The 64,962-nt window shown below is 36.7% G+C and overlaps 1 pseudogene; it reads left to right on the top strand.

The window, feature by feature from the left end:
* The first annotated feature begins 34,619 nt into the window (after positions 1-34,619).
* Positions 34,620-35,186, top strand: LOC102487444 (60S ribosomal protein L18 pseudogene; annotated as a pseudogene).
* Positions 35,187-64,962: the final 29,776 nt, after the last annotated feature.

Raw genomic sequence — 64,962 nt, 5'->3', positions numbered from 1 at the left:
GCCCATGCCTCATGGCGAAAAAAAAAAAAAAAAAACCTCTAAAAAAAAAAATGCCATCTCTTTTCCTCTTCCTTTGAGTCTCTTATTCTCCATACCTAGTTCCCAGGCACTTTTCAACTTAACATCTCTGTCTGTCCCAAGTCCTTCTCAACAACTCTCTGCCAGGTTCACTCACCTTAGTTTCCTTCACATTTCAGCTAATGCCACTGCCCATCTACCTGTCAAACCAAAACCCAGATTTTTCCTTTTCCTTCACCCTTTACATCGTAGTGAGTTACCTAGTATAGTTGATTCTACCTGAGAAATATTGCTTTATTTTCCTCTCTGATCCTATCTTTTCTCTGCAGTTGGGATCCTCTCAGTCTCTAACCTGAACCAGCCTCCTACCTTGTATCTTGCCTCTAGTCTTGCCATGTTCACGTTCATCTGCCATCTGCCCCTAAAAAGATGCATCTAAAATGTAAAAGTAACCTAGTCGCTGTGCTGTACAATGGCATGGTTTCCCATTACTTTCACTATGCATTCTGACACGGATTCTGCCTGCTCTATTCGTACCTCCCACCACACTAGACTGAACAAGTCAAATTTCAGGAATATTTATTAAACTATATGTGGTTCAGTTCTTAAAACATATTTTTCTTGCCCTTATTTTTCATTTATGCTATTTTCTGTGCCTAATGTAGCTCCCCACGTCTTCACCTAGCTTCTTCCAACTCACTCTTAGGTGTCGTCTCCAAAGCATCTGCTCTGACTACAATGGGAAAAAAAAAAAAAAAAAAAAAACCTCTAAAAAAAAAAATGCCATCTCTTTTCCTCTTCCTTTGAGTCTCTTATTCTCCATACCTAGTTCCCAGGCACTTTTCAACTTAACATCTCTGTCTGTCCCAAGTCCTTCTCAACAACTCTCTGCCAGGTTCACTCACCTTAGTTTCCTTCACATTTCAGCTAATGCCACTGCCCATCTACCTGTCAAACCAAAACCCAGATTTTTCCTTTTCCTTCACCCTTTACATCGTAGTGAGTTACCTAGTATAGTTGATTCTACCTGAGAAATATTGCTTTATTTTCCTCTCTGATCCTATCTTTTCTCTGCAGTTGGGATCCTCTCAGTCTCTAACCTGAACCAGCCTCCTACCTTGTATCTTGCCTCTAGTCTTGCCATGTTCACGTTCATCTGCCATCTGCCCCTAAAAAGATGCATCTAAAATGTAAAAGTAACCTAGTCGCTGTGCTGTACAATGGCATGGTTTCCCATTACTTTCACTATGCATTCTGACACGGATTCTGCCTGCTCTATTCGTACCTCCCACCACACTAGACTGAACAAGTCAAATTTCAGGAATATTTATTAAACTATATGTGGTTCAGTTCTTAAAACATATTTTTCTTGCCCTTATTTTTCATTTATGCTATTTTCTGTGCCTAATGTAGCTCCCCACGTCTTCACCTAGCTTCTTCCAACTCACTCTTAGGTGTCGTCTCCAAAGCATCTGCTCTGACTACACACAGACTCAACCAAATGTTCCAACTTCATGTTCTTGGAGAATTTTGTGCACCACCACATCCTAGCACTTATAAGACTGAGTTTGAACAAGAAAAATAAATAGTACCCATGTCTCCTTTTGTAAACTCAGATGAACAAAGAGTACTTTGACCTATTTTTATAATGTGACTTTTCCCTCTTCTCCAGTTGATTGAATTAGGGTAAGCACAAGATGTCTAAAGGCAGTCATGATTGCTTTAAAGAACATGAGCTGACTAACTTGATCATCTTCCTAAGTATTTCAAACCACAAAACACAGACAAAGTTAAAAGCAGGGGCAAATTCCCAAAGCCTAATTTGCAAAGGAAAGTTATGACTGGTCCCTCAAAAGGCAAAGTGTTAAGAGAGCAGAAACTAAAAGTAAGGAGACGTTATGAGACAGAGAAGTGAAGAGAGCAATAGTCAAGTCTCACGAACTCTTCCTCTGAAACTACAAACTGAATCCCCAGGACCACCAGGACCCAGAACCACCCTATACTGGACTCACAGATAGTCAACCATGATTTGAGTCCTGGATCTGGTGGCTTAAACTCACGTTGGTCATGTGTACACTCCTTCCCTTCCTGAAGTTAGAAGGTTCGGTTTCCCCCTGAGGTTTTGTGGCCTTATCTTCCTATTTTAATCGATAATAATCTCTCTAACACATGAGAAAGTATGAGCTGAGTCTTTGTTTTAGTAAATAAAAGAGAGAAATCAAAATAGAATTGAATTTCCTCTTTCATCAGTAGTCTTTATCACTAGACTAAAAGCTTTTTAAGGGCAAAAAAAAAAAAAAAAAAAAACAGAAACAGTAAGTGGAACATAGTAAACACTGAATAGAATAGATACTGAAATCCATGAATGAGAAATTAAACAGGAAGAGGGTCACTGGGAACAGATGATTGGAATCTGCTGCCAGGAAGCTTATGTAAAGAGAATTTATACCAAACAATAAGAAAGTTCATTTGCCCCATCAATTACTTACAGATATCTCATTCTTAACTGATAATTAAGAAAGGGACATTTTTCTACACTACCTTATAAAAAAATGGGACCTGACCTTGATACTATGTACCGTGTCCTATCATGCAATTGTAAATTAATTGAACAAGGACCTAATGATCATCTACTATGCACATAGCACCTTGCTTCATGCAACAAAAGATGCAAAATAAACAAATATATCATTCTTGCTCTCTGAACTTATTTTCAGCATCTATGCTTTATAAAGCTTCATTATCACCCCGCTTCCTGATCCTCACCAAGTATTTTGAAACTAATTTAATTATCCTGCACCTTACTCATAATAAAGGCTTCCTAAAAATGGAGTATGAAAAAAATGCCATGAGTTCTAGTAGCTTCTTGCCCCAGTTAATCTAGTAAAGGCACAGTGAAATATTATCAACAGTAGACTTCATTTTTTTGACTGCTTCAGCCACAATAAAGAGATTATGAAAATTCTAAATGCCTTGCAACTTAAAGCATATAAACTCTATTTTTCAAACTATATGAATAGCTGGAAGAAGCAGCTAAGAGTAAAGGCAAGCAGGGAATTGTAGAATAAAACTTTCATAAAGTCTCTGAGATGTCTAGTGAGGAAGTCTCAGGGCTGACTGTTAGGATGATTTAAAACCTTAAACACCATTTTGTTGACACATAATTCTTTTATATATTTTCAGTATATAAATTGTGAGCTCCTCTAAAGGAAACACAGTTTTTCACAGCAAAAACAAAGAAAAAGGCCTCTAACTCTTATTACATTTTAAGCACTAGATAACTTTGCGAGCAGGTAACCGAGTTTATGAAATCATGTAAGTCAGCACTCTGCGAATCAGTGTGGCAGGAAGCATTTCCTAAGCAGACTTGCTATTGACACATACCTAACCATTTTCACATTTAATATTTTTCCTTGTGGTTGTTAATGTGCCTCAAAAATATGGAAATGTGAAAACCAATAGATTCCATGGCTACAAATTGGATAGTAACTAAGGCAGACAGAGCCTGTTTGTTTCCTTTGGGGCTCTGGAAAGTTTGAAACAACAGTCAATGGGTTTTTGCTCCTTGAAAGGCAAACTGTCTGATTCATGTCACTATTTCCACCAAATGCAATATTAGAAAAAAGTGAAGCATTTTTCTTGACTAGATTAGGAAAAGAACTGATGCTCAATATACATTTACTGAACGTGTATTGAATAAATAAATAAAATATGAAAGAGTAGCAGAGATAAGTATGAAAAGTATAGAGGGAATTGGAACCAAAAGCATTTTTCTTCAGGTTTTCTGAAATTTCTTATGCTCAAACTCATCTATCAATAAGTTGGTTATCCTCATCCACCTCTGTGAGAATAGAATTAATTCATCTCCCTTCAGATGAGAGGTTTGTTTTGAGAAATCAAATGACCATAAGCATTTATTTATCCATTCATTCGTTTATTCATAAAACATTTTTAACTCCTACAATGTCTCAGGCATGGTACTAAGTGTTGGGGATGCAGCAGTAAAAAATACAAGTTGCAACTCTCAGAGAGCTTACATTCTAGTGGAGAAAGAGGCAATAAACAAAGAAACAAATGCCTACTTAACAATGTTTATTAGTAATAAATGCTATAAAGAAAATACAGCAGGGAAAAGGAACAGAAAGTGTTGGGAGATATTATTTTAGACAGACTGGACATAGAGACCAAAGATAATAACGAAGTGAAAGAAACCTGCATGAACTGCAGCAAAGTCAGTGAAGAGGATCCGTCCAAAGGGCAAGTGGCATGAACTCTAGGGACAGCAGGGGGACCAGCATGAGGGAGGGAGAGACAAAACAAGAAGGGAGAAGTAAGTAGACCCTTACAGGCCATAGTGATATTCTTGGATTTTGTGCTTAATTGGATCTTATGACCAACCACTGTGACAGATATTCATATATACTTTTTTTTTTTTTTGAGAGGTTTTTGCTATAGGGTGCATGCACTCTCCAGAAAGACAGAGACAGAAAGTGAGAAATCACCCCCTAGGGGGGGATGGCCACACCACAATCCCGTCTCCATTCTCCTCTCATGGTCTCTGGCATGCACGCACATGCACCCGGCATGAGTTTAAGTCACCAGGTCAGGGACTCAAACCACAGTCGACTACATGGGAGTCCAGCAACAAAGCCATTACGCTATCTACTGGTCTCCATATATATCCTTTTCTTTAGCTAGAATTTACAAATTTGAGAATTAATAGTGTAAGGTTCATATGCTTCAAATAAGCCTCAGGCTCACAATAATTTTTTTTCCTTTTTTTTTTTTTTTAAGAGAGATGTTTGCTATAGAGTGACTGCACTAGCAGGAGAGACATACAAAGACAGAAAGCAAGAAATCATGCTCCCCCACCCTCGGTGGGGGGGGAGTCACTCTGTAATCCCTTCTCTTCCATTCTCCTCTCAGAATCTGGGGCACATAACGCACATGCACCCAGCATGAGTTTCAAGTCTCCAGGTTTGAGATGCAAACTGCAGTCAACTACCAGGGAGTCCAGCGACGTAACCATTACGCCATCTGCTGGTCCCGCCACAACAAATTTTTAATCAATTCTCCAAATCCAATTGCACTCTATACCTAGAGAAAGGTAATTTTTTTGTTTGTTTTGGGGTTGTTTTGTTTTTGTTTTTATTTTTGTTTTCCATAGCAATCACTCAAATGTTTTTCAACCCACATGATGAGCCTTAAAAACCAATTGACAGCTTTCTATCAATAATAGTTATTCTCCAGGATCTAATTAAAGGTGAGAATCAGGAACAAGCCATCAACCATCACAGTTTTTAAAAGTGCAAGATAGAACTAGTCTTTGCTGTAACTTGGCCTATGCCAGGTCAACTCATACAGATAGCCTAGGGTAATTGTAGCATCTAAAACGGAATACTTTTTCAGACCTAATTCAACAATTTTTCAATGCCTACAAGTCTCAATGCTATCCGGCCTCCTTCTAGCAATATATCCTCATCTCTGGCTGTTCTCCTTAGTCATTCAGCTTCGGACAGGCTAGATCTCATCACAGGACTTAAACATGCCAGGCACATTTCTGTCTTTGTGTCTTCATTTTGCTAAGAATGCTCTTCCATCTGATTAATCCCTTTACTTCCTTCAAGTCTTTGCTCAATTATACTTCTCAGAAATGGTAATTCTGCTCATGCTGTTTCATACCAAATCTTGTCCACCTCTCATTTGATCACAGTACTCCTGATCCACCTTACCAACATGTGACACAATTTCATTTTGTTATATTTATTATTTATTTTCTGCCTCCCTATCTATTGTATTGGCAGAAAAGTCATGATGTATTTTTTTCTGTTTTTCTATGTAAAAATGTGTCTTGTCTTTTCGGACAAGACCCAATAGGATTTAAGCATCTCAAATCAGAGATCCTTGTCTTTCTTGTTCAAAGACAATTCCCACCTATCTAGATCAAATCTTGAAACATAATGCTGTTTAATAAAATTTTTGAATAAATAAATGAAGGATAAATTTTATTATGGGTAAAGGAAGGGTAAACGTCAGTAGAAATAGCAGAAAACATAGCAAAATTATTTAGCAAAATTTGTCTGATATTCCTGGTACCTGATCCTCCTCTATCTAGCTCTTTCTGCCTGCCTTAGTCATATCCATAGACTTCGGACTTTCAAATCCGTTTGAGTCAGTTCATGGTGACTATATACACTGTAATGGAGACAATATAGCACAATATATTAGGGGGTGAGCTTTTAAGCCAGATACTCCTTGACTTAGTTCCTGGATCTATGTTTTGGGCAAGTCATTTCTACTCCTTGGCCCTAAGTTTCCTCAACTGTAAAATGGCAATTATAATAAAACCTATCTTATAATGTTGTGTGAGAAATCAATAGGATAATGTAAGTGTGGTGACTAGCACTGAGTCTTTGCAGCATTTGCATTTGACAACTGTTAGCTATTGTTAATAGCTTTTAACTTTAATACTAACTTTTGCCTTTAACTGGCTATATTTAACTGTGCTTCTGGTGACTTTCCCTCAATGCTCCTGCCTGAATGGGACAAAGTTAACACTCAACCACATGCAGATGCTATCTCTCTCAAATTTTCATACATAGACTAGGTCCTGGGATAGTCAAGAAAAGAGCTTTCATTTCTGAGTGGATTCTACATTTGTAAATAATTTATATTACAATTAACTGTACAAAATTACTGATTTTCTTGGCAAAAAAATATTGTCAAATGCCAGTAATTTCATATTATTCAACTTAACATTTTCCATTAGATTAAAGCACTATCTTTCAATGTGACAGGCAAGTGTTAGTTGAGCCTAGTACTAGTTATGAAATTGCAAATAGATATAGAAGTAATATTGCAGTCATATAGACACATCCTAAGACTTCAGAAAACAAGGAATATTTTCCTATTCTTCTTTCTTTTTTGTTTGTTAGTTTGTTTGTTTTTACTTCTTTCTGTGGTTTGAATCCTGCCCTGGTCTCAAGTAGTTCAACTTACTTTTTTTTTTCATTATTATTTATTTCATTTTATTTATTCATTCATTTATTTTAATTTGACCAGAGAGAGACACACACAGAGAGAGAGAGAGAGAAAGGGATAAAGGAAGCCACCAGGTCTGGGACTCGAACCGTGGTTGCCCATGTGGGAGTGTCCAGCACCTTAACCATCAAGCCACCTGCTGGTCCCAAGTTCAACTTACTTTTTTATCTTTTCCAACTCATCCCAGTCCCTCCATAAACCTTACCTACAATATTGTCAGGATCCTCCAGAGAAACAGAATAGACAAGTAAGTAGACAGACAGACTGACAGAGATAGAGTAGAATTTTCTATCTATCCTGTTGGTTCTTTTTTCTGAATTTTCCTGACTAATTAGGTAGGTAGATAGATAGATGATAGATAGATAGATAATAGATAAATACATAGAGAGGTGACAGATATAGATAGATGATTGAGAGATAGATAGATAGATATACAGATAACTGTATAGGTAGGTTAATGAGGATTTAGATAGACTGATAACTATATATTCCCAAGAAGGGAGCAAGCTGATAGAGAAGCAGATATGTATGAGGAAGTCCTCACCTTTTATAGTGCTACCTGGATTCTTACGTCACAAACACTACATCTTGTCTGCCTTGAAATTTACCTATCCTCCATTATTCTTAAGGTGGGCATCTATCTAGCTATCTAGCTATCTACTATCTATCTGTCATCTACCTACCTATCATCTATCTTCTTTTTTTTTTCTTTTTTTTGGAGAGGTTTTTGCTATAGGGCGCGTGCGCTCGCCAGACAGACAGAGAGAGACAGAGAGACAGAAAGCGAGAAATCACCCCCCAGGGGGGATGGCCACGCCGCAATCCCTTCTCCTTCATTCTCCTCTTGGGATCTTGGGCACGCACGCACATGCGCCCTGCATGTAAGACACCGGGTCTGGGACTCAAACCACGGTCGACTATGTGGGAATCCAGCGACATAGCCATTACACTAACTGCTGGTCCCTCTATCATCTATCTTCTGAGAGAAGGCAATTTTAAAGAATTAGCTTACTGTGTGAGTGCTAACAAGTCTGAAATCTGTAGGGCAAGATGGCAGGCTGAAAATTCAGGTAAGAGATGATGTTGCAGTCTTAAATTTAAATTCTACAATTAGGTCAAAATAGGAAGGCTGGAAACTCAGGAAAGGTTTTATGTCAAAATATTTACTGACTCTATTATTATGGGTTGATTTTTGTCCCCTAAATATGCTTATGTTCAAGTCTTAACCCTCAATACCACATGATGAGAACTTATTTGGAAATAAGATCAGTTTAGATATGATTAGTTAAGATGAGATTACACAGGAAGGTGAGACCCTACACTGAAGATTGATAGCTTTATTTTTAAAATCCTACATAAAGAGGTAGCTATGCACACAGGGAGAACATCATGTAAAATTGGAATTATGCTACCACAAGCCAATAAATTATCAGAAACTAAGAGAGAGATTTGAAACAGATCCTTCTCGAAATCCTTCATAGAGAACACGGTCCACACCTTGATTCTGGATATCTAGCCTCCAGACTGTAAGAAAATAAATTTCTGGTTTTTTAAGTCACTCAATTGGTAGTATTTGGCTACAATAGTCCTAGAAAGATCATATGCCCATTTAACCAGAACTGTCTTGAATTCCTCCCTGTCCTTCTGTTCCAATCCTTAATGAGTCACCACATCCTGATAATTATAACATTAAAACCATGTTCTCTCTTGCAGTTTCTTCTGTCCTTTTATTTTAGGACTTTGTCGTCTCATTGTAAAACATTTTCTCAAGTGGGTCTCCATGGTTTCGGCTTCTCCTTTACCTAGTTCTTTCTCCTCACTGCTTCCAAAGACCCCTTCTTAAAGTATAAATGAGTCATATTCTACACTTCATTGGGAAACCCCCAGTGACTTTCTCTCACCAGATGCTAACACTGGATTCCTTACCAGGGTACTTAAGGTCTTCATAATCTGGACCCAATCTTGTTTTCCAGCCTTATCTCTCTGCTTTGTTTCTTTATACTGTGTGTTTAATCATGCCAAATATCTTTATTTTTTTAATGACTATGACCTTTCGTGCCACTGACTATGTTGCCTGATCTCTTTACTGTGATATAACCTCAATGCCCTGTTCTTTGTTTGAATGTCTTTTCCAAATTGTTACACTGTCATTTTTCCAGTCCCAGTCTTCCTTTTTTTCCCATTCCAACTATAAATCAGTCTGGTTTTCAAAGACAGAGGAAGGTTCTGTATTAGTCCATAATTCCAAAAATAATATATGGGGAGGTAGAAGGAGGATTGAACCTAGAGAAAGATAGAAGGAAACAAGTTTTAAAATAGAGTAAGTGACAGTGGAATAGAGCAGGCAGATCAGAGTGGAACTCTGTTACTGAACCAGCTTCACAGCTTAGATTATCTCTATTATTGTTAGTTTGGAATTCTTTGGAGATGTACCTCAATACCTTGTGGCATAACCTTACGTTCAGGAATCTTAAGAAAGCAGCAGTGGCACATTGTGTACAAGGGCTAACTTTTTTTTTCTTTATTTAATTTAAAAGAGGGCATGTGCACTCATTGGAAGGGAGAAGAGGTGAGAAAGCACCCCACCACAATGGGGAATGGTCATGTTGTAATCCCTTCTCCTCCATATTTCCTTTCTTTTGGGATTTTGGGCACACACCTAGCCTAATTTTCAAGGCTTTAGGTCCAGGACTTGAACCCCACAGTCAGCCATGTGGGGATCTAGCCACTTAACCACCACGTCATCAGTTAGCTCAAGGCCCAATTCCAATAGCCAAAATACACTGGCTTCTTGAAATACGATAAATAACTAAGGAAGACAGCACTATACGTAATAAAAGCTATCGCAATATAGTTATTGAATGTGCTAAGACTAAACACTTGCCAAATTTTACTGCCAGATGCTCAGGAAAGAGAGAAAATTATAATTCCAACTGGTCAGTGGTCAGAAGGTAATATTCAAAACATCCTACCACATGGATAAACAAGAAAATAATTAGAAATCAAAATGTTAGAGAATTCTGCAGTGAGCATGAATGTAATCCACAGGATAAACAACACTTGGTTGACATTTGACTGAATAAATTAAAACCCAAAGTAATTTGAATAAAAATTCAAGACATGTATCAGAGAAGTTCAGGACAGGAGACAAAAGATGAAATCTTTCTCTTACCATTCAAGCTTTTCTGGAGTTTATAGGTAAGCCTAGAAAGGAAAGTCAAAGGATTTCTTTTTTTGGTTGGTTGACTGGTGGTTTTTGTTTACTATTCTACAGTACTATGTGATGAACTTCATTGTGGCAAGGCCATAACTTGGCTCTTGAGAATCCATTAAGCTAAAATGTGTACATTCAAGATAGTATGTGGTTAAAATTACCATACTCATAGCAAACACAAAGTAAATTCAAACCATCCACCTTGTCTCATGTTTCCTTTAAACAAAATTAATAATAACAAACCAAAGACATTCTACTAGCCTTCCATTGCCCTCTGTAAAGATAAACAATAACCAGCTACCCAGTTATGGCGCCGGGCATCTGACTGTCACATGCACTAGCATGTGCACACAAACACAAATTAAATAAATAAATGATGGTTTTTATCTGGATAATAAGTACTTTAATCCCATGAGATTTTTTTAAATTATTTTATTTAGCTTTATTTATTTTAATTTGACGAGAAAGGAACAAAGTGAGAGAGAGAAAGAGAGGGAAAGTGAGAAAGAAAGCAAGACGGCAGGTCTGGAACTCGAACCACAGTTGGCTCTATGGGAGTACAGCAGCACCATTAACTGCCAGGCCCCATTCCATGAGATTTAAAGAATTGACTCCATAGTTGATATTACTATTCTGCAGCAAACATTTTATACAACAGAAGTAGTTCTACAAAAAACTTGCACAGTTTTGAGTTTTTGTGCTTTAGGTTTACAGAAAAGATCAGTCATTGGGCAAATCTGATTCTCTACACTGAAAATATTTACTGCATCTCTCTCACATACAAAAAGTATTTCTGCTTCCAGGAGACTTAAAAAATTACTAGGCTGATGGTTATATCACTAGAATAATCACAAGGCTTGAGATTCCAGCTTGCCCCAAATCCTCTCATTCATGAAACTGCTGCACTTGATATTTAACGAAAAAAAAATCACAGACACTTAGAATTCTGATTGGCAAGAATACAGAATAAAATGTTTGTCTTGCTGACCAGTGAAGGTATAGCAACTCAATGATTGTACCGAGTGAGCAAGGCCATTGCCTAATATATCAAATACATCAGAAAAATAATTACATCCATATCAATTATTGGTCTATTAGAAATAAAGACCTGGTGGAAGGACACTATCCAAAGGTGATTGTCTAGTGCTTTCAAAATAAATGTCTTATCTCTGCCTTGGCATTTTCTGTACCATCAAAAGGCCATTATCCCATGACAGTTCCATTCCACAGACATTAACATTAGATACCAATTCTTTCTAAAGGCTCTTTACAACGCTTTGTCTCATTTGGTGGGTTTGCCAAATGTTCTTCACATTTCATTAATAAATTGACCTGCACAAATCCCTCAGGACTCCAGGGGAAATTAAGTTTCATTCTTTTTTCTTCTACTACTCTAATTAATACTATTAAGAATGAAAAGATGTTATCAATAGATCAATCAAGTCTAGTAAATTAGGCAGCACAGTTTAAATGAAAGAACATTAAGTGGAAAAACTATATTAATAAATACAGCTACATACCATATATAACCATACGTAATGATTCTATACTGTTACGCTAAGAACTTGACATGTATTTTGTTTCTGCACACAGGCATCCTATTTTTTAAAAAGTGTTATTTGTCCAGGGTATAGTTGAGAAAACTAAGGCTTGGTGTTAGTTAAGTGCTGAAGTCAGAACCTCAGTCTGTTTTACTTGAGAGTCTGGACCTGTAAACATGCTGCTTTATTGCCTTTAGTTAGGCTATTCTAGGACAGTCTCAAAATCCAACTTCAGAAAAATAATACAGGCACTTCATGCATCTGTTTTCCTACTACTGAGAGTAAAAACAGAGTGATCTTATCATGTCTCCTTAGGTAATCTTAATCTCTTAGGTGATTAGGGAAACTAGAAGTGTATCTTTAGACTATGATTACATGCAAAAGCAAAATAACATTTTGTCAAAGAAGGGAAACCCATATTGCTAAAATCTTACTAGACCTGTTTTCAATTGTTCCAAGTGAATATTAAAATTTAATAAAAATTCAGCACAGTCCTCATCCTCTGTAAAAAGTCCTAGACAAGACTGTTCCAAAAAATACTAGAGCCATGTGTTGAAATGGCACTGCAAGCTTTGATTCCCAAGTTCATTAAATGTTCTCCTTGTTCACAACTGGATCTTTCACTTGATTTTACTTCTTTTAAATAGAAAAATACATCTTAATTCTCTTGGATTTATGGGCCTGCAAAAACTAGTCCATCGTTTATGATAACCTCCAGACTGTTCAGATGGGAGAAGGGTATAATGAAGTAATTATAAACCCAAAAGAGCCTGCACACGGGAGGATTTTTCTTTTTTTTTCTTTTTTCTTTCTTTCTTTTTTTTTTTCTTTTTTTTTTTATTCAGTATTCTTCAACCACAAAGAAAATCAGCTGCTGGTTCATCTCTTCAAGCATAATTGAGGATCTGAGGATAACGAAAATTTAGCAGACAGTTGACTGGGATGGAGGAAGAACCTTTCATTAGGACTTTACAAACTTAAACAAATCAGTTTTCCTTGTTAAAAGATACAAAAGATGGACTAAGGAAGAGCAAGAATCAACAAACAGTGTTCAAGAGCTGAAAGGAACAGTGAGAATCTGTTTGGCTCAATCCACTGCCTCCTTGTAAGTGTGTGTCAAAACCTTTCAGGATATGAAAGGGAATCCAACCTTTTAAAAATGTACAGTTTACGTGGTTGTTGTCTGGCCATTGGGAAAGGGAAGAAAGGCAGAAAACTACTGAGATGCTCTAAGGAAGACCAAGTGTATCTTCTCCCTTCCTTGCTCCTCTCTGAATAATAGCCCAAAACAGCAAAATAGTTCTTCCCAGAGGGAGGTAGTTAACTCAAGTCCAACTTCTCCATCTCCCAGTGTGCTCCATCATCGTCCCACACCAAGGGATCCATAGTCTTCCTGCACAAGCAGTTCTGATATTTGTACAGTTTAGTTTAAATACAGTACCAATATTATTCCTTTTTCTTAAATTTAGTAATATTAAAACATTAGGTCAATTTTTATGTACAACATTACTTTTGGAAGCAATTTTCTTTTTGTAGAAATATTTAAAATATGTGCTTTCTATTGTGTTGTCAACAAGAAATTATATCTTGATTCTAAAGAATGAATTTAGAGGTAGCTCTAGGAATTCATTTCTTGCCTAGGGTGAGGAACCCTGCATAACTATCTATGTAGTGCTTCAAACACTATAGACTGATGTACCAGGGGAGGCAGGGAATCATATTTAAATAAGATCAGTGAGAAGTATGACTAATTCTCTCAGTCAGAAGAGTTGGTCCCAAATAAAAGTAAATGATAAAAATCTTAGATTGAAAAACGGATCCTCCTACAGATGAAAACAAACGAACAAAAAAAAGTGAAAAAAGGAAGAAAGTTATTGATGGGGAGAGGAACAAACTATTTATTTGATTATATTTTAATTTCAAGTCCCTTGGACCTAGCCACTATTCAGGTAAATTTTTATTCATATTATTTTTGGCATAGGCCCATAAAACTTGAGTGAAAGAAAACTAAATTGTCAAATTGCATTAAAGTTCTGGTCTGACAATTTAAGACAAAGATATTCAGAGTGAAGGTTGCTTCTCAATCCTTTAATCATCTGGTGTGTCCTGACATTCTCGGGGTCTCAGAAGAGTGCATGACAAATAATGTTCCATATGTGCAGTTAAAACTATCCGCAACAAGGGTAAGTGACAAGTGAAGCACCCTGGCACTCAGTGATTAATATCAACACACTGGAGCCATCTCTTCAATGACCTGCATGATGGATAATGTCACACACACACACACACACACACACACACACGAGCTGGTTTAGTTGTATGATCCAAAGAGGCTGTTCTGATCTCCACCCTCCTGGGGGTAAATGCTGATAGTTCACTTTTGTACAAGTTTATTTGCAGCTTTGTACCCACAATAATTGATTATCTACCCATGAATTATCTAAACTGTAATTCGGCACACTCTCTACCCTCTGCTGCCCTGACTTACCAGGGGGCGATTATTGAACTAATCCAATTTACTACCAATTTTTTTAAAAAATTGGGGCCAGGTCCAATAGCCTAGCTAAGGGAGCCAAATCCCATATGGCAACCTAGGTTTAAGTCCCAGCTCCAGTGACTTGAAAACACATTTGGTGCATGACCACCTGTGCCCAAAATACAGACAGCAGTGAGAAATAGAGGACAAGGGATTGCAACATGACCACACCTTACTGGGGAGTGCTTTCTCTCTCTCTGTTTCTCTGTATCTCTCTAGTAAGAACATGCACTCTGACAATTTAAAACAAAGAAATATTCAGGAGAAAGTGAGCTACCCAAGGCACCTTACTATATAGCCCCAAACCAGAAATGAGTTTCCTATGCTTCTGGATTATCTGTGCCCTTCCAACTACAGAGGTAGTTGGGAAGGGATCCTACACAAACAGCCACCAACACAGTTTCATTGGCTTGGATTCTCACAAGACACACACACACGTGTTCAAATGTATATTATTTTATCAAACATTCTGTCATGCATACTGTAGACAGCTGAGTATGTAGGTAGGATAGCCTTCTGTATGAGCTCTGAGAACAGTTTGGTATAAACAAGAAAACAAAGTTGGAAATTATCCATCAGTGTATGTGAAAATAAGTGGATTTGGATGTTTGTGCATGGATTCACGTCCTCATGATTAGAGTAAATTATAGATATTTTTGTGGTAAAAACATAAACATTTTGCTATTTACAGACTTCTACAAGCACTGTGTGTGTATGTGTGTGTGAGTATACGCATGCAGATATATATATATATGCACATGTATATACTTGTTCTATGAGTCTTGTTTTAAATCTGGGGTCACAAAAGGGTAAATTTTTTCCTAGATCCATATTTGGAATTTATGTGTACACATGCTACTGGAATCTCTACAATGACATGATAAAATTTTTCCAAATTTTAAATACAGTCTCAATCAGTATAAGAAATTATTCCAAACAAGTTAAAATATATTCAAGCCCTTACGGGAAAGTGTTTTCAAAGAAAGTTGTGCTTTATTTAATGAGAGCAATGTTTTGCTACAAAGGGAATCATTTTTATGCTTCAACAACCAAATATTTTCTGTTATATGCATGTGTGACATGAATGTACAATTCAGGGCAGTTATTCAGAGTCAGTGTCTAATATTCAGCATTGTTCTTTATCCCATCACACCGCGCCCTTTCTTAATCACACTATATGTAGTTGCTCATATAAATTCTGTAACTGGAAAAGGGAAGGAGGAAACCTAACAGAAAATTTCTTGCCAGATGGAGAAAATTGAAACATTACCCTTGTTTCTTTGCCAGCACAGATCCATTTTGACAAGCTGAAAATGATTTATGGGGGAAAAAACGTATTTACACTGGCAGAGATGTTATTAATTGCTATACAATGTTCACATTTTTGCATTGTTTTGTATATGATTACTTACTAGGTTTAAATATACAGTCTAACTACGTGGTGTTTTTTGCATCCTGATTATTATATGACAGACAAACTTACAATACATGATGCATGCTATAAATTTCATTTAAACCTTCACAGACAACACTGCAGAAAAGGCATAGCAAAACAATAAACCCACATGCAACAATCAGAAAATGGTGATTATGTGTGTTCATTTACACACAGGTACATATACATGGATGCAGATGGTTTTAGAGCATTATGTATAGTATATGGAAGTTGATGAATAATATAACATTCTCAGTGCATTAAAATATTACTTTTATTACTTTTTGGAGTATCTGTTGCTACATGAAGCCAGTACTAAAAGAAGGCCCCAAAATGTTTGAAGATGAAAATATTAAAGCAATATATAATTTCTATGTTAGAGAATTTTGCATCATAAAAGAGTTCCAGACATTAGGTTCTACAACAGAAATTGGGAAAAAATCATTTTTAGGTACTTTATTTTAAATGGTTTAAAAATAATACTATTTTTGGAGAGGGATTTTTCCCCCCTCATCTAAGTATGTGGTTATAGGAGAAAGAAGAATTAGGCCATTTAGTGAGAATAAAAGTGATTGCAATAATGACAAGGCTATTTATCATAGAAGCTGACCATTAGCCATCTACCTGTTTATTCCTCTTACAGTACTGTCACTTTTTTACACTAATGTAGATAGATAGATTTATTACTACTTGCAATTCTAAGTTTTAATCTCATATTAGAAAGATGTTCTTATATAACAGCTACTTTGTTAGGGAATTGTTTATAATATATCTGTGTCCATTGAGGACATTTTAAGATATCCTTATTTCTAGTTGTGGAAATTAATTTTGAAGGTCTCAATTTCAAACCATCACATCAGCATTCCTATAAGCATTTGTTCATAGCTGTCCCTTAGGTTTAATGTTTTAGTAGCACAGTCTCTCTGCAATTAGTTTTATGCTCCTTAAATGTAAATCAGATGTAACTCTCTATAAACGCTCACTCTCTATAGTGTTTTGCAGAGTGTTCCCATTGTATTAGGTTACTCTAGAAGGCAAATAATTCTAAGTATGAAACAAAACCATGTGTATGTGCCAAAACTGTAATTTAGCTGCTTATGATTTCCCCATCTCCATCTTGGCTTGGGAAAATGGATTCAATATGTCTATTTAAAATTAGTTCATAAATAAGAGCTTATTGTGGATGATTAATGAGTGCGGTACTGCTTACATAATATTAGTGACCTCCCAGGTCAACCTATTCTACTGGGAATTTGGGCATTTGCCCAAGGACCTCTTATGGGTGGTCTTCACTTTTCCAAGATGGTAAACCAAGTAAGAAAGCAGGGTCATCCAGCTTCCAAGTGTCACATTCAAACTTCTTTCTTCATTTCATTTTTCCTAAAAGATTCTGTAAATTTTAACTCCAAAGAGTTTAAGGAGAGGCCTGGCTTCATAGGATTTATTAACTCCACACTCCTGAAAATATAATCACTAACTCAAAAAGCTTTTATTGAGCATCTACTTTATAATCCAACATGTTGCTAAGCATCACGGGGTACTAAAAATTGTAATAAAAAATCATTGCTACTATTGTTTTGAGCTAATAAATGAAAAGCATTCAGAGCACTGTCTAACACATAGTAAGTATTCATTGACACATGCTACTGTTTTTTACACACTGTATTCACTTTATGATAAGATCCTTTTTACTACTGAAGAAGCAAAAAGAATGCTTGGTAAAGATAGCTACATTATATAATAAATATACATTTGTTTGTTTTCATGCATAACTCAACTGTGAAGTCCCTGATATCAGAAGCTATATCTACTCCCCTCTAAATCCCCAGTTACTAACAAAGTGTTGGCACTTAGTAGGTGCTCAATAATTATTTGCTGAATGGAATTTGTTAAACTTTTGAAATCCTTTTGAATTTGAGAGTTATCACTTCAATGTCCTTCCGACCCTGAGCCGAAGGAGTCTTAAGGCCTGCCCATATACAGTTGATTGAGTAAACACGTGAAGCCGAGGAAGGAAAGCTTTCTTTCATCATGAGAAGGATCCAGTCATAGCAGCAGGAGCAGGAGAACTCCCACAGGGGCCTGGAGCTGGGGCCAGGGCAGAGGCATTGCTAAGCAGTGATGCCAAAATGGAAAACAGCAACAGTCACTAAGGAGTGGAACATCTCAGCAACAGGGACTAAGGAAAGAAACCAGCATGCATGTTGCAGCAACACACAGTAACATGCTGGAGAGACTTGAAGTGGATGTTTGTCAATTGTGTGTTTGCTAGCCTGTACGGCATGTGAATACCTTCCCCATTTGAAAGTAATTACAAAAGAGGTGGGAATCAGGGCCAAGGAGAGACAAAATTCCTTTCCTCTCCTCCCAGACATTAGGTTGTATTCCATGGAGATGAAGGGACCCAGAATGGTTATGGCAGTTGTTGTCAGTAGAGAGTCCAGAGACCCAGGGGCAAATGGCCACTGGCAGCAGTTTCAGTAGTAGTTTTCCAAGTTGACTATTTCTGTGGCATTTTCCATAGAATTTGCTGCCAAGTAGCCTTTGGCTTCTGCCTCTTTTCAAACCTAGTTCTCAAATATTCCTGGCTATTCTATGAAATCTCTGATATCCTTCCAATACATTCCTTTTCCGCTTAAGTTAACTAGAGTGAGTTTCCCTTATTTGCAACCAAGAATCCTAATTAGTACAAGAACAAGGCCAAACATCCATGTTATTCGTCACCCAGACTCTTGAAGGTCCATGTCTTGTAGCCAGTGATACTTGGTTATGTGAACTTAAGCATACTACTTGTCTTCAGATTCTAGGAATACTGATAACAGCTATCCCAGAGAACTGTAACAGGACTAGATAAATAATGAATACAGTCAACCCTGCATATCTACAGGTTCTACATCTGTGGGTTCAGTCAACTATGGATTAAAACAGTTATGTTGTGGGGACCAGCAGTTAGCGTAATGGCTATGTCACTGAACTCCCATGTAGTTGACTGTGGTTTGCGTCCCAGACCTGGTGGCTTAAAACTCACGCTGGGCGCATGTGCATGTGTGCCCAAGATCCTGAGAGGAGAATGGAGGAGAAGGGATTGCGCCATGGCCATCCGCCCTGGGGGAGTGATTTCTCGCTTTCTGTCTCTCTCTGTCTTGCGAGCGCATGTGCCCTATAGCAAAAGCCTCCTCTCCCCCCCAAAAAAAAACCCAGTTATGTTGTTGCCGATGCATACTATGGACCTACCATTGTTTAATCTGTAGTTCATATGTACAGACTCTTTTTTGTCATTATTCATAATATAACAATTATTTATACAGCATTTACAGTGTCTTAAATATTATAAGTAATCTATAGTCGATTTTAATAGACAAGAAGATATACATAAGTTATATACAATACTACATCATTCTACACAAGGACGTTGAGCATCCACAGATTTTTGGTATCTGCAGGTGGTCCTGGAACCAATTCCTCGCAAATACTGAGGAATAATCGTATAAATTATTTAGAAGATCTCATAGCACATAGTGCTCAATGTAGGTTGCCTATTATCATTGGCTATTATTAATGAAGTCAGACTAATGACAGACTTTGAGACAGTACTAGTACCCTCCATAAGTTGTATGTGTCTTTACTATATCTTCTCAAAAGGAAAAATCAGTCAGTCAACAGCTTCTTTGACATACCACATATAAAGGAAAGATTTTTAAGGAACACTTTTATAAACACACTCATCATTTTCCCCAAGTTCGATTTTTTTCATCTTCATAGAAATGGAAATAAATGTTGACTTTTGTTTTCTCTTCTCTCATATCTCATCATTATATCATATATCTCTAATGACTGCACATTTGAGTAAGAGAAAGAACTGACCTTCTACTTCCTATGTATCTTCACAATGTCTAGCACATAATAGGTGCTAAATACATGCTCATTGATTGATAGCCAGTATTTAATTTGATTACAAAGCCATCTGGGCCACGAAGTGGCATAGTTTGTACTCAACTATCTGGAACTCCCTCAGATCTCAGTCTGGTTCCCATTAGTTAGGACTAGTGACACAAACCACAAAGTCACCCAGAGATAGGAAGTTGTGGTTGTAATGACCTGCCTGGCTCAGAAGGAGAGACCAATTCAACTTTCTCCTCTAATTCTCCTGTGCTGTCTTACACATTAAATAAATGGACTTCTCCTGAACAGAACTAGCCAAGTATCATAACAGTTTTCCTCAAAAGTTTCTAATCCAGAGCTTCACATATCCAGGTTGCAGGCAGCTATGAGCAGGCTCTTCTGAGCACTCAAGAAACACTGAAATGATGAGTTTCAGTATCATTTTTTCTCCTTTGGGAGAAAATACTGTCACTGATTCCTCTCAGCATATACTTTATTATCATCCAAATTCCCAAAGGCACTTGAGAATATGTGATTAAAGGAATTCCCTACTGTCATATATACAATAAATCTAACCAGCTTTATGATCAAGCAGCCCCCCCCCCTTCAATCTCCTACTTCCTTGGTAGAATTGAAGCCACTTGCCAAATATCCCTAACTCAACCTCATTCTTTTTGAAAGTTAATTTATTTATTTTTTTCCACTGTTGGGAGAGATAGGCACCCCCTATGGGAGCTTCATGCTATGATCCACAGTCCAGCCTCAACCAGCCAGAATCACGTGCACATTTATCCACAACTGGTATGTACAGAGTTCTTGGGATGCATACCTAGGACCTTTCCATGTGAGCTCAGCATCACAGTCTTGTGTTACAATCATGCGGCTATTGTTGCTGATCTCAAATTTTTTGATGTTAAATTGAGAGAACCTAGGTCAAGGGTCAAACTGCCAGCATACTAGCTGTTCTCAAATCTGGTTTTTATGAAAAGACTCTTGTATGTTTTGAATATTTTAGAGATACAAACTAAATTCAGAATTCCTCACTGCTTTTGATGGAAGCTGATGTATAATGATTTTGACAGATTGCAAAAACGAATCGTATATCCCTCCCATCAAGGTGTACACCACCCTTCTCTTTGCAAGACTACTTTGCTGCTTTTACCGTCAAAATGTAATTTTTTTTCCCCTAACCTTTGATTCAATGCTGACCTAATAACCTGTCCTGACCAATAGAGACAGAATAACAGTGTATTAGTTCCAAACCAACGCCTCCAGAGGCCATGAAGCTTTTGCCTGTACTCCCTCAATGTGATGCTGCCACCTTACGAGGAAACCTGACTACCCTCTTTAAGAATGAGAGAGCACATGAAGTGGAAATGAGCCATTCAACTGAGGATGCTTTTACCAACCACTTGACAGAGAGAATCAGTTTCTAGACATGTGACTAAAGCCGTCTGAGGCCATTCAGCCCCAATTGAGCTGTCTACAGTCATCTGCCATGACTGATTGTAGACACACTGGCCCAGGTGACACCAGCAGATGAACCACCCTGTTGAGCCCAGGTCAAACTACAGACCTACAAAACCATGAATAAATAAATATATTTTGGTTTTAAGTCATTGATTTGAGGGGTGGTTTGTTATGTAGCAATTGATAAATGATTCTATGAGTGTTCAAAATAGGTTTGTTAAATGAATGAAAAAATGAATCAATTAACTAAGAAAAAAAATGAGGAATCTCATGGTACAACTGCACCCTCTTGTCCTTGTGGCCAGCCCAGAACATTAACAGAACAAGTTAGCAATGATTGCTTTATCTGTTTTTGTTTTTGCTATTGTTTTCATGGTAATGGTCACACAGACTTCAAGGAACACATTTTCTATATCCTGCCATCACCTAGAAATTGTAGCAGAGTCTTACATATAGTTATTAGAAGACTTGCCTTTCAGTCCCAAATCTGTCATTTTTCAAGTTGGTGGCTTTTGGAGCACTCACATCATCTCTGAATAACAAACATGCCAGTTTGCCTGGGACAATCTCAATTTAGTGCTCCTTGCACTGTCAAGATACCTTAGCTTGGACAAGAAATTACATGGTCACTTTATCTCTGCATTTCAGCTTTTTACTATAAGTGAGAAATAATGTTAGGAATAAAATAGAATTATTTTCAGAACTAAACAAAATAACACGTGTAGGTAACAGAGCACTATACAGTACTAGTAAAACATTATTTATTAATAGTAGTGGGGTTTTTTTGAAAGAATGATGATTTAGAATGGAAGTTAAAACTCAGTTACCTCCAAAAAATTTTCTCCTCACCTGCTATGATCATGATAATAACTAACCAAACACTGAGTGCCTACTAGGTTCCAGGGGGCCAAGGGGACAAGGTATATGTAATACACGTGGTCCATCACTTCACCAACTGATGAATATAAATGAAACATATTTATATCAACCAATTCAGCTTCTCTCTCAACTGGTTTCTGGATTCTGTGTATAAAATAATATAAAATAATTAAATTAAAATACAAGTAAAGTGACTAGACATTTGTGCTAAAGCCATCAGAGATTGTGTTGTGATTAAGAAATTTCCCAAACACTCTTTGACAGTTAGAAAATGATATATCTAGACATTACATAACCATGACAGAAAATTTTTATCACTCATGTTGATAAAATACTCTTACACATACATTACCTCATTGATCAACAAATTCTAATTATATCCTCATTTTGCAGATGAGAAATTTGAGATCTAGAAAAGTTAAATAATTTGTTCAAAGTCATGCATCCTGCAAGTGAAAGATTCAAACCAAAATCTATCTAACTCTGAAGTTCTCCTCTTAGATTCTCTTCTGAAATCCAACAGTAGATTACCTTTTGAATAAATGACAAACACAGGATCACTACAAAAAATTATTTTAAAAATGTTATTAGGAATCTACATATCAGATTCTGGATGAGGGGAAAAAAGACCAATCGGAAAACTATTTAGATGGAGAGAAAGAAGTGGAACAAAAGAAAGAGGATAAGCAAAGCTGGAACCACCACGGAAACAGTGGAGTTTGGTGGAAAAATGTGAATGTTGGGCCAAGGATAGTAGGCCCAGAGCAATGGGACTTCTCACATGGCTATCCACTTGGAACAAGGTCTAAAAGTGAGAGGAAGGAGATCCTTGAAAATTAATTTTTTTACTACCCTGACAGGACTTTTATTTTCAACTAAAAAAAGCTGTGTCTTAGGTCTAATTCATGGGCAGAAACACTAATGTCCTCCTGTTATTCATTGATAGGTACTTTATACTTGTTTTGCTATTGCTTAATAAATAAATTAGAACATAGCTAAACTTGTTCAACAGCCAGTCATTAGTGCAGTTAGATCTACTGCTCAGAAAACTGAAGGGCTATTGACTCTGCTCAGTTTAATGAAGGAATATGAGTCACAGGAGATCTGGGCAGGAATGACTCATAGCTACAACATCAGCCCTCTCTCCATTGTAAACTACTTTCCATCATCTGGAGTCAGCAAGTAGCTAAAAGAATGTTGATGCTCTTTCCTAAATGGTTAACTTCCTGAGTTCAGACAGTCTGAAACTGTGGACAACAGGAAGTCAACATTTCTATAGCAAGGAAGCAATTATATGAAAAGCTAGCAGAGAGGCAAATTTCTCATTAGTCTTTCAGAAATTGAGTGAAATATTTTACAGAAAGGAGTCAAGACCATCTTATAGGAAGAATCTTCTGTATAAAGTTCCTTCTGAAATAGTAATGATCAGAAGAGAGAACACTTCTCAGAATAAACAAAACATACTCAGTTCTATTCTAGAATACTATTACTGCAAAATTCTCAGTAGTTTCTCGACCTGTCTTTAGAGCAGTTTCTTCTCATTTTCATGCTTAAGTCTTAGAGAAATGAGTCTGGTGATACAATTATATGTGATGTTAATAGGGAAAATCAGGGCTGGCAGGTGGCATGCTCGTTAAGGCACTGGACTCCCACATGGCTGACCATTTTTCGAGTCCTGGACCTGGCATCTTGCTTTCTCACTTTTCCTCTCTCTCTCTCTCTCTCTCTCTCTCTCTCTCTCTCTGTGTGTGTGTGTGTGTGTGTGTGTGTGTGTGTGTGTGTGTGTGTCTGGTCTAGTGAATAATAATAATAATGATAAATAAGATTAAATAAATAATTATTAAAAACTAGGGGAAATCAGAAAATATATCATCTTTCAAAAGAAGACTTCTGACATACAGGCAATGATCAGTTATAGAACTGATGGTATGACCTAGAAATAGGTTTCTGTAAGCTATGGCTACAGGAGTAGGCATATTTTTATGATGAAGGATGGTGGCCACCAAATGTATAGGATGTGTCAAAATTATATACAGTTCTTGACTTATGAAAAACAAAAACAAAACAAAAAAAGTATTCATGGAAATACTCAAACCCCAAATGGATATCAGAGTGTGGATATTTATAGGCTTATAAATGGAATTAAGGTACATTATCTTGGGTAATACCACATCTATGCTAATTTGAGGTCTGATCACAGCTTATTCAGACCATCTTGGGGAATACTTAGAATTTAGATTAGAATTTAGATTAGAATTTAATGTTCAAAGAATGATACACAATCTAACTGTAGATAAATTCAGTAAAACTTTCTCAAAGCTTTCCTGAAGACAGACGCTTCTATAAATTTTATAACTATAGAGCTGGTACAATGGTGAGCAAAATGGAGACGACCCTGTACTAAAGATGTTTAAAGTGCAGTAGTGAATACTGAAAAACAGGTATTTACTATACACAATGATGAGAATTATGATAGGAACTGCAGGAGATGTTGTGGGAATACACAGGAAAATCCCCTAACCCAGACTTGAAGACTCAGGAGAAGACTCATATATCAGTCAGGGTTCTCCAAAGAAACAGAACTGCTGTTTGGTAACAATAAGACACCCCTCCCCCCCAAAAAGGTTCATGTTCTGGAAGTCTGGTCCCCTGCACAATGGCTTTGGAAATGGAGAGTCCTTTAAGAGGTGGTATCTAACAGGTGAGTACTATCCAATTGTCTAGGAGTTATCGAAGAGACAAAAAGAGGAAGTGAGAAGTTGTTCTCTCCTTGCATGTGCCTAGTTCTTCTCAGCTTCTTTTAGCCATGTTAGCTCTATGTCTTTGTACTTATTTATTTATTTATTTTTTGGAGAGGATTTTGCCATAGGGTGCATGCGCTCTCCAGACAGACAGAGAGAGACGAGAGACAGAAAGCGAGAAATCACCCCTCGGGGGGGAATGGCCACGCCACAATCCCTTCTCCTCCATTCTCCTCTCAGGATCTTGGGTGCCCGGCATGAGTTTTAAGCAACCACGTCTGGGATGCGAACTGCGGTCAACTATAATGGGAGTCCAGCGACATAGCCATTACGCTAACTGCTGTCCCCCTATGTCTTTGTACTTTATAGTCACCAGAATCATGGGTCAAATAAACCTTTACTCTATAAATCATTCAACCTCAAGTACTTCTGTTTAATAACTCAATAACGGACTGAGACAATAATTAACAGGTCTTGTATACGCACACATATATGCATAGATAGATAGATAGATAGATAGATAGATAGATAGATAGATAGATAGATAGATAGATAGAAAGAAAGAAAGATAGATTATTAGGAAATGGCTCACATGACCTTAGAGGCTTGGCTAGCAGGCCGGAGACTCATGAGAGAGTTGCAATCTGAGTCCAAAGGCAGTCTCCTGGCAGAATCATTTCTTAAACACAAGTGGTCTTCATTCTCTTCAGGCCTTTAACTGATTAGATGAAGCCCACCCACATTATGGAGGGCAAATCTGCTTTACTCAGAGTACACTGATTTAAACATTAATCTCATCCAAAAAATATTTTTAAAGAAACATCCAGAATAAATAAATATCCAGACACTGTGACCCAGCCAAATAGACACATAAAATTAATCATCACACTTCCTAAACATGTGATCTCTATAGTGAGACTAAAAGGATGACCGATCAGAGTTTATTAGGCAAAGAAAGGATGAATGGGAGCAAGAGAGAGGGGATTAGGAAAAACTAATGTGTGAACAGAGTCCTAGAAGTATGAGGAAGCTGATTACATCTAGCATTATAAAGTTCAAGGAGATCAAGGGGTTTGTCCATTTTAGCCACTGCTATATCATCAGTATAGAAAACAATACCTAAAAACTGATAGGTGCTTGCTGAGTATCTGTGGAATGAATCAGGGTTAAAAGGTGAAAACAAGTCAAAACAGGGTGTTTAATTCATCCTAAAGACAAATTTGCATTTTTAGAAGCTCTCTGGCCACAACATGAGCAATAGGTAGGGAAGTAAGGAGAAGGGTAAGATAGGAGGGAGGTATACAAGTAAATGACTTTGGGAATCATTGAGAAAAGGAGAGATGGTATTTTAGACCAATTTAAGAGTAATGGGAATGTAACAGACATAAACATTGACATTTAGGAAGTAGAGAATTAACATGTTTTACTTATTTATTTACTTATTTCATTAACAAAATGGAGTGATCCACAAAACGCCTGTGGATAAATAGAGTGACTGCATCATATTGCTTTTAAAATATAAAACTTCAGCACTACCCTCTCAGTCATAAAATAATAAAAATAAGTAAAGGCGGGACAAAGAGTTCATTCTACCAGGTGGTGACGGCTGTGTCTACTATCCTTCTCCTTGAGAATGTGTGTTGTGGTCAGTGTGAACAGCAGATAGGAAACGGCTCTTCCCCCCTCAGATGCTATTCATGCATACCCCTCATTGAGTCAGCATCTCACTAAGCTGACTGATATTTTTTACAACATGGAAAAGTACTTTATCGATTGTACAAATTAACAAAAACAGACAAGTATTCTAATGTTGAACAAAAAATGTGTCTGCACTTGCATACCAGCCTCTATGATAGTATCTTCTAAGGAATGTTCAAGGATAGTGTCAAAAATATACAATAAATGACCTAAGAGTTGTATTCAACGTTTATTTATTTTATGAGACAGAGAACAAAAGAGATAACAACCTCTGACAAGATCTTGCCACACCATAACCATTCCCCTGCCTTCCAGTCAAGTTTGTAGGTCATAAGCGTACCCATGGGCATGCCCTGCATGTTCAAGTAAGCTAAGGATCTGAAACTCGCACCTTCCCATATGGCTCCATTATTGCATAGCAGCACTCTACCATCTGAGCCATACAGCTGGTCCACAGTTGTACTGAGAACCCTGCACACATATAAGATGTATAGGTATTAGAGTACCTACTTGCAATTGTTTTGGGGATATACTTAGGAGTGAAATTTCTGGATAATATGGTAAAACGCCTAGTTTAACCTTCTCAGGAATCATCGCACTGTTTTCCACATAAGTTATACCATTCTACATTCCCACCAATATATGAGTTCCAATTTTCTCACATTCTTATCAACACTTATTTTCCACTTTTTTTTAAATTTTAGTCATCCTAGTAGATGTGAAATTGTATCTAACTGTGGTTTTGATTTACATTCCCATATAAGTATTGATGTTGCATATCTTTTCTTATGTCTGTTGGCCATTTGAGTATCTTCTTTGGAGAAATATCTTTTCAAGTGTTGTGCCCATTTTTTCAATTAGGCTGTTTATCTTTCTGTTGCTAAATTGTAGGATTTTTAAAATATATATATATATCAGGATATTCAGTATCTCTCTATATATATATATATATTTTTTTTCCCCATTCTGTCACCTTTGTTTTTGCCCACAGTAATATTCCCAGGATCTAGCACAATGCCTTGAATAAGTACTTGTTGAATGTATGTGGAGGAAAGCTTGGTGATGTGAAGAGTCTGTAAAAGGTTTAAAATAATAAACTCAAAATTATCATCAAGTGTTAATCATAGCATGATACAGTATTTGTCTGAATGTCACAATACAGAACCGAGGCTTAATAGGCCACACAGAGTTATAAGTTTCAAGGGTGCTTTGACTTTTAAGTGTTTTTATTGACTGTTTTACTTCTTTACATAGAATTTTAAACAGTGAGATCTGAGCATTACAATACAATAAGAATTGAACTCTGGGGGCTAGACAGTGATATAATAGTGGAATGTGACAGTCTGCCAGGCTGATCCACATGAAAAGGTTCCAGGTCAGTGTCTTGAGACCTCCCTAAGTACATTGGGCACATGTGCCTATATCCGGGAATGGCAGAGGCAAGAGGTTGACTGAAGTATCAAGATCCTGATGGGGGTGTTATTTCTCTCTATCTCTCTGTCACTCATGGGAGAAATAAATTAATAAACTTTGAGGGACAAAAAGAATTAATGAAGCTTCAAGTAGAGTTGAGTAGAACCAACATACCATAATGGTGCTTTTTTTGCTGGCAAGACAGTAGTAATATGGGTTTGCATTTTCTCATTGAGTGCTTTTTCAACCTCAAAGTGCTTTTCAATCATTAATTAATACTCACAATGCTATTTTTAGATCTTTCATTGCAACCCTGCTCATACTGGTATAAAGTGGTTAAGGCAGGAGATAAACAGAGAACAGCTCCTTCTCTATTATAGTAGTCAGCCACAAACGCCTGTATTTTATCAACAATTAATATCTATTTTTAATCTTCTGATGTCCTAAAACCTATTCTTTCTAAACTCTATTAAGATCAACAAATAACACTTTTTTTTTCCAGAGGTTTTTGCTGTATGACACATGTGCTCGCCAGAAAGACAGAGACAGACAGAGAGAAAGCAAGAAATCACCCCCCAGGGGGGATGGCCATGCCACAATCCCTTCTCCTCCATTCTCCCTTCTGGATCTTGGGCATGCATGCACACGCACCCGCATGAATTTTAAGCCACCGGGTCCAGGATGTGAACTGCGGTCGACTACACGGGAATCCAGCGACATAGCCATTACGCTAACTGCTGGTCCCAAATTACACTATTTTAAAAAAGCAAAATTGGGACAAAGAACAAAATGTTTTTCTCTTTCTTCTTTATCCAAGCTCCATTTCTGGATGGCAAATACATTTATGAAAGAATATCTATAATAATATGAAGAGAAGCAAGGATTAAAAGGCATTAAAGTGTAGTTGCTACAGGGGAAAGGAGCAATCTGAAATGCATTTCTATAAAAGGAAAAATGGTTTAACTGGTTTTGCATCCTAAGAGACATTCTTTCCTCTTTAGAGTGAAAGCAGAAACTGTGTACTACAGACTGAATTGTCCCACTCATATGTAGAAGCTCTAACCCCAATAGGTCAGATGTCACTCCATTTGAAGATAGGGCCTTTAAGGAAGAAACTAAGGTACAATAAGGTCACATAGGGGAATTTTAATTTAGTATGACTGGTGTTTATATAAGAGGACATTAGGACATAAGCATGCACAGAGGGAAAACCATATGAAACAACAGAAAAAGATGGTCGTCTACAAGCAAAGGAGATAGGTCCTCAGAAGAAACCAATCATACCAATACCTTCATGTTGGACTTCCAGCCTCTAGGTTGTGAGAAAATTCATTTCTGTTGTTTCAATTTATAGCACTTTGCTATGGCAGCACTAACACACTTTGTATATAATGATAAGCTTGCTTTATTACCACAAAAATCCCTTCCAAAGAAATTCCAGTTACTTCTATAACAATTCCTCTAAATACAAGGGTTTTTTAAACATTTAACCAATTTAATTAATTTATTTTTCTAATTCTACTGAATCCTCAAGTTTGATTCAAGCTTGCTAGAGTTTTCATGGGAGGTATAAACCAATAACTGGACTAATTAAAACCCACTGGATTTTCAGGAATAATTTTAACTAATACCCAAGTATCTTAAAATAATAATGGTGTTTTTCTTTGTTTTTTGTTTGTTCCTCTTTACGAGACAGAGGGAGTGAGAAAGAAAGGGAGACAGAGACAGAAATTTCTGACAGAGTCTTGCTTTGCTGTGATCCTATTGCCCCAGCCTTTCAATTAGGTAGGATTTTAGGAATGCACACTGCACCTGGGGTGTTCAGGTTGCCTGGGAACCAAAGGGGAGCCTCTCATACAGCTTCCAGACTCCCAAGTGATGGTGCTACTTCTGCACCTCTGTGTCTGGGCCTTTTCCTTCATTTTGTTCTATGCAAGGTAAAGAGGTACGGCTGTCTTTAATGAGCATTTCTGTACACTCTTGAAAGCATGCATATGTTGTACTATAGTTCACAAAGTACTAATGATCCATTATCTCACTTGATCTTCACATCCATGCTGAGATAAATCAAGGTACATGGTATGTCCTTTTTTATTTTCCCTTAACTGACGAGAAAATTAAAGCTCAGAAAGGATAGGTCATTTGCCCAATATCACATAGTAAGGAAGGTCATTTGGGAGAGGCCCTACTGTGTGCTGACCAAACCAATTTCCTTTCCCTCATAGACCAGATACTAGCAAATTATGGCTCACTGACCAAATCCAAACTGCCAGTTGTAGTTGTAAATAAAGCTTTGTTGAAACACAGCCACATTCATTCATTTACATATTGTCAAGTACTCCTTTCATGCTACAACTGCAGAGTTACATAGTTAAATAAAGGCTGTATGTTCTGAAAAGCCTAAAATATTTACTATCTGGCCCTTAATAGAAAAAAATTGGCTGATTCTTGTCCTAGACATGTAACTAAACTGCATTTCCCTAAAATCTCTCATCCAGCCCAGGAGCTCTGTCTTCCCTCTTCCATGGATATATACAGAGGAGCCAATGGAAGGTTCCAAGGCCTCAGGAAAAAGCAGAGCTACCAGATGGAAGCCAGTGTAGAATAGCTTAGATCAGAGTTCCTTAGTAATAGAGCATTGGTCTAGGACCTACATGAGAGAAAACCTTCGTGGCCACTAGGATTTGGGGATTTTAACAGCAATTAATTCATCCTAAGATAATAGAAGAATTTGGGTCTTTCTACTAAAAATCCATCACCATTCCTTTTCTTGAAATGGGCAAAGTAGCTATAAATGAAAAGGAATAATGCACTAAGTGTAGAGCCCAGAGCTCAGGACAGCACCCCACTGACACTCACTTTGAGTGGCCGTAGAGCAAAAGTAGCAAGTGGGTTTCACCTTCAGGGCCTGTTCTGACAGTTAGCAGTGGCCGACTGAAGTGCTGGGCTCCCAGAGGTGCTAAGGCCACCTCCAGGCTCCAGGAAAAGCAGTGGTATGCCAATTAGCAACACCCACCATGTGTTTGGGAGCAGAGTAGATTTGCCATTCACACCTCTGAGAACACCTGAATGATGAGGAAGCATTTTCTACCTTAAGGATATGAAAAGAACAGCTTTCAATCTGAGCTATACAGTCAAATATGCTGCTACTAATTAACACAAATAGATACGATCCTAAACACCCATTCCAATGACTTTGCAGGGCGGGTTAAGGGAGAAGAGAGGAAGAAAGGCGAGGTGTTTAAATCAGAGACATAAAAAATTAAAATAAAAAATGCTAAGTGGTGCATCAGGAATGCACTGCTCAATGGAAAGCTGAAATAATGGTAACTGTTCAGTTCAGTTTCATAGTCAACCTGTGCAAGTCAGGCATGTGCACCCATGGTCCCAACTGGCTGGGAAGGTTGGGGGTGGAGGGCATCATGGTATGAAACCCTGTTGAAAATGCTTGTCTTTCTCTCTCTCTCCCTTTGTTTCTCCCTCTCATAAAAGAAATAGGCCTAAAAAAGTTAAAAATAAAAATTAATTAAAAATTATAAGGCTACATAAATTTAATTTCACCATATTTTATGTATTAGGCTTCATACCACAAGTTTAGCTAAATATTTCCTTTATGGAAAATAACAAAGTATATTTCAAACACAATTCACTCATGCCACTTATTTTTCACATACACAGATTTCTCTCAACCATCTTCCCTAATGAGAGGATCTATTATCATCATCATCATCATCATCATCATCATCATCATCATCATCTTCTTTCCTAAACTTTTCTGCATTTAATTGGGAAAGTCTGAGAAGGAAGAAGGCAAAAAAAAAAAAAAAAAAAGAAGAAAAAAATCTATTTTATATGGAACAAGGTACAATTAAGGAAAAGAAAAAACAAATGATCTTTTTGTTTTCTGCGACCTGGAGTTATTACTCAAACAAACTGCAGGTCTCTGCTCAACTCTGTGTTTTCTCCAGCTTTCTCTCCGCAATGAATATAGACATTCTCAGAAATAGAGTCTGTTCTGAGCTTTCATTATGTGTCTTTCAAGAGTATTTACTTTTAAGGCAATTATAGTAAATAGAAATGAGGTGGCAATACGCTATTTTCATCCGACCCTCCTTCTCCTTATTTTGGTAACACCATTGTAGGTCATTCTCCCCTGGCTGAAAAATTTTCCATCCTGTTTTCCAGCATATTATTTTTATATATTTGCCAGGTTGCTTACAGGCACTGCAGCACCAGTGAAAGGTTTGTGAACCATTCGGTAAGTGGTTCCTGCTCGAATGAATTATCCAGCTTTCATGAACAGCCATGCAGAAGCAAAGCAGGCAGAAAAATAATGAATACATTTGTACCATGGCACTCTCTCCAGCTATGAGCTTCTCACAACCATACAATTTCCCCACGAGGAAAGACAAGATTGCACTGTCATTAGAAAAGGTAATCATTAGATTTATCTTTTATATAATTTGTAGCATCTTAAACTATTCTACGTAGCCTCATTACTGCCAAGAGTCCTCTTTAACTGAGATGATAAGTAAATAAAGTAGAAATTACACACCAACAAGAATCTGGAATATGTTGTTTTAGTGTATGTCTGAGAGCTCCCTTCAGCAAACCTAATCTGCACAGCAGTAACCATTATTTCTACCTCAATGAGCAGCTCCTAATTGCTGTGTTATTGCTTGTGAAGAAATATATTATTAATGTCCACAACTCATGACTTGTTGCACATCTACCCACAAAAAAAACTTTTATCAGCTTTTAATCAGTTTCAAATAGGATGATCAGCAGAAGGTGTATTTCCCCCTCTCTTAAATATCTGTTCATTACCATCTTCTAATGTCAATGTATCCTTCTAGCAGTCAAGATGCATTCATAATTTATTCAGAGACCTGAAGATTTTATTAAACCAAATCTACTTAATTCTCCATGAATTGGCTCAAGATTATTTTGGTAGCTTTTTGTAATGAACAACAATTAGAAACTCCAAGGACTTAAAACTTGCTTTTAGTTGTTAATGTTTTATGTCTACTGTTGATCTGCTGCCAGAAAACAATCCACAGAGCATTAAAATTTTGTATTAATATTATCTTTACAAATACAGTATTGCTCAGTGGAAGATGAGGTTTCTATAGTCTTTTTTTTTATGTGTTTGTTAGAAATTTTTTATGAGCTGAAATATTAGCCTCTGAAACTAGAATTTATAATATCAAGACCGCTGTACTTCTTTTCTAAAGGATAATCTCAAGTAAGTCAATCACATCAGCTGGATTTCAGTCTAGGTAAAATCAAAACATCTTGTGGTCTCTGAATGGATTTAAGAAAGTTAACAAATTGGAAAAATAAAATGGATTTCAGTTTTCAGTAACCAATTTGTACTTTTCTTAATGATTAAAAACTATACATATCTAGGGCCATCCTTAAGTATCAATATGGACAATTAGCATATATCTTCTAGCAGTGTAAGTTGTATATTTTTGCTCACTTGTGGCAGGAGTTTGGAAAGATAGTAGGTCATCAGGAGTCATGATGTATTTTTCTATGCAAAAATGCATCATGACTTTCCCAATGACCCAATAATCATCAATAGCCAGTAACTCTCTCCAAACATATCTAATTCTAGTAAGTATTTTTCTAGGACCCTTTCAGTCACCTTAATAACCTGGTTAGGATTGAAGTAAGCACAAAATATTTATAAGAGTTGAAAAACAGAGGTAACTAAAGTTATCTTTGACTAAATACCCTACTTTGGGGAAAAGATACACAGAATGGTAAAACATTAGATGGTACCATGTTAGCCAAGAGATTTGCATAGAAAAAAAAAAAAAGAAACAAAAAGGTAGGTGTTACCCACCTAGCCAGTCATACTAACCAAGGCAACCAATACAGTTAGCCAAGTAAGTGGCCCAGTCATGTCCCAAACACTTCAAATGGATGGACTGTCCTATTTTAGAGGTTATTACAAATCAGTCTGGTTTGAGAATAGGCAATGGAGGCTCTACTAGTCCCCATAATACTCCTATGTCTACCAAGAACCTACCTGTAGCCACAAAATTTAGATTGGCTTAATCTTTAAAATTCAGGCTCTTTAAAAATACTCCTATGTCCCCATAATACTCCTATGTCTACCAAGAACCTACCTGTAGCCACAAAATTTAGATTGGCTTAATCTTTAAAATTCAGGCTCTTTAAAAATACTCCTATGTCCCCATAATACTCCTATGTCTACCAAGAACCTACCTGTAGCCACAAAATTTAGATTGGCTTAATCTTTAAAATTCAGGCTCTTTAAAAATAACACTGGACTGTGGTGAGGAAGATCAACTCAGGTCAAAGGCAAGGGGGAAATCCTGTAGCATTTCCTGTGTTAACCTTTGCTTTAGTGTTCTGCCTTTAGCTTTTTCCAAATGTCACAACAAAGAAAACTCATAAGATCTTGGCCTCCAGTTTTCTAAAAAAAAATATTAAAGATATCATTTATGTCAGTAGACCATATGGTTAAAAGGATAAGATCTGTAATCAGATCACCCAGATTCAAATTGTGATTCAACCATGTACCACCTAGATGACCTTGTGCAATATTTGGCTTTGATTTTCATAACTGTAATGGCATGGACATAATCATAATTCCTACTTCCTAGGCTTTTGGAGAGAATGAAATATGTCATTACGTGAGAAGCCTTGAGAGCAGTATCTAGCAAGAAAGAAGCGCTCAAGCTTTCTTTCTGGACCTGGCTGAGTAGAAAGCGCCATCATGGGAGTTGACATTTACCACAACAAGGACTGCAAGGTTCAGCGCAAGGAGCCCAAGAGCCAGTCCATCTACCTAAGGCTGTTGGTTAAGCTGTACCGGTTTCTAGCCAGACGCACCAACTCCACCTTCAACCAAGTTGTGCTGAAGAGGTTGTTCATGAGTGGCACCAACCGGCCCCCTCTGTCCCTCTCCAGGATGATCCGCAAGATGAAGCTTCCTGGCCGGGAAAAGAAAACGGTTGTGGTCGTGGGGACCATCACAGATGATGTGCGCATTCAGGAGGTGCCCTAGCTGAAGGTGTGTGTACTGCGTGTGACGGGCCGGGCCTGCAGCCGCATCCTCAAGGCTGGGGACAAGATCCTCACCTTCGACCAGCTGGCCCTGGACTCCCCCAAGGGCTGTGGCACCGTCCTACTCTCCGGTCCTCGCAAGGGTCGCGAGGTGCACCGGCATTTCAGCAAGGCCCCTGGAACCCTGCACAGCCACACCAAACCTTACGTCTGCTCCAAGGGCAGGAAGTTCGAGCGTGCCAGAGTCCATCGTGCCAGCCAAGGCTACGAAAACTAACCCCGGATGCTGCGCACACATTAAAAAGCTTTTGGATTCTGAAAAAAAAAAAAAAGAAAAAAGAAAAAAGAAAAAGAAAAGAAAAAAGAAAGAAGCGCTCAATAAATATTAGTTATTATTCATTCAATGCAGCTATTTATAAGTGCCCCCTAAGCTGTAGGCACTGTTTAGGCACAAAAGATTAGCAGTGAGCAAACTGACAGAATTTTTCCATTTGGGACAATAGACTAATAAATAAGCAAAATAAATAGTATAAAACTGATATATCGAATGGTTTAAGTGACCTGGAAAAGAAATTAAGATGATAGGAAGATAAGGAACACTTAAGTCACAATTCTCAATGTAGAGAGAAGAGGTTTCACTGAGAAGGTGACATTTTCATGCAGGTCTGGTGGAGATAAGGAGTGAGCTGAAAATATATACGGGGAAGAGTGGTCTGTGCAAAGAAAATAGCAAGTGCAAAAGTCCTGTGGCAGAGAATGCCGAATGTGTTCTAGAGAGAGCAAGAGAAATGTTAGCTCTTAGGATTTGGGAAGTGTTCACATTCCTATGTCTATTTTTTAAAAAGAGACCATGTCTATTACTTCTCTTTCTCTCTCACTAATCTTGGTTCATTACTGGGTGGAAAGTAGAAGAGTGTTTCTGTTGGTAAACTGTTGACTCCATATCCGAATAACACCACTTGTTTACAAAGCAGTCTCCCCATCTCCAAATATACAGGATCTTTAAAACTGGACCCCTAGAATCTTGATTACAAGCGCTTCAGGTATTATTGGTAAATACATGCCAATCTGATTGATTTCTTTTTATTTCTACACAGATTCATGAGTCTGCATCACTCTAGTCTTGCCTTGCAGTTGTCCTAGAGACAGATGAACTTGGAATCTACTTTGGAGAGAGACACAGTGTTTGATAAAAACCAGAAAGCATGCTGGCATACATTTACATTGGATGAAATACCAATTCCATTTAGCTACAGTATGAAATGCTTCTTTTATTTGCATGGGAGATCAACCATATAAGGCATAATAACTTCTTTCAAAAGTTCATTGCCAGTCCCATACTAGCTTCTCCCAGCAGGGATGGCTGGCAGCTCCTCATGCAGTAAGTGGAAAGCCATAGTCTGTCAAAGCATCAAGTGCTAATGAAACAAACAAAAATTTTCCTTACCTGAGGCAGGTGCCAAAACCTGCTACTCTAAGTGCCCCCACTGGACACAATTTAGACTTGCTTTCAAATGTTAAAAACAAATAGGTTCTCCTAAGTGCAATTAAAACTAAACCACACATAGAATCTATTGATACTGATGGAGCTATTTTGACTCCAAGACTCGTAAGAGTTGTTCCTGAGAATATCACATAATTTGGTAATTATTGTTTTATATTAATAAATGACAAGGAATTTCAAAAGTAGTCATAAGTTTCTTAGACTTTTTTTTAGTAATCTTGAATCAATAGTAAGTATTTCTCCAAAGAACAAAGTAGTTACCATGCCATTATAATGCAGTATGATTTAATTTAAATGATTAAATATACTATTTTAATAAGACGTATTTTCATATTAAAAATATTTTATATCCCTTCCTGCTCCATAATGCCTTCTCTCCACCCTGGAATAAAAGTCCAATTCCCAACCATGCCAATTAGTTTACTATTTCTTTTGACATAAGGGGTATATTCAAGAGATTTTGTTCTATTTAGTTATTCAAACCAATCTGAAAAGGCCCCTCACTCACAAATATCTGCAGTTCTTACCATCAAAAATTTATGCTGTGGGCAAATGAAACTCCTTTGAAGGATGAAATTTTTGTACTATTAATAAGTATGCCAGGACAACAGGGTTAACCCCAAATTGTCTTCAGCAAACCACAAAGTGTAAGTCTTCCTACCTACAGGCATCCTTGCAGGCCTAAAGTAATAAACATAACAGTTTATAGGTTCAGGAATGTTCTCAACAACATTGCTCATAATATCTTAAACAGGTCAGTTATTGAGCCAGACAGTGGCACAGTGGTAAAATGCAATGCTCTTCAGGACAAACCCACATGGGAAGGTTACCAGTTTGCATTCAGAGACCTCCCTGAGTATGCTGGATATGCATGTGCCCATGATCCAGACAGGCTGAAGCTAAGGCTCTAGAGGGTGCTCTCTCTCTCTTGCTCACTCTTTGTCACTCTCCTCTCTCTCAGTCATGGAAGAAAGAAACTTTCTTTTGAAAAATACCAAAGTATGCATTGCAGGCTCACATTAGGGCCCATCAATACCTCTATATAACTTAGATTATTAGTAATCTAACAGCATGAAAAGTCAGCGATCTTTGGCCAGGAGAGAAGAGAGCTTAAAATGTGGGACAGAGTACCATCTAGTAGGGCAATGTGATGGAAGAGAACCTGCAACTGAAGAGCATAAAGTCATGAGACTCCTAATCTAATGAAGACTATTTAGGAGAATGAAAAAGAATCAGTTTTTGTTTTGTTTTGTTTTGTTTTGTTTTGTTTTTTAAAGAAAGAAGACAATTAAGACAGATTTTTACCTACTGTTTTTGTTTGTTTGTTTGTTTGTTTGTTTTTCCCCCAACATGGAAAAATTCAGGGTAGGGTACCTTGCACAAAATTCAAAGCTCTAAGATTTTTTCCTCAGGCCTTCACCTATTCCCATCTCTCTCTCCACCCCATCTCCTCATTCTCTCTTAGAATCCTAAACCCTAAGAAATTGCTGCAGGTAATATCCTTCAAGCCTAGAGCAAATACTTTTGTCCCCAAGCCCATGATAGACAACTGAACAGAATGTACTAATAACCCTTCTCAATACACATTACAAGGAGTCACTAATGACTTATTAGTATTGACTGGTGAGATGAAGTTAGTTATTTGTGATGTATAACCCTACCCCAACCAAGTGTCATGATAACCTCAATTGTCCATACCCCGCAGTGACAGAGACTGAAGATTGCATCATGTTATAAGAATTAATCATAATTTAATTATCAAATTGTCTGTAAAACACCGAGTTCCCTCTAGTTTTAACATTATAAAAAACTTTGAAATGAACACATTACTAAATGTAAAAGAATATATGCTGCATAACGTAGGTTAGTTGAGATTGTTTTGCTCATCTAACACAAAGTCTGGCACTTAGCAGATGCTTTTTAAGGATTTGATGACCAAGTAACTGACAGAAAGGAAAACTCTCAAAAAACACTGCAATCTAACAAATCATTAACATACAGAGTATAGAAGAAAAATTAATTTTCCTTATGAAAAATTGGAAAATACAGTAAGAACTAACATTTAAGCTGAACCATAAAGGACAGTTAGAAACTTAAAAGAACAGGAAAATGTGGAGGCAAAGCATTCCAGATAGAAAAAAAGCAGGAAATAAGAATAAAGATATGGAAGTACACAGGCTGTTTAAAAAGTGTGAGTCAGTGCAGTATACATTTTGGGGTAATGATGGACATCCGGAAGAGTAATATGCTAAATCTAGGTTTTGAAAAATCTTGTACACATGCTAAGAAATTTAAATTCCATCTTATAAGATAGAGAGAGGGACAGAGGGGGGCCTTTTAGACACAGCTACTATAATTTCAAACATTTCTTCTCAACATGAAATAGACAAGTGTGTAAAGATATTGGTTTGAGAACGTTTATAACAAAATTTATGATAATATTTAAAATTCTGAATAACATAAAATACCATTAAAGAGGTAAAGTTAAATAAATGATAGTCCTTACATAAAATGTAACCACTAAAAATGATGATGAAGATCTTTATTTATTGATATGAGAAAAATATCCACACTATATTAATGGAAAAAAGAAGGTTACAAAATATGCAGAGCATGATCTCTGTTTTGTTCTGCTTTGTTTGAGGTGATATATGCTTAGAAGTCTGGAAAGCTATATACCAAAATGTTAGTAATGACTATTTCTAGAAGATTTCTACTGTTTCTCTATATATACACCCAAACATACATCAGTATTGACTAATAATTTTACAATGCACATGTATTATTTTTAAAATCAGAAAAAGCAGTAATTTTTAAGTAAGTTTTATTGGTAATTTTACTTATCGAATAAGATTTACTTCATCTTTCTCTTTGTTTCTATGTCTCTGATTCTCTCTTTCTGTTAGGTCATAAATATCCAGCTCTATCTTCTTGGTCATCTTCACCGTGGCTAGGAACACTTAAGCTCAATTTACTTAATTGTTCCTAAATGCCTGAATAGTGTTGCAAGAAGCTTGGCAAGAAAGTAGTATTTAACATGCTGAATAATAATTACGATTATGGAATCACAGATCCAACTGCATTAAGTGAGGAAAAGTAGTCACTTAAGACTACAAGGCATTGTACAGAGGAAAGAAAAAGGAAGTCAGTTAAAATACAAGCATAATTGAACTGAGCAATCATGTTGAGAAAGAGATCTCAACAACCCAACAATGGTTGTATAAAACTGCAATAATTGTAGACCACCGAAGATTAGGAGATCAAATCTGTCAGAGAGCATTAAACGTCAACTCTTCCGGGACCAATTAAAGTCTATACAAAGACAAAAGTAAATTCAAGCCATCAATTGAGTCTATCCTAACTTTCTTAGAGCTTATATATGAGAGAAGAGTTCCAGGCAGCTCTGATGACATAGGTTAGATACAAATTATGAGGAAAGAGAACATAAAAACATGTATTTCTCAAAAAATGTGAATGATAAACTAGGATAATGAATATGCAATTCTTGTCCAGAAAGAAGCAGAAAAAAGAGATTTTTAGGGGTTATGTACTTTCACTTTAATTATTTTAAAATGTAGTAAGTATGGAAGCCATCAGGTGGCATGGTGGTTAAGGTGCTGAATTCCCACATAGCTGACCATGGTTCAAATTCCATACATGGTAGCTCAAAAATCACACCACGCATATGTGCACGTGTGCCCAAAACCCCAAGAGGAGAATGGAAGAGAAGGGACTGCGTGTGGTCATTTTCCCTGAGGGGTGATTTCTCATTTTCTCTCTGTCTCTATTAAGCTCATGTGCCCTTAGCAAAAACAAACAAACAAAAGATGATAATAATAAAATCTGTTATACTCAGGTGGCTATTTGGCTAGTCATACCAAATTACATAAATTTATATTGTTATAATCTTAAATAAGAGTTTCCTGTGTCTAGAAGAGAATTTTTTAGGGCAATTATTTATGTCCTTCATTACCTCATTTTGGCTCAATAAAGGTCTTGAAGATTAATTGGCAGAAAAAAAGCACTGAGTGGTTGCACTCTACTAAGCATCTTATAAATGTTTCTCTTTACTTCAAAGAATAAACAGTATTCTAATTTTATGGATGAGGAACTGATGCTCAGAGATAAACAGTGACTTGCTCAAGGTCACCCAACCAGGAATTGGTAAAGACATTCAATTAGTATTGAACTGTATTATGACCTCATCATATTATAACTAATTATATCTTCAACAACCCTATTTGTAAATAAGGTTCTATTCTGAGGTACTGAGGGTTGGATCTTACCATATCTTTTAAGGAGAACACAATGCAATCCATAACAAATGGATATCCTCAGAAATTCAGGTTATTAACAATGAGCCAAAGAAACCATATGTTATAAGGCGGGCAACTTTATAAACAGCGTTATAAGAAAAAAATATCTGTAGGAGTTCTAACTTCTGTGATGTAGCTACCATTCAACAAAATATTTTAAATCCTATAGAGGCAAGGTTGAAAAGCAAATTAAAATAGCTTAAAATTAAAATAACTTAAAAAAGCATATTAAAAAGAAGTAAAATAGGGACCAGCAGTTAGTGTAATGGCTATGTAGCTGAACTCCCACATAGACGACTGTGGTTCGAGTTCCGGACCTGGTGGCTTAAACTCAGGCCGGGCGCGTGTGTGTGCGTGCCCAAGATCCTGAGAGGAGAATGGAGGAGAAGGGATTGTGGCATGGCCATCCACCCCTGGGGAGTGATGTCTTGCTTTCTATCTCTCTGTCTCTCTTTCTCTTTGTCTTTCTGGCAAGTGCACATGCCCTATAGCAAAAACCTCTCCAAAAAAAAAAAAAAAAAGGCAAAACAAAACTAAATGGCACTTAGTACAGCTCCTAATTGTATTCACATGTAAAAAGCATCAAAAGAAGAGGAGGAGGAGAATAGGAGAAGGAGGAAGAGGAAGAAGAAGAAAAAGGAAGGAAGGAAGGAAAGAAAACAAAAAGAAACTGAAAGTTACAAGACCTCAGTTTGTATTCAAGTTGACTTAATTACCATTTGAGACTGGGATCTAACACTATTTATCTACTCACATACAAATCATCCTGAATACTACTTTCCAGAGAATTGAAATCTGGAGGAGAGAAACCCCTCACTCTGTCATCAATGTCTGCTAATCTCAGTGAAGCATAAAGGCACCCAAGCCCAGGAAGGCAAGTAGTAGGAGTACAAGGCTTGTTATTACCCAGCAGTATGGATTGTGTTATTGTGTCTGACCCTGAGTTCTGCATGGTCACCCACCTCTGCATCGAGTACCCAGGGGATAATTCATCATAAGTGAAAATGTTCTTGGTAAAGGTGGGGGAGGAGCCAGTGGTCATGGCTGGAGCTGGGATTTATGGCATTATGATAAGTTAATTAACTGCTGCACTCATTGCTTTTTAAAGAATGAGAATAGCATCTAAACGCACATGCTTATTAGAAAAGATATCTTAAGGCATACCAAGTGCTTGTTAGGGAAGGTGTCTTAAGATGGATTAAAATAGAGTTTTATGAGGTCTAAGCACACACATTAATCATAAGAACTAGAGAATTATAGGCTAATGGTGCCATAAAGATCTGATTGGGTTACATCTGTAGGCATGTGCTGAAATTGCCAGTTCAGAAATACCCAGGCAGTACTAATAGGAAAAAGTTAATTGTGTTCTAAAATAACCAGTACACCAGGATTATTTGAGAAGATTCTGAAAGTAGTGATCAAGAGGTTAATAAATGGAGAGAAAAAATCTTAATGTGTTGCTATGAGTTGTTTTGATACAGTCATAGAAAAACATTGCAAAATATAAAATAATCCATAAATGAACTTATAGCACAACAGGTTAAAAATTAAAACAGACATAGAAAGTTATCCAAAACCCACGTTTGTGCCCCTAGAAAAGCAACTTACTGCCATGATAAACTTACCAGGAAATGCCTTCAAATTGCTTCAAACTTACAAAGGACAGATCTTTTTCATATTAAATGATCTGTTTCAGAAAGCAGGAAAAGATTTAAAGTAATCAGGACATTCTAAAAATGCCAGATAAAAAATACAGTTGAAATGTCATTTAATTAAGGTATGAAAACTTAAATAAAATGCCAGTGAATAACTTAATAATCTTGTAAAAGTTAATCTTTTATTTCTATTCAAGTGGCATTTATTACAGAAGCCCAGGAATAATCCAAAACTCAAAAATCTATCAAAATACAACATCAGTAGGTTTCATTCAAATCAAGTTTGAAAAGGTAATCATCTCAACAGTTCTGTATCTTCTCAGCATATCTTGGAGTAAGGTATCTAATTCAAACCACCAGCAAGGATTTTACTTAAGAGCAACAAAACAAATAAATCTCATTAGAATACATATATATGAACTTATTGTTATTTAATATTGATATTATTAATAACAATATAATTTGATAGTTACTGAGTTTTTATACTATGCCAGGCACTAGCTGATTGATACACATGTTACTTAGTTAATATCATTTGAAAAGGTCTTATGTCATAAGACATAAGAAAGGTTATAAACCTCATGAAAAGTGAGATAAAATGAAATTATGTGCAGGTGACTTGGTTTTAGAACATGAAAACAGAAGGAAATCAAATGAAAAGCTATTAGAATTAATTAAAGTTGGTGTAGTAGCCAGACAAAAGATATTCTTATATACCAAATAACAATGTGATAGAAAAAAAGTAAATCAAAAAGAGATCCCATTTATAATCACAAAGTAAAATTTAAATTATTAAGAGGAAATAATGTCTTATGACAATAAGTGCAATACTTTATTGAGAGACACAAAAGGAAATAACTGAATAATGAGATCTAACATATGACTAAATGGGAGGACTAATTTTTATTTTTATTTATTTATTTTTTACCAGTGGGTAGATGTGCTCTCAAGAGACAGAGGGAGAGACAGAGAAAGTGAGAAAGCACTCCCTATGAGGAACTGTTATGCTCCAATCCCTTCTCTATTTTTCCCTCCTTTTGGAGTTTGGGCACATGTGTACACATACCTGGTATGCTTTTTCAAAACACCAGTTCTGGGACTCAAATCACATAGTCAGCTTGTAGGATCCAGCCACCTTAACCACCATACCATGGGCTGGCCCCAGGAAGACTAATTTTTATAAATGTAGTGTTTTTCCCCAAAATTTTAAGTGTACTTATTAAAATTCTAATTTCATTCATCTTAATGAAATTTTAAGAAACCAACTAAATGATTCTCAAATTGATTTGAAAGTATAATAAGAAAAGTAATAATTATTTTAAAAACTTGTTTCAACAAAATTTTAAAATATAAAATGCTAAAATAATTAGACCTTGTTGGCAATTATAAGAAAACACATATCAGGAATCAAACAGTGGTACTGTGGTAGAACAGGAAGTCATCCGAGGTTAAACAACCAGGGAGGGTTCTGGGTTTGTGTCTAGACACCTCCAAGGGTACATTGGGCTGATGCATACACATGATCTTGGGCTGGCTGAGGCAAGGAGTGGACCATGGTGCCAAAATTCTGTTGGGGGTTCTCTGTTTTACCCTCCCTTTTTATCTCTTTCTCTCTCTCATGGAAAATAAATAAATAAACTTAAAAAGAAAATGCTGAATGGTAGAGAATAGCTCACTCAAAATATACCTTACTATTCATATACAGTCAATATCTGAGTAAACCTGTGTGACACGTGAAGTAATACTATAATCACAAATAGTCATCGTTTACCTAGTGTAAACCTCTAGAGAGAAAAGGACTTCCAAAAGCAAAAGTCAATCAGAATAATGGAGAGCAAGAAGAGAAAAAAGCTATGGAAGACTATTATAAAATACATTAAAAGAATTACTTGTGAGAAAGGAAGAAAGGAAGGGAAGAGGAAAAGAGGGAGCTAAAACTACAACAAAGTAAAAGAATAGATTTGATTACATATAAAGTAAAATGTAATAATGGTACCCTAAAAAATACAAAGCAGACTAAAGACAAAAATTTAGGGGGAAACATCAGTTACAATGCACATCAATTCAAAAGGATATCTTCTTTTACAGAGTTCATGCAGATTGATATTCATCCCCTAGGATAAATAGAACTTGGAGGTCAAACCCAAGAGATTCAACAAGGGTCCAGGGTAGACAGTTAAAGAGGCAAGTGCAGAAGAGCAGAGGCACATGTGCTACAAGTGGGAGATGGCAAGTTGAGGTTTGGGGATCGATCACTCTGGCTGCATCTTCTCGTGCTGAAACGTGGGCCCAGTATTATCAAATCTTCAGCCCTTATCAAGAAAAACCAAAAATTCAGGATTTTGGGGGCTGGCAGGTGACATGGTGGTCAAAAATGCTGGACTTCCACATGGCCAACTGCAGTTCGAGTTCTGGACTTGGCAGTTTGCTCTCTCTCTCCCTTGGTCTTGCTCTGGTCAAAATTGAAAAATAATGATAATAAATAAATAATTCTAAAAAAATCAGGATTTTGTTTTATTTTTAAAATTAACATTATTATTATTATTATTTAAATTTGACCAGAGAGAAACAGAAAAAGAGAAAGTGAAAAAGCAAGCTGCCAGAGCTGGGACCCAAACCGCCGTCAGTCATGTGGGAGTCCAGCACCTAAATCACCATGCCTCCTGCCGGCTGGCTCCCTGTTTTGTTTTTTAGTTTTTGCTGTAGGTGTGAGTTTACAGGAGAGAGACAGAGAGAGAGGGAGAGAGAAGGGGAAATCACCCCCAAGAGGGGATGGCCATGCCTCGGTCTCTTCTCCTCCATTCTCCTCTCAGGATTTTGGACATACATGCACAATACCCAGCAAGACATTCAAGTCACTGAGTCTGGGACTCAGACCATTTAGTCAGCCACGTGGGGTCCAGCCAACTTACCCTCCACTCTAGCTGCTGGCCCCCAAAGTCAGAATTTTTACTTTCTGAACACATTGTTCAACAATATGCTGATAAAACAAAGTATGCACCGTAAACTATATGCCATGTAATCCACCAGTTCACAATCCCAAACTGACACAAACAGACAATTAATAGAGAAATACTGTTCAGAAAAGTACAGTTAAAATGTCCTGGGAGTCAACTACTCATCTTGTGAGCCAGTCATGTGGCTCTCATCTATAATGGGAAGTGTTTAGGATATAAAAACATTTCAAAAATAAACAAGAGGCCATGAGGAAAGCCTCTGGTTCCTGATCATTGTTAGTATCATCTGAGTCAACACTTCACTAGTGGCCCTGTCATGAACAACCCTACACCATGGCTACTCTAGATGACATGCAGTAATTCAAACACTAACATTCTTTTGTTCCTGCTGTTGTTTCTTTCTAAAATGTTCTCTATTCTTGATAAAGAAAATCTTACTTATTCTTTAAAACTTAGTTCAAATGTTACTCCACTGTAAAATCCCAGGCAGAATTAACCATAAAATCAACACATCTGTTGAGTATCTGCTCTGTATCAGACAGTGGGAAGTAACTACAGCAGTGGAAAAAATACTATTTCTGTCTTCATGAAACTTACATGCTAATTTCCCACATCAATTCATTCACATGATACAACCCTTAGCATATTCATATTTAAAATTATTATAGTTACTGGAAGTTGTTTACCTCCTGAGCTGCTTGAGAGAATAAATATGTCTCCCTATAAAAACCAGTTGCCCTATAGTTTATACCTTCCATTCCCTACAATTTCAGAGCTTACAGTTTGTGTATACAGTAGACATTCAATATATGCTTCATATATGTGGGAGCGGAACTATCTTGTTACAAAAGACTCCCATGACTATGAAATCCTAAACTTGCTGTGAAAAAGAAACTCAAACTAGGGTAAAAATTTTAAAGGTAATTTAGAAGTCAAAACTATTCATCACAATTTCCTAGTACTCAGTGCTATACTGCTACATTCTGCTTTCCCTAAAGAAGTGACAAAAACACTGAAACATTAATCAATCTAGATATCTGCTAATCACTCTTACAGTTAATTTGAGCAACAGAGAAAGGAGTCAGTATTCTTAAATTAACCCTGCAGAGATGTGTTAGCAGAGAAACATGACACAAGTCTGTTTTGACATCTGGAGTTTTGTGCAGTAACTATTGGGTAGTCAGGGAAGTCATGATGCATTTTGCACAGAAAAACATAGAAAAATACATCATGACTTTCCTGATGACCTAATACAACCAAAATACAAGTATATGGGGCATATCTTCTTAAAGCAACTACAAAATCATTTCTTCTGGCATCTAGCCACAGAAGATTCCTATCATAGAAGTTTTCCGTGGTCATGACAGCTAAGGTCTAAGGCTTGGGGTCGAGAAAAGATGTTAACTGTCAAATCCGTGTTGAGAGTGCAAAATTTATAGCTACATTCCATGCTGCTCTGGCTATGAATTCCCGAAGTGCTCTCTGGGGGTGTTACGTAACTTACCCTGTTCTCCCTGTGTCTCGAGGTTTGTCTCTTAGTGGAGTGAAAGTTCTCTGATGGTAAGAAGACACAGAACATATACTTCATGCTGCCTTGAACTATGACTTGCATTTGATAAGTGTACCATGAAGGATTTTTCACTATTAGAATATGTATTTAGATTTTATTATGTAACGTGGAATATAAACATTTTATATTTGAGAGCATGCCATGCAGGTATTATAATGTTTTCAGTGTTTGACATTTATACCATCTGCCTCTATTAAAATCCTCAGTGTAAAATATAGAGGATGAAAGAAAGGAGTCAGAAGACTTAAACAGTGAGAATGCCAGTATAAATGGGTTCCTCCTTTGGACTAGAATCTTTTATTTACATAACACCCTTAAAAAATGAACTGAAACTGATATGTCATGAGATATGTCATGCTGAATACTAGAATCAACAGGAGTCACAAAAAATTTGCATTACTAATTCTGACATATTGATTAAATCCAATAAATTGCTCTTGCATATAATCATCAAAAGACAGGAACTGGCTCATTGTTGGGAACAATAATCATTCACAATAGACATGATTCAATCATTCATTTGTTATATATAGGTATATTGTGGGAAAATGAAAAGTCATCATTAGAGCTATGAACATACATAAGACATTGTCCCTGTCCTCAAGAGCTTATCGTGTCAGAGTACAGCCCCCTTCATTAGCCAGAGTCATACATAAAGGTGCTGACTCAGTAATATTTACAAGGTACTACCCACATTTCTATCTCTAGTTATCTGTGTTAAAAGGTCACAGCAGAGAAATGACTATGAGTATGAATGATCCATAGATGTCATCTAATTCCTATCTTCTTATACATAGTATAAAAGAAATTCCACAAAAGTTAAGTACCTTGTTCAAAATTACGGGAACACAGCAACAAATTTGAGAAAAGAACATGTTTCCAGCCCTTGTTTTTTTAATTTTTTCCTATTAGCATCACACTATGAATATCTTTTAGAGAAATAAGGTATATACCCACGTTTGTTCAGAAAATACAAATTGCTTCTTATAGTAACATGGCCAACTCTGTTATGTTCTTGCCTTTCAATTGACTTTTAGCAATTCTACCTCAGCTATAGTCTAGTGACCCTCACAACAAAATGCACACTTCTTTATACATATTTTATAATTTGTTTTAAGTTGTGCTTTACAAGGTGTCTAAGTTTTTCTCTGGTATCCTGATTTTAGTTAATAGCAGTAAAAGAACAAGAAGAGCAAAAAATAAAATAACAATCCTTGATCTAGACCTGTTTAGTCTACCAAAGAAAAAAATACACCAGGGCTGGAGGCACATGAAAACATGTCAATCAGATGTAATTGCTCTCCAAGAGAAACACTTTTCAGACAAGTAAAAAAGAACTCATCCTGAACACAAGGCTTTGTAGCAGCAACTAATCTACTAATGACAAGCTCAGTTTGTTATTCTCATACTTGTTCAAAATTCAGCATTTGAAACATGACAGAAAAGGACAACCTGACCAACTCATAGCTCTTAATTATAAAAATGAGATGGGAGGCATTTACAGAATACCTACTTAGATATACATATATAGAACTATGTATATATACATATATAGAACTATATATATATTAATGAGCTTTCATTTAATCATTCATAGTTACTGAGAATCCTAATAGCTTTTAAATACTTCATGGTTAATTATATAGTGCAGACAAATATCAAAACTTCAGCACATAAAAAGAAGGGAAAAGAAATAACACGTAAGGGCATCCAGTGGACCAGATTTGGCCTAAAGACCATGAAGCCTCCAACCCAGGAGGTAGTATTTGAAGGCTGTATTTGACTGGATGCATATAAAGACAGCTTTAAAATTCTTTCAATATGTTTTTCCATTATTGCAGAATCTACTTAAATGGAAATTTAATAATCCTTGCAACAAAGGGCAAAGGCCAACTGCTAACTCCAAAAGGAAGGTCATAGAGTCTATTATCACTGCTTTCATTCATTATCCAAAAACTGAGGTGTCATTTTTTTTATAGCACCAGAGTTGGAGTATTCACTAGCTAGAAGGCATAAAAGTTTAAAAACAATAAAAGAGGAAATAAAATCAACAACAAACCCTATAGTAACCCTTAGCCAAAAAATTTCACTGTAACTCCCACTCAGATGTATTACAGTTGGATGCTGCCCGTTAACATTGACATTCTCTGAGGTGCCATATTTTTCTACAGAACTCATTTTATGTTTCAAAATAATTAATTTTAAGTTTTAATAAGGCTATGCAAATAAAAATAGAACATAAAGTCAGAACTTAATGGGGACTGGGCTGAACTATTAGGTAGACTACTTTCTTCTCTCTTTTCATCGGCTTGCCTCAGTTTATAGGAGAAAGTACATGAAGCTAAATGCTTTGAGCAAATCTCTTCATTCCCTGGATACAAGAGTGGTATATCACACTGTTTATAATTTGGGATACAGAGCAGCCACATTTTTCTATAGGTCAAGTTTATGGTGACTTATAGAAAGTGTCAGGTTCACCCTCACTTTTTCTCTTCCTGTCCCCATGTAATTGGATGTCTCCTGAATCAGATTTCTAGGTTGTAAGGGACAGAGCAGCTACTTTTGTCTGTGTGGGCTGCTGGTAAAAGTGCTTGCTTGGTGTGGAAGACACTATGATGGACTGCCAGATACTCCTTCAATGAAGGACTTGTCACACTGTGCTGGGATCATTGTCAGCAAATGGCCTTCTGTGTCAGCTCCTTCAGGGTTGGCCTTAGTTTTAGGGAGCCATCCCCAGCTCCCATCTTCCCAGCTCAGTCCATACACAATAACTGACTGAAGGGGAATATAAAAACCTGGCAATCTCAGACCACTTCAGGAAACTCTTAAGGTCCATCCTAACTCTCAAACTTAACATAGAGTCAGCCAAGGCTGGCGTTGGACCTACATCACAGCTCAACTTCTTTCTCTGTTCACTCTTCCTTACTTGTCTGGCCTTTCAGACGTGTGGACCCCATAAACACTCATTAATAAACATTCTAAACTTTGACTCAGAGGCTGCTTCATGGGGAACTCAACCAGTGACAGAAGGGTTCTGATATCCACTTCTAACATTCTAAGTTCTTCAGAGTGGCAATCTCTGCTTAGGCTTCTAGGTCTGATTCCTACTCTAGCTTCATTTCACAGAGAAGGCCTGAACTTGGTTGTAATGAGCTCTTTCTAGCTATTAATAAAAATGGTACTTCACTTACTTTTTGGATATTGCTACCATGTCATGGTCCACATGTCACTGGAGCAGATTAGGAGTGGGTGATAGAATTTAAACATCAAAATCCCACCTTATACCCCTAAGATCTGCTCCTGGAGTCAACTGGAAAGGAACAGTATGAGTCTCCAGAAATGTCAAGATTTCTTCTTCAAATCATTTAAATTTGCCCTCCTGAGATTCCTCATTTCCATGACAACTATAAGAGGAAAGGCTTAGTGAACAGTTGCCAAAATGCATAAAAACTTTGGAGACTGAGAAATTTAAGGAGTTCAATTTAATTAATTAAGGTGGACTATTTTAATATTGCTTAATAAATGGAAAGAATGTGGAGGTGAAAGCATATCCTTTCTTCTCCTTCCTATGAAAAGGACCAATAGATTACCAAATTTTTAAAAAATCAGTCCTTAGGGAAATCTACATGAGTTGGAACATTCTGAGAGCATTCACTTTTCAATGTATACTACATGGTCCAGAATTTGTAGGCAGAGATGATATAAAATTAATACACATTTCAAGTGGGTGGTACTACAATTTCATATTTATTTAAGTAAACTTACTACATTTGTGATGCTGAAGAAAGTGAAATTTCATAAATTTAAGAAATTCCACCTATATAAAACTGTAAAGATTATTCTCCCTTTCCTAATGTTATCCTATTAAGAATCTGCAAATACTCTATGCACATACACACCAAAAAAAGGAAACATATGAAAGTCTTCCAAAAGTTCATAAAAATGCACATGAAAAAAGTTATGCATGAATTTTTTACATTTTGCACCAAAATAAACTCATACTTTTGCACCAAAAAAAATTCAAGCAATTCTCTTTTCCAAGAACTTTTTGAACTCCCCTTTTATAATGTAATACCCACATGGACAGTAATCAAAATCCCTTATCTTTTTATATATTCTGCTAATCTAGTTATCTGAACATGTTCCTTCCTATGAGTTGGAGAAATAAAGGAGAAGGGATTGCAGCGTGACCACATCCCATTAGAGGATGTTTTATTTATCTCTGTCTCTCTATGGTGAGCACATGTGCCCTCTGGCAATAAAACAAACAAAAAGGAATTGATGTTTTAGGAAAATACTATAGAAACATCTTAATTATCTCCACCCTAGCCTTTGAAAATCACCACTTCATGGGCCCTTGAAAGGACAACTTTTCATCCTCAGTCTTACCTACACCAGTGCTCGCATTGCTAAACTTGCCTAAAATAATGTGTGCTTTACTTTGTCTATGTTTTTGCATACCCTCTTGCCCTTTCTTAGCAAATAATACTAGCTTACATTTCAATGGCAATTTATAAAACTGTCTTACAAAAACTATTTTATAAGTACTGTTGTAAAATTGTGCTACTCTTTTTCAGTCACCTAGTCTTCAGCACATATGTTTCTTATGTGTGCTATGAACACATTAAATAAGTAAGTCTTTATGAGGGACTTCAAAAAATTGAATTAACATATGAGTTTATTTTGACATAAAACATGTTCAAACCCACACAGAATTTCTTCACAATAGGCATGTTTTGGGACCAGCAGTTAGCGTAATGGCTATGTCGCTGGACTCCCATGTAGTCAACTGTGGTTCAAGTCCCGGACCTGGTGGCTTAAACTCACGCTGGGCACATATACGTGCGTGCCCAAGATCCTGAGAGGAGAATGGAGGAGAAGGGATTGCGGTGTGGCCATCTCCCCTGAGGGGTGATTTCTCACTTTCTGTCTCTCTGTCTCTCTCTGTCTTTCTGGCAAGCACACGTGCCCTATAACAAAAGCCTCAGAAAAAAAAAAAAAAAAGAAAAAAAGAAGCATGTTTCATGAGTTTTTGAATTCTCCTCATATTATCGCCTATCTGTTCACAAGTCAAAATGCTCCTTGAGAGTAAGATTGCCATATGCTTCATTTTATATCCTGCATTCAGAACAATGTTTTTTACAGAAACTAACATCTTAAAATAGGTCTGCTATCTTGTTGATATGAAATTCTAATATATAACATTCTTAAACTTTGATGAAATACAAATTAAAATGCTTAATCAAATAAAAATTAACTTGATATTCTTGTTAAAATTAAACCAAAAGTATTTTGGTGAGCAAATTTATATACAAAGGGTGCACTTTACTATTAATATAAATTGTTTTGGGGCCAACTGGTAGTGTGGTGGTTAAGGTACTGGATCCCACATGGCTGACTACACAGTTCAAGTCCAGACTCAGCAAATTGAAAAACATGCGTGAGTGCATGCCCATACTCCCAAGAGAAGAGTGAAGCGCTCTCTCTCTCTCTCTCTCTCTCTCTCTCTCTGTCTCTCTCTCTCTGGCAAGCACACACACTCTATAGCAAACTTAGAAAAAAATATTTTAAACTTCTCTCTTCTCACTTGTACACCTTTTTTCAGTTTATAATCAATTACTAATAAGTGCACAGTTGTTGAATTCAGAGTCAAGAAATAGACTAGTCTACTGTATTTGTCTTCTATCTGTTCAAAGATACCACCAAATTAAAGCGTTAACCTTTCATGTTTTCTTTTAGGTAAAAATACATACTAAGAATAAATATAGATACAATCTTCGACTTAGTTCAACAAATAATTTTTTTGACTTTACAGTGGTGTGAAAGTGATACAGTGAAAACTGAACTTTGAGTACTCACATAACCATTCTGATTTTAACTTTAAGCACGGTATTCAATAAATTACATGAGACATTCATCACCTTATTATAAAACAGGCTCAACTTAGATCACTTTTCCCAACTAACTATAGACTAATGTTCTCATCATGTTTAAGGTAGGCTAGGTTAAGCTATGATGCTTGGTAGGTAAGATGTATCAAAAATACATTTTTTTTGGGGGGGGGAGGTTTTTGCTACAGGGCACATGCGCTCGCCAGAAAGACAGAAAGAGACAGAGACAGAAAGCGAGAAATCCCCCCCAGGGGGTCTGGCCACACCAGAATCCCTTCTCCATTCTCCCCTCAGGATCTTGGGCATGCACGCACATGTGCCCTGCGTGAGTTTAAGCCACCGGGTCTGAGAATCAAACCATCGTCAACTACATGGGAGTCCAGTGACATAGCCATTACGCCAACTGCTGGTCCCTCAAATGTACTTTTGATATATGATATTTTTCAAGTTATTAAAGTGTTTTCATGACATAACCCCATTATAAGTCAAGAAGCATCTGTATGGGCCAGCAAGTGACATGGTAGTAGAAGTGCTGGACTCTTGCATGGCCAACTGCGGTTCAAGTCCCAGATCTGGCAATTTGCTTTCTCACTTTCCCTCTCCCTCTCTCTCCAGTGAGCATACGTGCCCTATGGCAAATTAAAAAATAACAATAATAATAAATAAATATTAAAGAATTCTTTTTTTAAAAAAGGAAGCATTTGTAGTATATAAGAGACTTAGACATAAATGGGCAGCAGTCAGAGGCTTTGATTTCTGGAATAAAGAATATAAATGGATGAAGCAAACAGGGTAAGCTTCAGCCTTAAAAATTATAAAGGAAGCTTTTGTGTGGGTGGAAGCCAATCTTCCCAACATAACACCATAGAGGCCTTGGACCTAGAGTCATGGCAGATTAAGAAGGAGGCTGAAATCAGGTATCACCTGAATGCCTATACTTCAGACATCTGTAGTAATTAATATGATACACCTCCCTCATTTCTAATAACCATGATCCAGGCAAAACAGTAAAGAACTTGAACATTCAAAAGTTGAAATAGTCTCTGAGAAAGATGACTATACATACAAGGAGAAAAAGTATACCAGATTCAAAAGAAAGAGACACAAAAACAAATTTATGATTTAAACATCAAACTAATGTAGTCTCATGAAAAGCCAATGAAAGAGAATGGGGAAAATACAGTTATGAGAAAAGATAGTCCTATCAATGAAGAAAAAAATGTCTTCAGATTGAAAAGTCCACTGATTGGGTACAAGGGAACAAATTATGAGGAAAAATCTTTTTGGGTTAACATTTTATACTTAACTAACCTATATGAAAGTGTTATATACTTAAAAGAATACTTTTGAATATATAAAAATTCAAAAAAATCTATCTCACATACAATCTTTTACAAGAAAGTTAGTTAAGGATCTATCCCAGACTAATCAAGGAATACACAAAGAAAATAGATCCGGGAAAGCACTAATCCAACCAAGGAAATCTGTCAAAAGAAGTCTTAGAATAATTGATAAATGTCCACCTTGAAACAGGACAGAAAACTACAAAGTCTTTTTTAAGAGTTTTGTTTAGTTTTGGTTTGGTTTGGTTTGGTTGTAGGGCATATGCACTAACCAGAGAGACAGAAAGACAGAAAGCAAGGAATCACCCCTCAGGGAGTATGGCCTTGTCACAACCCCTTTTCTAGTCTCCTTTCTGGATTTTGGGCATGTACACACACAAGCCCAGCATGAGTTTCAAGCCACCAGGTCCATGACCAAGTGGGAGTCCAGCCTCTTTGTCACTACACCACCTGCTGGCCCCAACTGAAAAGTATCTTAAGGAAAGAATGGAGCTTGGTAGAAGAGAAAGTGTGATTTAAGTGGGGAAAGGAAATAAAATAAAAAAGGAAAAGGAATATCATTTAAAAATCAAACTATGTACCAACGAATAATTTTCTAAAATTAGAATAAAGTAAAGCAAGAATTGAAGCAATTGATAGTACTCCAAAAAAAAGATAACATGTGTACTAACACAAGGAAGAATTTTCTTCTTGTGGCCTAGAGTAATGCATTTGACACTCTAGAGAAGGAAACTGGACACCCTAGTTGTACCAGCATTAAACAGTAGCCATACAATAATGTAAATATTGTTTACTTTTCAACTTTTTTATATTTGGCCTGCAGATAAAGAATGAAATACTTGGCTATGACTGTAGAACAGAATATATTATGGATAGTCTTGACAATCTAAAAGCAAAAATAAAATTTATAGAGAAAAGTATATGAAAGAGGAGAAAAGAAAAAGGTATGAGTGATAATATTTTCTTCTTATGAATTTTAGAGTCAAGAGATAGAGCAATTTGATAAAGCAAAAAGTGATTAAGAATTTTATTTAAAATTACTCAAACAATGTGAAATTAAAAATCATATAAATGCCAGTTATTTAGAAGAGGAAATGTGGTCTAAATGAGCTGGTGGTTAAGGTGCTGGACACTGCCACATGGCAGACCACAGTTCGAGTCCCAGACCTGGTGACTTCTTTCTCACTTTCCCTCTCTCTCTCTTTGTCTCTCTCTGTCTCTCTCTCTCTGGCAAGCACACACACTCTATAGCAAACTTAGAAAAAAATATTTTAAACTTCTCTCTTCTCACTTGTACACCTTTTTTCAGTTTATAATCAATTACTAATAAGTGCACAGTTGTTGAATTCAGAGTCAAGAAATAGACTAGTCTACTGTATTTGTCTTCTATCTGTTCAAAGATACCACCAAATTAAAGCGTTAACCTTTCATGTTTTCTTTTAGGTAAAAATACATACTAAGAATAAATATAGATACAATCTTCGACTTAGTTCAACAAATAATTTTTTTGACTTTACAGTGGTGTGAAAGTGATACAGTGAAAACTGAACTTTGAGTACTCACATAACCATTCTGATTTTAACTTTAAGCACGGTATTCAATAAATTACATGAGACATTCATCACCTTATTATAAAACAGGCTCAACTTAGATCACTTTTCCCAACTAACTATAGACTAATGTTCTCATCATGTTTAAGGTAGGCTAGGTTAAGCTATGATGCTTGGTAGGTAAGATGTATCAAAAATACATTTTTTTTGGGGGGGGGAGGTTTTTGCTACAGGGCACATGCGCTCGCCAGAAAGACAGAAAGAGACAGAGACAGAAAGCGAGAAATCCCCCCCAGGGGGTCTGGCCACACCAGAATCCCTTCTCCATTCTCCCCTCAGGATCTTGGGCATGCACGCACATGTGCCCTGCGTGAGTTTAAGCCACCGGGTCTGAGAATCAAACCATCGTCAACTACATGGGAGTCCAGTGACATAGCCATTACGCCAACTGCTGGTCCCTCAAATGTACTTTTGATATATGATATTTTTCAAGTTATTAAAGTGTTTTCATGACATAACCCCATTATAAGTCAAGAAGCATCTGTATGGGCCAGCAAGTGACATGGTAGTAGAAGTGCTGGACTCTTGCATGGCCAACTGCGGTTCAAGTCCCAGATCTGGCAATTTGCTTTCTCACTTTCCCTCTCCCTCTCTCTCCAGTGAGCATACGTGCCCTATGGCAAATTAAAAAATAACAATAATAATAAATAAATATTAAAGAATTCTTTTTTTAAAAAAGGAAGCATTTGTAGTATATAAGAGACTTAGACATAAATGGGCAGCAGTCAGAGGCTTTGATTTCTGGAATAAAGAATATAAATGGATGAAGCAAACAGGGTAAGCTTCAGCCTTAAAAATTATAAAGGAAGCTTTTGTGTGGGTGGAAGCCAATCTTCCCAACATAACACCATAGAGGCCTTGGACCTAGAGTCATGGCAGATTAAGAAGGAGGCTGAAATCAGGTATCACCTGAATGCCTATACTTCAGACATCTGTAGTAATTAATATGATACACCTCCCTCATTTCTAATAACCATGATCCAGGCAAAACAGTAAAGAACTTGAACATTCAAAAGTTGAAATAGTCTCTGAGAAAGATGACTATACATACAAGGAGAAAAAGTATACCAGATTCAAAAGAAAGAGACACAAAAACAAATTTATGATTTAAACATCAAACTAATGTAGTCTCATGAAAAGCCAATGAAAGAGAATGGGGAAAATACAGTTATGAGAAAAGATAGTCCTATCAATGAAGAAAAAAATGTCTTCAGATTGAAAAGTCCACTGATTGGGTACAAGGGAACAAATTATGAGGAAAAATCTTTTTGGGTTAACATTTTATACTTAACTAACCTATATGAAAGTGTTATATACTTAAAAGAATACTTTTGAATATATAAAAATTCAAAAAAATCTATCTCACATACAATCTTTTACAAGAAAGTTAGTTAAGGATCTATCCCAGACTAATCAAGGAATACACAAAGAAAATAGATCCGGGAAAGCACTAATCCAACCAAGGAAATCTGTCAAAAGAAGTCTTAGAATAATTGATAAATGTCCACCTTGAAACAGGACAGAAAACTACAAAGTCTTTTTTAAGAGTTTTGTTTAGTTTTGGTTTGGTTTGGTTTGGTTGTAGGGCATATGCACTAACCAGAGAGACAGAAAGACAGAAAGCAAGGAATCACCCCTCAGGGAGTATGGCCTTGTCACAACCCCTTTTCTAGTCTCCTTTCTGGATTTTGGGCATGTACACACACAAGCCCAGCATGAGTTTCAAGCCACCAGGTCCATGACCAAGTGGGAGTCCAGCCTCTTTGTCACTACACCACCTGCTGGCCCCAACTGAAAAGTATCTTAAGGAAAGAATGGAGCTTGGTAGAAGAGAAAGTGTGATTTAAGTGGGGAAAGGAAATAAAATAAAAAAGGAAAAGGAATATCATTTAAAAATCAAACTATGTACCAACGAATAATTTTCTAAAATTAGAATAAAGTAAAGCAAGAATTGAAGCAATTGATAGTACTCCAAAAAAAAGATAACATGTGTACTAACACAAGGAAGAATTTTCTTCTTGTGGCCTAGAGTAATGCATTTGACACTCTAGAGAAGGAAACTGGACACCCTAGTTGTACCAGCATTAAACAGTAGCCATACAATAATGTAAATATTGTTTACTTTTCAACTTTTTTATATTTGGCCTGCAGATAAAGAATGAAATACTTGGCTATGACTGTAGAACAGAATATATTATGGATAGTCTTGACAATCTAAAAGCAAAAATAAAATTTATAGAGAAAAGTATATGAAAGAGGAGAAAAGAAAAAGGTATGAGTGATAATATTTTCTTCTTATGAATTTTAGAGTCAAGAGATAGAGCAATTTGATAAAGCAAAAAGTGATTAAGAATTTTATTTAAAATTACTCAAACAATGTGAAATTAAAAATCATATAAATGCCAGTTATTTAGAAGAGGAAATGTGGTCTAAATGAGCTGGGTCCTCAGGTTTCATATTTGAGAGCTAATAGACATTGCCAAAGTTTATGAATCCCCAAACAGAAGCAAACAGAATTCAGAGACTGACCCTAGGGCTTGGTCTTAGGAAGAGAGAGAGACTGATATACCTGTATTATTTATTGCCATATGCATATATTTGATACAAATAATAAATATTTAAATGAATGCAAGTGTTGAATTATAGAGAAAGGCAAGTAACTACCTCTTGGGGCAGTAGTCTCAACTCACAGGGTAACGGTCCCTTTTTCCTCCTTTTCCTTAACTACTGTCTGCATTCCCTTTTTATCTAGCTCCTCAGATCTTCAGGGCCTGTTCTGCTCTCAATGCTTGTCCTTGTTTGTCTTAAGAATCACTTTTAATTGAGAAACTTGTACTGTCACTAACACTCCCCTTACTTTTTCTAAGATCCGGTACCTCTTCTTTTCATATTCAGTAGAATGTAAATATGAGTGTGATAGAATGACAGACAAGTTTGGGTTTTTTTGTTTTGTTTTGTTTTGTTTTTAATAGACCACAGATTAGTTTGTTTTTAACACCCATCAAGCCATGAATTCATAGGGAATAGGTTCCAGTAGCTCAGGCTCCTTTCCATTAGTTCTCACAAAGTGTGCTTCTCTGGATGGAGCAGGCTGGCGCTTTAGTTGAACCCAAGTACCTTTCTCTTTGGCTTCTTTCTTTTTCTGGTCATTTTTTAAAGAGGCAAAGTGTCTTGGTTCTTTAAACAATGTTAGGAGAATATTCACTAAGTAGCATATATGAACCTGAATTCTTTTGACTGCAAGTAACGGAAACCATATTCAAACTAACTAGTAAGAGAAAGGATAAATTACTGACTACAGAACTCTAAAGAAGAGTTAATGGCCAACTTACATGAAGAATAAGGATATAGGTAGCCTTTAAAAAGAAAAAGAAGAAGAAGAAGAACCAAGGACACTTAAGCACTGCTAGGATTTGCTATTCTCCATCCTTGTCTAATTTTTCTCACCATACCAACTTTATCTCCCTCACTGAAGACTAGAGTGGGATTGAAGATATGGTGACAAATATGGGGCAAGCAGGTAAGTTAATCACAAACAGCCATCTTTACTATTTGAGAGAGACTTCCTCGGGTCTAGTTTACAAAATCCCAAGGAAGAACTTTAATTGGCCCAATCTGGGTCAGGTGCCACCTCTAGATCAATTAGCTATGATGAGGGACAGGTTGAGTCATTCACCACATTCACTCACCTCCACTGACCACTCAACTGTAATTAGGGGTGTAGGGTCATGCAAGAACAAGACAGCTCTGGCTGAAACTATATAGTTAGAATAGGTTTAAAAAAAAGAATTATTAAAATTAGGGAAACACTACTCAAGGAATGAAATTGAGAGACAGACTTACTAGACAGACAAAACGATAGTGTTTATAATATAGGATATTAAACTATTTCAAAGAAATAACTGGGCATAGAGTAACTAAGGGAAAAAGCAATGCTTTTCACAGCATTAGGGCTTTATTACTGAGAAATAAGAGGTAAAGCATTAATTCAACCTCATCTTTCAGAAAGGGAGAAAGATGGGAGAACAAATGATTATTTACAGTCTCAAAGCTTATATAACTTTTACCCACCACTTCTCAAAACAATTTCATTTGAATATCCTCAAAGTTGGCAAAATTTTATCCTCTGGGCATAAAAATAGTTTTAGAACAGTTAAAACTGGATACATGTGCTATAAGAAAAAAGGAAAGTAATCAGGCTAAATGTTTAGTTTTAAAACAATATTTTAGGTTTTAAAAGATCAAATAAATGATTGTAAATAATAAGACAAGTTTTCCTGCATGACTCTAAAAGTAATTTTTTAAAAGGGGTTACAAAAATATATATATTTTGAGCAATTTTTTTTAAATAGATGGTCACCTAGAATAAATTATTTGAAATACATAGATTCTTTATAGATACATGTTCACTAGTCTTATTATTTTATGGGTTGAAAAATTCTTTCCGTATAGCTGCAGATAAATAGATTTGGCAAATTGTAATATCTCTATCAGAACCACTCCCATTCTGTCATTGTCATCTGAAAACATTCACAATTAGTAGATGAATGGAGATGACTGTATTCCAATAAAATTTTATAAAACCAGTGTAGAAGAGTTTACCAGAAAAACAGAATCTATTGTACATACATAGTTATATGTAAGAGAAGATTTATTATAGGAATTGGCTCACTTGGTTATGGAAGCCAGGAAGTCCGACAACTGCCATCTACAAACTGGAAAGCCTAGATAACAGGTGTGTAATCCAATCTAAGAACGATGGTCTCGGGACCAACAGTTAGCATAATGGCTATGTCGCTGGACTCCCATGTAGTCTACCACAGTTCGAGTCCCAGACCCAGTGGCTTAAAACTCACGCTGGGCGCGTGTGCGTGCATTCCCGAGATCCCGAAAGGAGAATGGAGGGGAAGGGACTGCGGCGTGGCCATCACCCCTGGGGGCTGATTTCTCATTTTCTGTCTCTCTGTCTCTGTCTGTCTGGTGAGCTCACATGCACTATAGCAAAAACCTCTCAAAAAAAAAAAAAAAGGAAAAAAGATCAATGGTCTCAGAGGTGCTGATGGTGCAGGTCCCAGTCTTTGTCTGAAAGCCTAAGAACCAGGAGCACCAACACCCAAGGGCAGGAGAAGATGGATATCTCAGCTCAAGCAAGGAGAGCATATTTGCGTTCCCTCTGCCTTTTTGCTCTATCCAGCCTTGAGTGGACTGGATCATGCCTGCCCACATTGTTGAGAGTGTATCTTCTTTGCTCAGTCTACTTTTAGTTCAGTCAAACTGACACATAAAATTAACCATCACAACCAGGCTATTGGATTTGGCTTGTAAACTGACTGGTGCTCTTTACTAAGCAAATATTCATCCCATTTCCTCACTCTTTTCTTCTATATTACCTGCCTACTACTATCACTCTTTTAAATAATTAATGTGATCACATCACAGTCTCACATAGAAGATTTTACTGACAAATTCCAGTTTTGATTATGGTAGAACAGACTGTGTCATATCATCATCTTTGCTGAGAAGAATACCTATAAAAGCTAAATAAGATATAGAATGGACCTGTTCAGCCCAGCTGCAGTGGCACAGTGGTAGCACAATGATATACAATGCTGGAAGCCATACAGACTGTCAGGGTTTGGTTCCCAGGTCAACTTAGGTACTCATGCATGTACCTGTGATCCTGGTTGACTAGGAAGGCCAGGGGAAGGATCATAGTGTGAGACCTTGTTGAGGACACTCATGTGTGTCTCTCTCACTCATTCTTAAAGAAATAAACTTTTAAAATAATAATACAGTTGTTGAAGTTAGAAATGAAAGCAGCCAGGACTTGAGAAGCCAAGGCCCTAACGAGAAGGGAAACACAGTGAAGTGAGCTGTACTTGTTCCCTCAGTTTTTCCCATCAGTTCATTTTTCCAATTCACAGCACAATGCATAAGGAGGAGCTAAAGGAAGTAGCACAGAGCTTTCACATTCTCACAGAGGCATGTCTAAGGCTCCAGAGTCAGTCAGAACTTGAGGGATAAAAATTCCAAAGAAAAGGAAACTATCTCCACAAGCATCTATATAGTTTTTGCTTTTGAAGTGTTTGTTGAATCCTAGATTGCAAAGAACTGAGAAGCCCAGAAACCAATTTATTGGCTTGAATATAACATCTTGTTCTGTGCTTTGCACACCATAAATATTTACAAAGCAAATATTTAGTCAAGAACCAGAAGATATGGCCTTTACCTTCATTATACTCTCAATCTCATTAGAAAGTACCTAACATCACCACATGAAATGGCATTAAAACAACAAAACAGAAAGAAATTACTGCAGAGTAATGAAACAGACACTGATGAAACAACAAAATTGTCAGGGTTCTTCAGCCTGATGTTCGACAGCATCTCCCTTCAGCCTCTGTGGTGTCTGTTCCACCAAATGCTCTTTGTCAATTCCTAGATGGGTCCGGTTAATGGTGTTAAATTCTTCTCCTATACATCAAGTTCAAATTCCTTGCCTACTTTAAAAAAAAAAATACTGTAAGATTAGTCTCATCTTCAAACACCTCAAAACTATGACAGACATTTATGAACTGAGGTAACCAGTACTATAGGCCCACCATCCACATTTGTGTTTTAATCTACACAGCGATGTATCAAGATACTTTTCAGCCTCATAGATATCACAGTCTTTTTAACCATTATGCCATCTGCTGGTCCCTCGTAGTCCTTTTGAAATTATCAGTTCACTATTCTTATTTATTAACTTGATTTAAGCATCTTCTCAGGCAATATATCTGAAGAATAACTAATACAGTGCTTGTGTAAAACTAATACAAACTCATTATGTAACATTTTAAATAATATTAAAATTTTTTTAACTTAAAACTCATTTGATGATATCCACCACTAATAGTACTAATTATCCTTAATATTCCTATAAACTACATAGTTGAATACTGTATTTTGCAAACTGATGACCCCCTAAAGATGTAGGATGTTCATGGTTCAGGTGGGACTATAGCACAACAGTTATGGGGGCTAATCCCACACGGCCGATTTCAGTTGAAATCTTGGTCCTGAGGCCTGAGAGACACACCAGGCACATGTGCGTCCATGTGTGCCCAAAATTCTGATGGAAAGGAAGAATGAAATAAAAAGGACTGCAGTGTAACCACACATCACTAGGGGCTTTTCTCTCTCTTCCTCTTTCTGGCAAGCTTATATACTCTCTGTCAATTAAAAAATAACTTTTTTAAAGAACTATTTTATTTAATTTTATTCATTGTCACTATTTTATTTTAATTTTTTGAAGTCGAACAGAGAGAGACAGAGAAAGAGAGAGAGGAAAGTGAGAAAGCAAGCTGCCAGGTCTAGGACTCAAACTGTGGTCAGTCATGTGGGAGTCCAGCTCCCTGAACCACTACTCCACCTGCTGGCCCCAAATAATAATTTTTAAAAAAATATTTAAAAAGATGTCCACAGACAAATTCTTGTTTTTATGTTACATTATAGGTCAAAGGGACTTTGGAGATATGATTAAAATTATGGAGCCTGAAGTGGGGAGATTTTCCTTGATTATATGAATGAGCCCCATCGAGTCACATGGGTCCTTAAAAAGCAGATAACTTTTCTAGGCTGCCATAAGGATGCAACAATAAAAGGAGGATCAGAAAGATATAATGTGAAGACCCAACTTGCCTTCTCTGACTCTGAAGATGAAGAAAGGAGGCCAAGAGTCAAAAAACAAACAAAAACAAAACAAAACAAAAAACAGCTGTGAATAGTTTTGGTTTATAGGCAGTAAGGAAAGGTGAACCTAAAAACTCACAGAACTGAATTACATCAACGACACCAAAGAATGAGAAAGTATTCTCCCTCAGAGCTTCCAGAAACGAACACAGTATTGCCAACCCCTTGATTTTAGTCCAGTGAAATTCATGTTAGATTTCTGACTTTTAAAATTATAGTTTTGGTAATTTATTATAATAGCAATTGGCAGCTAATATTTACGTAAGTAATCTAGATAAATGGATGAAGGATTTTCCAAAAAGAATCATTCCATATATCCAATTTTCCAGTAAAGTACTTAATTAAATTTTATATGGATTTTTAAAAACTAAAAAAAATAAAATGTAATTATTTCTATATAAGATGAGAGTTTTATAATAATCTCATATCATATTTTTTTTAAAGATTATACAGGACCAGCTCCTGGCCCTGGTGGTTAAGGGAGCTGGATTCCACATGGTCAACAATGCAGTTTGAGTTTGAGACTCTGCAGCTTGAGAAACAATCTGGGTACATGTGCATGTGTGACCAAAATCCTAAAAGGAGGGAGAGGTGGAAGAGAAGGAATTATAGCATGACCATGCCCAACGCACAGTGCTTTCTCATCTTCTCTCTCTGATGAGGCATGCCCTGTAGCAATTTTTTTTTTTAATTTTCTCTCTCCTGATTGAAAAAGGATTCTTTCTTTAGCTCTGAAGTTTTCTTGTGGTGGATAATTATACATTAATCATTTTTTCAGATGGTGCAAACCCTGTTTATCTATATCCAGGTCTTATTTCAGGATTATTTACCTGCTTTTACATTCTTTTTTTATTATTTTATTTTAGTTTTAGTTTTAGTTAATTAATTTACATTCATTCCCTGAGTATTGTGATAGCATACAAAATGTGATTTCCCATCCAGAATATACTGCATAGTGGCTTCATCATACATGTTATTGTCAGTAATTTTCCATTTCTGGATATATATATATATATATATATATATTACCCCTCTGTCTGACTCTCTGCCCTTTCCCACCCTCTTCTCTCACTGTCTCTGGTGTCTTCTTTACAGTTGTCTTCCATTCCTTTTCCCCCCACATTTTATTGATCACACAGTTTCTTAAATAATCTAGCTACTTTCAATAACAAGTTCAGCTTGTAATTTCAAGAAAAGCTGTTTTGAAATGGTAAGGAACTTTCCTTAAAACTTAAAGGCAGGAAATAGGTTAGCATTATGTTCAAATAATAGGTACATGAACCTATTGACAGCTCAAGATAGGAAAAAAAATCTTAAAACCAAACAACAAACCCTAGAAGAAAAGCAGCAATATTTTAGTCAAGTCATAGAATGCTATTTCACCAGTTCAATCTCATGTATTTAATCTATCTTCTATTGTGGTTCGATCTTCCCGATTGAATTCTGGGATATAATATTCAACTCCAGACTTGT

Source organism: Tupaia chinensis, unplaced genomic scaffold (assembly GCF_000334495.1).
Source record: "Tupaia chinensis unplaced genomic scaffold, TupChi_1.0 Scaffold147417_1, whole genome shotgun sequence".
Taxonomy (NCBI): Eukaryota; Metazoa; Chordata; class Mammalia; order Scandentia; family Tupaiidae; genus Tupaia; species Tupaia belangeri.
Note: the sequence above shows the minus strand (reverse complement) of the source record. Positions and strands in the feature narration are given on the sequence as shown.